We start from the raw sequence: 63,019 nt of genomic DNA on the forward strand, positions 1-63,019 counted from the left end.
TTTTCAACGTAACTTTTGAGACATACTTGTTTATTTTGTAATCTTTCCCGAAAGCTTGCCTTTGTTCATTTGTAATCTTTTGAAGAGTTGCCTCTATTCGAAAGACATATATAAGTAAGTTTGTTTTGAGATCAAACAATTATCATCTTTCAATTTTCGTCTTCTTTCAAAAGAAATTATAGCCATTGTTTCGAATTGTTTCCCATGAGAGACCCTAGAGAAATACTAGAATTGCTATCTAGTATTCTCATTTGAGACTTTGTTGTATTCTGGAGGAAATTTGCCGGTGATCATTAGCAATTTTGTGGGGCAAATAAATCCTTAAAGAAAGTGATATCACGCCTCAAAGTCCGACTTGATTACTCGATCCGACTTCATTGTTCAACCCAATTCGAAGTTGTTGGAGAAATCTTTCCAGAATATTTTGAAGCTGACAAAACATTTCTATCAGGTCTAAGTCTGGATATCGATAGTTAAAGTCTCAAGATTTTATAGTCTCAAGACTTTGTTATCTCAAGACTCAAGACTCAAGACTCAAGACTCAAAGTTATTCTCACTGACAATCTTTCTAATCCAGTGTTGAAGGAAATCCAAAGTCGAGGTTTATGATTGAGGATTTGATCCTATCCTCTGGGATAGATTCTTTGGTTGGATAATCATTTCGGATTCTTTATATCTTATCTAAGAACGATTGAAGATCCGATGGTCGACAAAATAATCTTGGATTATTCTATTCTTGAAACCGAGATCCCGATTGTATGGGCGAACGGGATTGATGGGCTATCATCGATTCCTTATATAGCTCGGATGATCTTCTTGATTGATTCCGTCCAACGGGTAGATTGGAGGAATTCCTTTGGTAAGTGCCAACGGCTATGATGGCATGAAGGAGTATAAAGGAAGACGTTCTAGTTGTTTTAAGAGTGTGATCGATAGAAAAATTCCAGAGTCTGAAGATCCTTTGATTATTAGTTGAGACTGAGCGAAATTGTATACTGAGAGTGTTTATACTTGGTGACGCCTTGAGCAAGTGTGGTAGATCATCTACACCTAGAAATCAAGGAAGATCAACACGTAACAACTCTTTGATCATAGTGGAATCCAGCCAATCGGCTGTCGGTGCGAAGAGTGGACGTAGGCTTGAATCAAGGCTGAACCACTATAAACGAGTGTTCAATTCTCTCTTTCCCTTACTCAGTCTTGTGATTGAATTTTCAACTGTTGCAAAGTCTCTAATTGTTTAAATATCGTGCAAACATCGAGAAATTTTTTGTGTATACCTATTCACCCCCCTCTAGGTACTCGTACTAGCTATCTCAATTGGTATCGAGCCTCGTGTTCTTACTTTGTTTGAAGTGTTTTACTTGAGTAAAAGATCCATGGCTAGTATGCTAGCACCGGGCTGATGGAGGGGCAAAGCAATACCAGACCTCCCTACTTCGATGGAAAGGATTACAACATCTGGAAGAACAAGATGAAAGCTTTCCTACGATCAAAGGATCCTCGGAATGGGACGTAGTGGAAAAAGGAATCACTCCTGCTGCTGCATCAAACACTGAAAGAGGAAAAGAAACCGTTGAAACCAGCGGAATGTCTCAAGAAGAAATAAACAAGAGACAAGCACTCGATGCTAAAGCAATTTATTCTTTATATTGTGCTTTGTCACCAACTGAATATAACAGAATATCTTCTTGTGTCACAGCAAAAAGAAGTCTGGGACAGTTACATATCACTTATGAAGGAACAGATCGAGTGAAGGAGACCAGAATTAACATTCTTCTTGGTCAATATGAATCCTTCAAAATGAAACCAGGAGAATCTATAACCGACATGTTTAGTCGTTTTACGAGATATTGTCAATGGTCTTGAGAACCAAGGACAAAAAATTTCTGATCCCATGAAGGTGAACAAGCTTCTACGTGGACTCTCCAAGGATTGGAATCATATAAAGACTTCAATAAGAGAGACGCAAAGAATCATGCCATTATCTCGTAGACGGCGATTGGAACTCTTCGATCTTACGAAGTGGAACGAATCAATGAAGACGAAGATCCAAGAGGTAAGAAATCTATTGCACAAATCAAATGATGATTCGATGATGCAGATTAAAGATGATATGAATGATGAGGAGCTCGCCCTCATGATAAGAAGATTCAGAAAACTGAATAGAAAAGGCAGAAGGTTTATCCCAAAGAAACAAAGTTCTCGAGACAGCAGACCAAGTCGGTTGATGATGAGGAACCAAACAAAGAAGTAGTTTGCTTCGAATGTAAAAAGAAGGGACACATCGACCCAACTGTCCTCTTCGAAAAGAAAAGAGGAAAAGCTGAGAAATTTCGAAAAGCTCTTAAAGCCGAAACCCTGGAGCGATACGAGTGTGAAGAGAGTGATGAGGAATATGCCAACCCGTGTCTAATGGCGCAATCGGACTCGGACTGGATCGGACTCGAGCCAGTGAATTTGAGGTAAGTAATTATAAAATCCTGTCAAAGTCTCTAAATATATTAATGAGTTATGTTTTAGTCTTAAGACTTCTCTTAAAAGGATTTCCGAACTTAAAAAGGAAAACTCAGTTTTAAAACAAAAGGAAATCATTTTAGAAGAAAAGGTAAAAAATTTAGACTTGAATGTTTCTACTCTTAAAGAGAGTGAAGACAATCTTTCAAAAGAAAATGCTTTCTTAAAAACTGATTTATCAAATATTTCAAAGAAATTTTCAATAGGGTCCGAAAAACTTGAAAAAGTTCTTTCAATCCAAAGACCTTACTTTAATAAGTCGGGTCTAGGTATGACAGAAGAAACAATCCATTTGATTGATTTTCCGAAAGTAAAAGAAAGAATTAAGAAAAGACCATCGAGAGAGGCTTATAAAAATCATTTCAAAAGAGTTTTTGTAAAGCCTGTAGGTCGAAATGCTTTAAGGTGTTCTAAGTGTAACAAATCGGATCATTTTGAAAAAGAGTGTCCTATGGTTTGGAAGCCCGTGAAGAGAGTATGGCCTAATAATGCTTATCCTACTAACACGAAAGGACCCAAGAAAATTTGGGTACCAAAGAAAGCTTGAGACTCTTTTTGAATGCGAGGTCTGTCAAAAAGAAGGTAAAGTGGTATCTTGACAGCGGATGCTCAAGACACATGACAGAGACTCGAGTGTTTCATAAAGCTTATTAAAGTGAATGGTGGAAAAGTTTCATTCGGAGGAAATAGCAAAGGAAGTATTGTGGGATTCGGAATTGCGAAAATTGGAAATCTCACAATAAGCAATGTCTCTCTAGTGGAAGGACTCAACTACAATCTACTCAGCATTAGCCAATTGTGTGATATCGGTTACAAGATCTTCTTTCAAGAAGGCATTTGTTCTGGAATTAGCAAAGATTCGACTCGATCTTTCATGGGTCGAAGGCATGGAAACATCTACCTCCTTGATGTAAAGCCAAATGAAGAACAATGCTTAATTTCAATTCAAGATGAAGCAATTCTATGGCATAGAAAGCTTGGCCATATCAACAAGAAGCAATTAGCCAAAATCTCTTCAAAGCAGCTTGTTCGAGGTCTACCTAAACCGCCATACCAAAAGTCTGACTTATGTACTCCATGCATTAAGGAAAGCAGGTAAGAAATTCATTTAAACAAATAAATCATGTATCTACTAATCATGTAATACGGTTGCTTCATATGGATCTCTTCGGACCAACAAGAACCCGAGCATTGGAGGTAAGAAATATTGTCTAGTAATTGTAGATGATTACTCTCGTTTTACACAGGTATATTTTCTAGCAAACAAATCGAAACCTTTTCGTACTTTGAAAAGTTTGCTAAAAAGGTTCAAAATGAAAAAGGATGTGCTATTTCTAGTATAAGAACAGATCATGGAAGTGAATTTGAAAATCAAGATTTTACGAGATTCTCGTGATAAATCTGGTGTTAATCACATGTTCTCCTCTCCGTATACTCCAGAGCAAAATGGAGTTGTGGAAAGAAAGAATAGATCTCTTCAAGAAATGGCTAGAACACTTTTAATTGAAAGTAAAATTTCTTCACGATTTTGGGCTGAAGTCATTTCAACTGCTTGCTATATTATAAATAGAGTCTTTTTAAGACCTATTCTTGATAAAACCCCTATGAATTGTTCAAAGGTAAGAAGCCTATTGTTTCATACTTTCATGTGTTCGGTTGCAAATGCTTTATTTTGAAAAATGCAAATGATCGAGTTGGTAAGTTTGAAGAAAGATCGAGATGAAGGCATCTTCCTTGGATATTCTACATCAAGCAAAGCCTACGAGTCTACAACAAAAAAGGCCAGTCTGGGAAGAATCAATGAATGTCAAATTCCAAGACTCGTGCAAGATGAATCCGGCCGGACTCGGTACGATGAGACCGAATCCGCTCTAGATCTTCAAATGTCTACATCTCAAGAAGCATCTCGGATTCGGAAGTTCATCATCAAGACGCTCATGAAGAATCAAATAAAGAAAGAGATCATCAACCCGCAACTGGAAACACAAATCCAGTCATCCCAAAGATCTTATTATTGGCGAACTTAATGAAGGAATCCGCACCAGATCAAAAGGCATGAAGAATCTAGTGCTTGTGGCTCTCATCTCTGAAATTGAACCAAAAAGCATAGAAGAAGCTTTATCGATGAAAGCTGGATCGAAGCTATGCAAGAAGAGCTTAGACAGGTTCAACATCAATGATGTCCGGGAATTGACATCTAAACCAAAAGGTAAAACATTATTGGAACCAAATGGGTATTCGGAACAAAATGAACGAAAAAGGAAAAGTCGTACGAAACAAAGCAAGGCTCGTGGCCAAAGGGTATACGCAAGAAGAAGGAATAGACTATGACGAGACTTACGCACCCGTTGCAAGGTTAGAAGCTATTCGTCTATTACTTGCGTTTGCTTGTTACAAAAATTTCAGGTTATTCCAAATGGACGTCAAAAGTGCTTTCCTAAATGGATTTATCCATGAGGAAGTTTATGTGGAACAACCGCCTGGATTTGAAGACCCAAAGAAGCCGGACTCGGTCTTGGAGGCCCGAAAAAGGCTCGTATGGTCTAAAGCAAGCACCTCGAGCTTGGTATGACAGATTAAGTAAGTTTTTATTACAAAATGGTTTTGTCAAAGGTAAAGTAGACACTACTTTGTTTATCAAAAAGGAAAACAAAAACTTTTTACTTGTTCAAATATATGTTGATGACATTATTTTTGGATCTTCTAATGAAAGTCTTTGCAAGAAATTTTCTAAGTCTATGCGGGATGAATTTGAAATGAGTATGATGGGAGAATTAACATTCTTTCTTGGACTCCAAGTGAAACAAATGAAGGAAGGAACTTTCATCCATCAAGAAAAATATGCGAATGATCTTGTCAAAAGGTTTGGATTGGAAAAATGCAAAAGATCGACATACCAATGTCATGTTCTCGGAAGATAGACAAGGATGAAGAAGGGAAGAAAGTAGATCAAAAGCTGTACGAAGCATGATCGGTTCACTTCTTTATCTTACCGCTTCTAGACCTGATATTTTGTTTAGTGTTTGTATCTCGTGCTAGGTTTCAATCGGATCCTAGAGAATCACATCTCAGTGCCGTGAAACGAATTATCAAATACGTTGCTTCATCTTCAAGCATCGGTCTTTGGTATCCAAAGAGGGGAGACTTTAATCTTCTAGGATACTCAGATGCAGATCTGGCCGGTTGCAGAATCGATAGAAAGAGCACTTCGGAACTTGTCAACTACTTGGAAACAGAACGGTGTCTTGGTTTTCGAGGAAACAAAGCACGTAGCTCTTTCAACGACGAAGCGAGTATGTAGCTCTTGGAAGCTGCTGTTCGCAAATTCTATGGATAAAACAACAGCTACAAGACTTTGGCATTGAAGACTCATGCACGAAATCGAGATGTGACAACACAAGTGCTATAAATCTCACCAAAAATCCAATCCTTCATTCAAGAGCAAAGCATATTGAGATTCGACATCACTTTATTAGAGATCATATTCAAAATGGAGAAATCTCGATTCAATTTGTTGATTCAAAAAGTCAACTAGCGACATATTCACAAAGCCTTTGGAGAAGAATCAGTTTGACTTTATCCGCTCAAGACTCAACATTTTGAAGCTTGAAGAAGTTAAAGTCTAGAGACTCACCAACTCTAAGACTCTGATCTCTTAGACTCTAAGTCCTGAGACTCAGACATTCGTGGATAAAGACGTAAGTTGTATTTCATCTAAAAGGTACTAATTGTCATTTAGTCACAAAGGTACGATCTTTTATTTAATAATTTTGGGATTATCGATTTTGAAAAGAAGTAATCGTTCACTTTCCATTGCACCGATTGAACTTCCCTTTTCAAAAACTAAGTTATATATATACAGTTTTTTCTTTCCCCAAATCTTCAAAACCCTAAAAAGCACTCTTCTCTCGAAATCTTTGTTTCTACTCTTTGTTCATCGTCGAGAAAGTGGTCATTTTTCTTGGGAAAGCAAGTGAAGGAATCCTCCAATAGACAAAGAAATATGTCGTCTTCGAGGAAATCATCAAGAATCGCAAACAGGGGACCACAAAGAATGAAGAAGGACCGACTCATTTCGATCTCACCGAGGAAGAAGACTTATCTCGGTCGGCGACAAAGTCCGATTCGCTCTCCTCCACGTCATTCAGCATCTCCCGCCCCACAAAGTGCAAGTCATAATCTGGAAGAAGAGATAATCGAGGATGCCGACCAGAAGAGTTCAAAAGCCCTCCTTTTTGTATAAACTTTATCGTGCATTGAAAAGCACAGTACTCCATTGAACTACATAGATGACTTCCTTAAGGACAAAAATTATGGGAATGAGTATCTTTTCTCTCAAGAAAATGGAGGAATGGGGAATTGCCCCAAAAGGAAAAGCAGAGGAAGCTCTTGCGAACATTCCAAGAGATCCTCGTATGCCGTGACAAAAAAAATCGATTGACGCGAATGATGATGACAAAATGTTCCTTGAATTTGAACCTAGAATGGGTGTGGCGGCAAAGGCGAAAGGAAATCGGATGGATTTGTTTAAATCCAAGGATCAAGAAAAAGTGTATTACGATCATTGAAAAGAGGGTAATCAACCCTAGAAGTGTCGATTTTGACTTCCCGGATTCCATCAACTTGAACCTAAGAGAGAAGTTGAATTTGCTTCAACTTGAGACTTTCTGCTCGACTCTACGAGATGGGTATGATCATCACTTTTTATTTCTATTCAAATCTTAGCTTTTTGGATGCGAATAGAATTTCATTCGATGTTCGAGACAAAGTCTATGTGGTAGATGTAAATATGTTGGCGGGACATAGTTGGAGTTGAACGGGGACGCTATCTCCCAATTAAAGTCTCACCCGCTCGAACTACTGGATCTTGTCAAAGATAGGGATGTAGATAAGAAAATTATCTATTCCAGAATGAACGCTATCAACATTGTGCTTCACAAGATTGTGATCAATTGTCTAAGACCTAAGTCTACTTCAAAGACTTCGTGTCTCTTTAAAGCAAAGTTGATGTATGCGATCAACTCGGGGACGGAAGTTCTCTCCCCGCACACTATTCTTTTCCATATGTACAGATCTGTGTCAAAAGACAAAGGACAATTGCCTTATCCTGGTGCGTGACCAAGATCTTCGACATCCGAATATTGAACTGCCACATACTTTTTGTGTTCGACCATGTGATAAGATGGTGGTAGGGCTGAAAATGTTGATGAAGATGCGTCAAGAACTTTCTAAGGCAATGGAGAAATTCAAAGTGAAATCTCCGGTCGATGCGCTTCAAAAGGGAAAGGAAAGAAGGTCATTGGTGCTTCTTCGAAAAGAGGAAAAGAACTCTTATTCGGAGGATGAGGATGAGGATGAAGATAATGAAGATCCCACTATTCCAGCACTAACAAGAACAAGACGTTTTGTGTCTTATCCGACAGAACTTCAGCGAAGCGAGAAGAAGAAGAACGAGAGAGAGAAGGAGAAAGAAGTTGAGGAAGAAGAAAAAGAACATCTGCTGATAAATCGGAGAAAAGGGAAATCAAGAGCATGATCATCACTCTTCCCCTTTCGATGTCCTAGAGACGGGGGAGTTAGCGAGCAAGAGAGGTCTCCACCTCATGCTGCTGAAGATCTAAGACAATCTCGGAAGACCCGAAGAAGCTCAGTCTCTCAATTGCCTCGAAGAAGATGATACGACGATTCCAAATCTGCCGATCGTTCGAAGCGCCATCGTCCCGCACACACACCATCCGAGAAAGCCAATGCCGCACACGGACGAATGATTCTCAGATCTTCGTAGTATCATGAATATTCTTCTGGAAATGCGTAACCAGATATATATTCTGGACTGTGAAATCCAATCTTTGAAGCATGCTGGACAAGCATCTTCAGTCTCTCTGGAAGATAAATACAAAGACCTCGCTCTACAACTTCAAGCCAATGCCAAGAGAGAAGAGGTAGCTCATCTGCGAGAAGATCTGAAGAAGCTCGAAGGAGTAGTCCAGTCCATTGGGGATTTCCAGATCGTGCGCATTCCCAAGCGGACATGACTCCTTTCTCACCCTCTTTTAATGATGACAAAAGGGGGAGAACCAATTTGAACAAACATTATTTTAAAACTTTATTTGACTTTTGTGGTTATGTTTATTTTTGAGTATGACTTGAGAACTTGAACTTGAGTGTTAGATCAATTGGTTGTGGATTTTGATGCTTGACTGTTTGCATTTATATCAAGTATTGTTACATGGTATTACTCATGAAAGACTAACCAATTTGCTGTGGATGCAGAGTCTGGTTGTTTATTAATCTTTATGAGTTAGCCATATTGCTTGAGAAATGTTTTTGCAGGTCAAAGTTGTTCAAATCTTCAAGAAAGTTTTGTCACCATCAAAAAGGGGGAGATTGTTGGAGAAATCTTTCCAGAATATTTTGAAGCTGACAAAACATTTCTATCAGTCTAAGTCTGGATATCGATAGTTAAAGTCTCAAGATTTTATAGTCTCAAGACTTTGTTATCTCAAGACTCAAGACTCAAGACTCAAGACTCAAAGTTATTCTCACCGACAGCCTTTCTAATCCAAAGTGTTGAAGGAAATCCAAAGTCGAGGTTTATGATTGAGGATTTGATCCTATCCTCTCGGGATAGATTCTTTGGTTGGATAATCATTTCGGATTCTTTATATCTTATCTAAGAACGATTGAAGATCCGATGGTCGACAAAATAATCTTGGATTATTCTATTCTTGGAAACCGAGATCCTGATTGTATGGGCGAACAGGATTGATGGGCTATCATCAGATTCCTTATATAGCTCGGATGATCTTCTTGATTGATTCCGTCCAACGGGTAGATTGGAGGAATTCCTTTGGTAAGTGCCAACGGCTATGATGGCATGAAGGAGTATAAAAGGAAGACGTTCTAGTTGTTTTAAGAGTGTGATCGATAGAAAAATTCCAGAGTCTGAAGATCCTTTGATTATTAGTTGAGACTGAGCGAAATTGTATACTGAGAGTGTTTATACTTGGTGACGCCTTGAGCAAGTGTGGTAGATCATCTACACCTAGAAATCAAGGAAGATCAACACCGTAACAACTCTTTGATCATAGTGGAATCCAGCCAATCGGCTGTCAGTGCAGAAGAGTGGACGTAGGCTTGAATCAAGCTGAACCACTATAAACTGAGTGTTCAATTCTCTCTTTCCCTTACTCAGTCTTGTGATTGAATTTTCAACTGTTGCAAAGTCTCTAATTGTTTAAATATCGTGCAAACATCGAGAAATTTTTTGTGTATACCTATTCACCCCCCTCTAGGTACTCGTACTAGCTATCTCAGAAGTATATTTTCCTAACAATTTTAAGGATTTATCTGCATAACAATGAAGTCAGAGTCGGAGGAAGTACCAGCCTATGGTGGCTCACCATCAACGGTCCGAAAGATGTCGTCCATGAATCCCAGATCTTCCTCTTCTTTTGCCCATCTCAACGTGCCTCTCAGAAATTGGAAATGCGATGGATGGCTTGCAGAATATTATTATTTGCTTGTTCATCTCCACCGCCTCTATCAACAATGAAGTTAAAGTCAATCACCAGAAGTCGAAAAGTTCCTTCAGAGGCTTCGGGTCGTGATATTTGTGGCCTGGCTGACACTCGCTTGCGAGGCATGCTAGACGAATGATTTATCGCCAGTGGAGTGAGCATTGCACGATTATCTGGTTCTCTACGAGTCGGCCTCGGTCTAGTCTGCAGAGATTGTGGGCTTGTGCGAGGAGTGATGGAAGGGCGATCTGCCCGAGAAACAGAGGAAAGGAGACAGAAGAGAGAAATCGTGAGAGGTTGGCCACGATAAAAAGAGAAATACAATCCCAGAGCAAAAGGTGATGAATGAGGCTCTTGCTCACGATGCGAAATCCATCATGGAAATATCATGCAAGATGGCATCTCATCTTGTAAAAACGACTTCGAGGATGTCGAGACTCTAATCATGAGATCGAGTGCAAGATCTTTGTTCGGGAGGAGATTTAGCGATCCTTCATTCTAGAGTAACATGAGGCATTGGTTGTCAAGGGTCATTGCTGGTCCCGACCTCAAGCCCATGATTGTCGTCAATTTCAAGGTCGTAAAGAAGCAGTTTGCTGTGGAGGAAATTTCATCCGCCCTCCTCACAAAGATGCGTGAGGCCCTGAGGCTTACCTTGATATGACTATCAAGAATGTGTTGTCCGGGTCCCTGCACACTTCAATAACTCGATCTCGTCAAGGGGCAGTTACATGATGGATTCATTTTTTATTTTTTGAAGATGCCTTTTAATCTCTTTCGCGGATTGGCATTTTGGATCCATATCAAGTAGAAGGTACTTTCGCAGGTATGGCCCAATTTTGATTTTTTATTTTTACCGCCTCGAGGAGTCACATTCTAGATTTGTCTAAATGGCTGCAAAATATGTGAACTCATGGGGATATTGTTTTAGTTATTAAAAAAAAATGATTGAATTTGGAGACGGCAGTGTCGGAGAGATCAGGAATGCGGTGGACCATGCGAAGGAATTCGTGAAAGGAGCGGCAGAGATGAGCGTGAAGTTGGCCAAGGGTTGTGGGGACATCGTGTGGCAAACTCTTGGCAACGAGAACTCCTTCCTCCCCAAGTACTTCGGGAGGGACTCGTACGTCATGGGCAGGCTCTAGGGGCCGTGCGTAAGGACGTTTACGAGATTGGAGCTCTAAGTGAGTACTTCTCGAGGACAAGAAGCCGATGCATGTCTGGTCGGCCGTGTCATTCATCTCTATCGTGGTCGCTGCAAGTTGGTTGGTGATTCTCTATCTAAGTTCCTAGTTTGAGCGAGGAAATTATTTGATTGAGAAATGCATCATATCACATTCCGTGCATTGGTGTTGTTGACCCATTATGGAAAATTTTCTCTTTTTAACTATTGTTTGATCTTTCTGAGAATGAGAAATTGGAGAATTCGATGGACTGTCCTCTTAGTGATCTAAAATTCGTAAACATTTCTTTTGGTTTTTCTGTTGATGAATTTGGATACACACAATCGAAAGATCTTATTGAAATGATGAACCATCGTAATAATGGGGCAATCTTTTGTTCTACCATCTGTTTGTCTTGGCGAAGCTATTGAAAAATTATTTGTTGTATGCTTTTGTTCTCACATGCTTTTGATTGTTGGGGATGGTGTATAAATTGCTAGAATTTATCTATTTATTTATTTCCCATCCTTGTATGAATTTCTGTACTTGGTTTATTATTAATTGGATATGATGATGAAACGTACGTTATCATATTGGATGCCTCTTAAAATAGTTTTGAAGTGTGGATATTTGAAGGGGACTATGGAGCCAATGTGATTGGAGTCATTAAATATATATATATATATATATATATATATATATATATATATATATATATATATATATATCTAACTTTCATTTTAAATGAAAGATTTGAATGAAGTAGATACCTTATTAGGTGTTAAAATTAAAAAAATAGTGGGGTTATCCTTTGAGCCAAAGTGATTACATGAAAAGGATGTTGAATAGATTTAAACATCTTGTTTTCAAATATATAAGTACTGGATTTGATTATTAGTGGAGAGTTTTTAATGTGAGTGCTATGGGTCTTTAATGTATGCGATACATTATACTAGACCTGATATTACTTTTTATATATGCAAGTTGAGTAAATACTATTAATCCAATATAGAACATTAGAGAGTTATCTTATTGTTTTATAATAATTCGGCTATATTAGAAAGATATACTGATGCTAGTTGGATTGCAAGCGTGAGAGATAAACAATCCACTAATGGATTAATTTTCACATTACGTGAATGTGTTGTTTCTTGGGCGAGCAAGAAACAAATGTGCATAATTTACTCAACTCTGGAATTTGAATTGTTGCTTTAGCAAAATTTGGGAAAGAGGCTAAATGGGCTATGAATTTGTTGTTGAATATCAATTCATGGCTTAGTCCTATGGCTCCTATTTCTATCCATTGTGATAGTTAGGCTACTTTGGTAAGAGCTTATAGTATAACATGAATATGTGAGACAATTGACTAAAGATGGTACCATAACAATTGTCTATATGAGGTCAAGTAATAATCTTGCCAATCCTTTGACGAAGGCTTAGACATGGTAATAATGACCTCATAAGAAACGGGGCTGAAACCCTTTAATTGAAATCACCAATGATGGTAACCTGACCTTTTTCTAGAACATCACTAGTTACAAGGTTTAATGGGTAAGAACAAGTTATTGAATGTGATTGTTTGATACTGACGTAGCCCCGATATGAGAAGTCAGTATTGTCTGTTACGTTTTGTAGGTTGAATTGAATTCTTAATGAAGTATAGTACAAACTTGTAATGTGTTGATAGTAACAGAAACACATGGTAGATACTTTACCTATATGAGCTTAGAAGTAGTGCCGCTTCTTACAAAAGTTAGGGTTGCTTTATAGAGAGCTTATGAAACAAATCAAACACAAGGCCATAATAGTGCGGAGTAATATAGAATTTCTCACTGAAACAAGAGGTTAGTGTATGTGCGGTATGTCCGGCTCTATTATATAAAAGTACAAGTTTAAAGCTGAGCTACTTGTCACTTTGATAGAGCTTTGAGATGCTTGCACTAAGTAAAGGTTTAACTCGAAAGAGACCTTTATGTATGTATATTAATCTCACGGAAATTTTGGCTGTATATTTCTAACGTTTTATTTTTGTTCTGTTTTATAAACAAAAGTGGGGGATTGTTGGTAATTTGTTTATAAAACAAATGAAGAGATGCCTTGTCCCACATCGAAAAGATGTGAGTGCGCACGTGGACGAGATTTGGCACTAACTGACAATCGTTAATTTTATTTATTGAAAATTCGATTTAATTTTATAAAAATTAATTATAAAGTCTTGTTGAAACAGTACGACTGTTCACGAAAAGTTACAATTATTTTTTATTTTTTATTTATTTAATTTCGGATTTCTTATGTCTTTTCAACGTAACTTTTGAGACATACTTGTTTATTTTGTAATCTTTCCCGAAAGCTTGCCTTTGTTCATTTGTAATCTTTTGAAGAGTTGCCTCTATTCGAAAGACATATATAAGTAAGTTTGTTTTGAGATCAAACAATTATCATCTTTCAATTTTCGTCTTCTTTCAAAAGAAATTATAGCCATTGTTTCGAATTGTTTCCCATGAGAGACCCTAGAGAAATACTAGAATTGCTATCTAGTATTCTCATTTGAGACTTTGTTGTATTCTGGAGGAAATTTGCCGGTGATCATTAGCAATTTTGTGGGGCAAATAAATCCTTAAAGAAAGTGATATCACGCCTCAAAGTCCGACTTGATTACTCGATCCGACTTCATTGTTCAACCCAATTCGAAGTATATTTTCCTAACACAAATGCCTCTTAGGATTGGAGTGTCGGGTTGCCAATGAGATCAATCCAAAAGAAGACAAAGGAATTTATAACTCTTTCTACTCAATAGTGAGACCATTGCTTCATGGAGATGTTCCTTCTCTAACATTCTATCCGGTTTTTCCTTTGTAATTTTCCTCTCTATTCCCCTATGAGCACATTGCCCCAATGCTGCCGACCAGAAGTGGATCAAGGCACTTTGGTTATAGGCTAAATCGGCTTTCTTCTATTTCAGACTATGATATGTTGGTGCATCGAAATTGGTGGATCTAATGTGAATCCCGCGTGGATTTGACTAGATATAAACCATCAAGATTCAATTGAGTACATGTGTGAACTCAATGAATAATTCATTGACCCAAAGAAGATGGATATGACAAAGTGTATGAACCGACTGTTGGTAAACATAATTTGATGATGTTTGAGACGAGGGGATGGGAAGTATATGAATTCCATTTTGACGATATGCAAATAGAGCCATTATGGTTTGTCAGTCAACCATTTTTTTAAAGAATTGTTTTCACAAATAAAATTTTCTTTCATCAAGAAATACAGGTTTACAAAGCAGTTGTCCTTAAAGGTGGCCATGAGGCCACGCCTGAAGCCTCAAACGAGCTCACATAGACAAAGCATCGGGTGTAGAAAGACGGCTGGTCCGTGGGGTTTGAGTGTCGAATTTGAGTGTCCATGAGGGCAAATGTGTCTTTTTAGGTTGGGGAAATATAAAATGTAATTTTCAAATGTGAGGATAGAACTTGAAATAGAGAATAAATGTGATGATTTTTATTGTCCCCATCTATTCTTTTATTTTCTTCTTCTATTAACTAGGTGATTATAATATGTAGAAACCATCAGGATTACTCCTTTATCAATATGTATCCGATACGCATCACCTTCTTCCTATCTAATGGAAAATCTGATCGGCCCTCAAATCAATGTTTCCGAACTTACTTTAATAGACAATAACAAATTAAGAATCAAACCCAAGAGTCGTGATGACATATTTAGCGAGCAAAATGAGCAACCGAAGAGAAATAGTGTGCGAGTCAGCTCTTTCCAGGTTTATTTTTTAGACATTACTTAAGCCAAGCTGAAGTGACAGCTTTCTCCTGTTTGTGGCCGCTGAATTGAAGCAGCAAACCGATTGATTTGGTCAGCTCTTTCCCTTTTATGAGGGAACTAAAGCTTTGCTACAACTTGGCACGGGGTGGTGCAGCTCTGGCAGCGCCTTGGCTTGGCGTGGCGTGACCCAAACGCGCAAGCCATAGGACCCCGAACTTGACGAGCAAGATGTAGGCCAGCAGATATGGCTCCCAAAGTGGACGAAAGGTGACATAGCGTTCTCAAGTCGATCCTCGAATGGGCTTTGCGAACTGCAAGTCGTGGCTTCTCCAAGGTCGCAATCCGGCAACGTAGCCACCTTGTGGGCCAGGTTAGAATTGATTTTGCAGATCCCAATACGATGGTTCCTCCAGTTCGGTCAGGAATTCATTAATCCATTCTCGCCTGAGCAAGCGAGCTACATCTCCCCTCAGCTGCATCGCCTGGTGCTGTGCTTCTCCGGGGTCACAGTCGCCTGGATTCTTGCAATGCCAGGATTGGGTTGGGTCGCTTGGGGTCTCTAATCTGCTCTTTCTCTGATCATAAATTTTGTGCTATTATTGCAATTTAGTACTTCCGTTAGCATGTTGATACCACAATTTTAGTATTATATTCTTTAGACATGCGGTGTTGATGAGGTGCCAGCGTTCAGACCAAGAATCAAAAGATTAAAAATAAAACGACGCCTATGGCCGGAGGAGGGTCGTCGGCCCTTGTTCGCAAAAGGTATGGTGGCCCACCCCCATTGGGGCTCTCTCTCTCTCTCTCTCTCTCTCCATGCTTCGTTGGTTTCCTTTTCTAAAATTGCTCTAATCTTTAGCCTTTTCTTTGCATAGTTTTTTTTTTTTAATGACTTTTATTTTTTTCTTTTGGGGGCAACATCGTTGTAGTTCGCTTTGAAAAATAGTATAAATGTCACGTTAATATCTCGTGTCATCCCAATTTGGATGAACCTAATAAAGCGTTGGATGACCTCTACTTTCGAGAAAGTCGAGGAGTTCAATAGTTATGAAACTGTTTCATGTGGTGTGTGATTATTTGCATTGTGGATGTCTTGTGAAAAAAAAATTATAGATTTCAAGACACCCAAGCTGGCCGATGCTAAGGTCCGATGGCCTCAAGCATGGAACAATACCGTGCTTAATCCAATGGCTAAAACTAAGGAAATTCTGATAGACGGTTGACAACACACTTTAGATCGAATGGATGAAATAATAGATGGGTAGATTCCGTTTACAACAGCACAGGTCGTAAAACGACCCCACTCTAGATGCTTGATGCTTTATGATGTCATAAATGCTCGACGATGTGTTTAACGTTTATGTCAAATCATATGCTATATGTTGTGTAAAGGCGAGCGATTGAATAATAATATAAACGAAAGAAGAAAATAAATTAGACATCGGATTTACGAGGTTTGATCGTAAAAACCTACATTCACAGGGAGAACAGTGACGAATTTCACTATAGATCAAGCGATACAAGGAGATTACACATTCGAGTCACTTAAACACTCTCTTGATGTTTCCCAAGCCCCAATTACACCCAATAATGCACGTAGTGTTTAGCTTCGAAATTTCTCAAAAAATAATCTCTCAATCTCAAAAAGGAATTACACTCAAATCTTACCACAAGGTTTAATTGGCTTAAACACTAAATCTTCTTAGATGTAATTTACGGACAAGAACAACACAGAAAATCTCTGCCAAGCACTCTACGATGAGATGATGCTTCAAGACCGCTTTTTCATGATCAACCCTTTATCATAGAACAAGCCTTGAGAATATATATAGGCCACTGCCACGGCTAGAGAAGTCCACAGATGAGGGAAACCGAATCAAGCTAGGATCCGGTCAACCCAAATAAAAGTTGGACTTTTCTCTACAGATATCTTCGTATATTTAAACAAAATGCAAGTCTAAGTCAAAGTTGGACTTTCCTATTTTAGCGGCCAAACTCTCCAATGTATATTTGAATTTTGGAAAGTTGATATTTGGATCTTTTTTGCTCGATTTCGAACGTCCACAACATATCCAATTCAGAATATTTGGAATTTCGCATTGGGCTCAAACTTGAGACATATTTTAAATGGTTAACCCGTTTCTTGATGGTTCAAGCAAATGAGAAAAACTATTGGTTTAGCAAGATATGAGAGCGCATGTTAAGGGTTCAAATTCTTAGCCCTCTCTCTCAATTTTCTCCTGCTTATCTCGTTTACTCTACCTGTTGTCCGGTTATCCTGTCATGTCTAGTCCATGGCTATGGAAGTCAAACAGTCACAATTGAAGACAAAAATATGCACAATCCAATAACTATAATTGTCCAATCTAATTGACTAAAAAGTACACATGATTATAGTAGAGAAGCAATTTTCGAAGAGAATATCATACGAGATTACGAACAAATTAGATTTCCTTTATTGAAGTCCATCAAAGCACCTGTAACTTAATAACACTTTTTTTTACAAAGTAATTGTCCTTAGAGAAGACTTATCTGTCCTAACAAGAACAATGGCCTAAATACGATGAAAAACATGCATACAAACTACTTACCCAATAACCGATGTCAACAATAATTCGACCACCTTCTATCCAAGCTTTCTCGTAGTAATCAACGCAATTAAGTTTTAGTAAGACTTCAACGAATTTCCGACGACGGATCGGTATCTAACATCCCCTTTTGCAAGACGCTCCATGGCAGTGTTCACATAGTCCATTGGAATAACCTCAATATTTGCAGTTATGCCGTGCTCTGCTGCAAAATCAATCATCTCTTGTGTCTCCTTAATCCCTCCAGCGGCACTTCCACCCACTATCTTCCTACCTATCATTAGTAACAATAAAGAAGTTCAATGTTGTGAATGAGAACTCGTAATTGTGATGCACACACATTTTAGATTTGAGCTAATATGTATGCCGTAGGCCCAACATATCAATTTTAATTGTAAGTAAAATATAGATAATAATCTCTTCGAGAAGTATATTACAGTTATTTACCCAGGATGAGTGGCATAGCAAGTAGCTCAAGGGGCTTATCTGTTAGGCCGACCATGACAAGCTTCCCGTGAGTTTTCAAGAGACCAATCAATGGCAAGAGAGCATGCATAGCTGAGGCAGTGTCTATAATGCCATTCATTGTGCCCATAGCTAACTGCATCAAGAAAACAATTGTGACTTTAAATTACTTTACCAGGTCTTTATCCTACGTGCAATTCAAGAAATAGCTTGCGAGGAGCATAACATACTTGCATCTGCTCTGCATCTTGACTGACCAAAAATGCGTCAGCACCAAGATGGTTCATGGCTTCTTCCTTTTTACTTGGGGAGGTACTGATGACAGTCACCCTAAGGCCCATTGCCTTGGCAAATTTGACAGCCACATGGCCAAGTCCACCGAGCCCAACCACTCCTATGTGCATTCCAGGCTTGTCGAGTCCGTAGTACCTTAATGGGCTATAGATAGTGATACCGGCACAAAGGAGAGGTGCCCCACCATCGAGAGGCATGTTATTTGGAAATTTAAATATAAAGTGCTCCTCTACGACCATGATTTCCGAGAAGCCACCATAGTTAATCGTTTCATTAGAATCTTCAGTTGCATTATCAGGGCTAAACTTACCACCATAGACTGGAACCATTTCGGGGCAATAACTTTCAAGATTATCACCACAATTCGCACAGTTGTGACACGATCCAATCATACACCCGACGCCCACTCTATCTCCGACTTTGAACTTTGTCACTTTGGTTCCTACTTCTGTTACGACACCTGCAATCTCATGTCTGCAATGCAATAATCAAATGTAATTTTTTTTTTTATACTTACTATGAGGGAGAAAAATGAGAAAAAATGTGATTCTTTTTAACTCATACCCGGGCACCATAGGGTAGGACATGAATCCCCATTCATTCTTCACATTGTGTAGGTCAGAGTGACATATCCCACAGTACAATACTTTCAAAGTCACATCTTTCTCTCTTGTGACCCTACAAAAGATATTATGGAAAAAAGTGGGTTTAATGCGTCTTAACACAAACATTTACAGCCTTTAAGATTCACAATTGGTTAGTGTGTTGATGTTTTTTAGCTCAGAAACTTATGGTCACTCATATGATTCTCATTACATGCCAACTTTTCCATGTTAGAGCCACCTGTATAGGTTGAATGTCTAGACTTAACCGGTTAACGAGCTTCCATGATGTTTCATGAGTCTCCCCGCACCCGCGCCCTTGGATTTTCAAAATAGAGAGGGAAAAAGAAACACCAATTATTCTAATTGCATCCAAGCTACTCTGAGTTAGAACCTATTAAACAAGCCAAATGTTTGGATTTAACAAATTCACCGGTCTTGTAGGATGGCCATAAGTTTCTTAATAGTTGGGTCTTGAGTTCGTGCTTTCAGATTTTATAAAAGAGCAGAAGAAAAAGATTTACGGCTCTGGATCTCCATAAGCACGCCATCGTAGCTGAATGATTCATCTCAAAAGAATCGTACTATGCACACATCGATTCTTCCTGAACTTGACGGTTCTAACTATTCTCGTCTATATATAACCTTTGACGTGAAAGAAAGCTCGCATAATCCAAGAGATGATATCTCCAGAGATGGAAAAATAATATGCAGGTATACCTTCTTGAGAACTCGAAGGGAGAGAGAAGTCCTGAGGAATCTCTCGCTGCCCATCCCAAAACCTTCACTGGACGCTCGTTTTCTGCTGACGCTGCCATTATTATCTCGCTGCAATCTCGACGGGGGCTGCTCAGACTTGAAGTTGGCGAGCAAGCAAGCAGATCAGCAGCAGCAGCTTCTCAGGATCGAGTAATCAAGAGAACGGTGATGCGAAGGCGTGAAGGAGAAGCCGGCTATTTATAGGGCGATGATGACGTACCGGATGACCAAATTTGGTGGGCCACGATCCACGAGATTGAATGAATCACAAATTATGTATTTTTTACGTTGTGGATACTACCTGCTCACCCCAAGACAATCCCACAAAAATAAACGGCTGCGACTGTATTGAGAACTTCAATTTATAAATTTTAATCTTTTAATTCATTCACGTGACGTCTATTTTCTGTGATAAACAATTCTGTTGAATGTAATTTTCCTAGCGCCTATTCATCTAATTTACTAATGCATTATATTAATATATAAAAGCTTAGAAGCTGAGTTCTATCATGGTATCATTTATGCAAAATCAAAACTTTGAACAATTCCCTAATCTACTTTTAGTTAGTATGTATAGTCTTTTCCTAACTAATTCAAGAACTAATCCCATTAAGACGACAGGTTCCGATCCTCTAAGAAACCATCACTAATTAGATTTCCCAGAATTAGCTTTCATATTCATACGCATTATTTTTAAAGCGCCATCATTTCAAGTATTTTTTTTATTAACTAAATCCCATATGATAGAGTGTTATTAGTCGAAAATTTCATTTTTCATTTGCTTTTGCTATTATCGATTTAAATAAGGGTCAAAAGAATACTTCATATGAAATTCAAAGGATAAGATGTAATTCGCGTACACCTAGATAAATTAAGCAGATTTTAATGTGCAATGTCAATCTTGATCGTAAAAGAGTCATTAAAATCATATTGCAATCTTTCAGAGAAAATTGTCAGAAAAATTATAAATTTATTGCATTAGCGTCAATTTAGTTATAAACTTTTTATTGGTATCAGTTTAGCCATAAAACTTTTGACCTAGTGCCAATGCAACATTTCCAGCTAATTTTGGATGAATTTTGTTGACGTGGATGCTTTGATTAACCTACATGGCATTGTTAGTGCTCATGTGAACAATTTTAATAATATTTTATATTTTTAAATTAAATTTTATTCTTTTTATTCTTTCCTTTTCTTCCTTCTCTTTGCTGTTGATCAACCACTACCCATGGCTAGGTTGGCCTCGCTTGGCCAAGGCTTGCTGTTGCCTGCCATAGGTGAGGCCTAGCCGAGCGAGAGCCAACCTCGCTTAGGCCATGGTGACCTTGTTGGGCGTTGCCATTCACCCAGTGACCCTCGGTGAGGGTTGGCCTTGCCGAGGCTAGATTGGGCAAGGCTAACCCTCACCTAGGCCATGGTGACCTCGCCGGGTGTTGCCTTCGTGGGTGATGCTTGACGAGGAGTGCCCTCGCCCAGTTGGACTCACCTGTGGTGGGTAGCGACAAGACCAACTTGGCCATTGCTTGTGGCCGGTGGCCAATCACTAGCAAGGGAAGGAAGAAGAAGGAAAAAAAAATGAAAAAAAAAATAAAAAAAAAATAAAAAAAAATATTATTAAAAAATTTCATATCAGTGTTGGTGGTGCTAAGTAGGTTGATCGCTGTCTACATCAGCAAAATTCGACCAAAATTAGCTAGAAAGACTGTATTGGCATTATGTCTAAATGTTTATAACTAAATTGACATCAATAGAAGTTTTAGAACTAAATTGGCACAAATAATATATTTATGACTTTTTTGAACTTTTCCCCCATCTTTCCTATATAAGAAAAGTTCATTATAAGGAAATGTAGAATGTTAAATAGCAATTAAACTCACGTATTTTCTGCAATGGCATGGCATATTATCTTGACTTTGATATCGCAATCTAATCTAATATAATATCCTAATTAAATTTCTACTTGATGCTCGTTTTCTGCAGACATATCCATATTATCTCACTGCAAACTCGACCGGCAGTGCTAAATTTGAAGTTGGGCGAGCAAAGAGCCAAAATCAGCAGCAGCTCAGGATCGAGTACCGAAGAGAACGGTGATGCGAAAAAGTGAAGGAGAAGCCGGCTCTTTATAGGACGATGATGACGTACCCGTTGACCAAATTCTCGATTACGGTTGTAAGGAATGCTTCCGTTTATAAATTTAATCTTGGGGTTTATCAAGACCAATGCTACGAACTTCCGGAATCCAATGTTTAAACTCATGCCTATCTCCTGTAATGACATTTTTTATAATGTCGAATGTGATTTCCCTAGCACCTATCATTATTATTGTTATCATCATCACCATCATAATCGTCATCTAATTTACTAATCCATTATAATAATATATAAAAGCTTAGAAGCTGATATATCATGGAATTATTTATGCAACCATATATTTTTCTTCTCGAGCAGGATGAAATACATGAGTGAGCAGTGGGGAGTCCCACCCCTCAGGAGTTCTTCCCTCTATCATTTCTCCATTGACCCTTTTAAAGACTTGCTCAGTTCCAATATGTATCATGGAATCATTTATGAAAAAATAAAGCTTTGAGGGAGAATAGTTCAAAAAAATCCTAAATTTATTAATTTTTTTTTCAATTCAGTCATAAACTTTTCAATTTACCAATTGAATTTTATATCTTTTCACATTTTACTAGTTGAGTTTAGCTCATGTTAGCGGCCGACTTCTGGCTAGGGCAGATCACAACGGCGGAGAAGATTGAGAGGGTGGGGAAGTTGATCGAGCAGCTTGGACTCTTGATGAGTTTTGAGTACTTAACCTTTGAGTTTTTCTAGTAGCATTAGAGGGTGAGATTGATTGTAAAATCTACTTATAAATTGATGCACCGGATTTCTATCAAAAGCTTAAATATGACTACTTATATAAACATTAAGTGATATAATATGTCATAGAACTTATATAACCAATTTTCCCCAGATGTATACTCTGTGTTTTTCTCTCTTCCTTTGATGCCTTTGTTAGAGAATTTCTAGAGCGTGTTCTCTATTGAAATGGTTTAAGGATGAGTGCCTCCGAGGAGGACGATCACAGTTTTTGTGCACTCATCCTTTCAAGAACTAGTCTATGCAACTCGTTTAGGCAAAGATTTGGATACGAAGATTGGATTTGCATCGAAGCATGCGTTGCCTAAGAAGAAGTTCATTGTTTTTCCCTGAGTAATTTGTGTGAACACTACTTTGATCAGTCATCCCGGAACACCTACATAGGCGACGACAGGACACGCGGGGTGTCCGGAGGAGAGCGCTGGAGGGTATCGATCGATGTAGACATCATCCACGGGCCATCCCTACTCTTTCTTGACGAACCAACATTGTGATATAGCTAGTATAAGTACCTAGAGGGGGGTGAATAGGTATATAAATGATTTTTCTCTATAATTGCACAATACTAGACAGTTGATAGATTTGAGACAAACGATAATCAAGGTAAGACTGAGAGAAGAGAAAATTGAACACGAGGTTTATAGTGGTTCGGCTTATGTCAAGCCTACGTCCACTCTTCTGCACTGACATCCTATTGGTTGGATTCCACTATGAACAAAGAGATGTTACAGCGTTGTTCTCCCTTGATCTCTCGGTGTAGATGATCTACCACACTCGCTCAAGGTATCACTAAGTATAGACACTCTTTGTGTATACAATTTCGCTCAAAATGTATCGACTAATAATCAAGGTGCTTCAGACTCTGGAATTTCTCTATCGATCATGCACTAAAGCAACTAGAATATCTTCCTTTTATACTCCTTTATGCCATATCAAAGGAATTCCTCCAATCTACCCGTTGGACGGAATCAATCAAGAAGATCATTCGAGCTATTAAAGGAACCTGACGATAGCCCATCAATCATGTTCGCCCATACAATCAAGATCTTGGTTTCCAAGAATAGAACCTTCCAAGAATATTTCGTCGACCATCGGATCTTCAAACGATCTTGATTATGAATAAAAGAATCCGTTATATTTATCCAGCCAAGAGATCTTCTCTAGAGGATAGAACTAAATCCTCAACCAAATACTTTGGCTTTGGATTGCCTTTGTCACTTTGGATTAGAAAACTGTCAATGAGAATAGTCTTGAGTCTTGAGTCTTGAGTGCCGAGTCTGGTGATATGAAAGTCTTCGGACTCTAAAATGTAAGGTCCGTATTTATCCGACTAGACTAATAGAAACGTTTTGTCGGCTTCAAAATATTCGGAAAGATTTCTCCAACAATCTCCCCTTTTTTATGGTGACAAAACTTTCCTGTAGATTTGAACAACTTTGACTCGCAAAACATTACTAAAGCAATATGGCTATCTCATAAAGATTAATAAATTAACTAGACTTTGCATCCACAGAAAATTGGTTAGTCTTTCATGAGTAAGACCATACAACAACACTTGATATAAATGCAAACAGTCAAACATCAACAGTCAAACATCAAAATCCACACAAGTCAATCAAATTCAAGTTCACACCCAAGTCATACTCAAATATTCAAACACGTCAAAGTTTAAAGAGTTTAAAGAGTTTAAGAGTTCAAATTGCAATTCTCCCCCTTTTTGTCATCATTAAAAAGGTGAGAAAAGAGTCAAGTCTCGCTTGGGAACGCGCACAACTGGAAATCTCCCATCGATTGGACGATGCCTTCCAGCCTCTTCAAGTCTTCCCGAAGATGAGCCACCTCTTCTCCTTTGGCATTGGCTTGAATTTGAAGAGCGAGGTCTTTCATTTGATCTCTGCAGGGTAACAGAAGATGCTTGTCCAGCATTCTTCATGACTTGAAGTTCACATTTCAGAGCATAGATTTGACTCTGCATTTCCAGAAGAACATCAAGGATACGACGAAAATCTGCTGTATTGTCCGTCTGTGTGCTTGCATTTGCTCTTTCGGATGGAGTGAAGGCAGACGATGGAACTTCAGTGTAATCGAGCATATTTGGTGTTGACGTATCATGTCCTTCCTCAGGCATTTGAGAAGCCTGAAAATCCTCTGGATTTGCTGGTGAGCGACTCACACCTTCATTGTTGACAGCATGTGGTGTAGTCCTTCCTTGCTCGCCATCTCCCCCTGTCTCTAGGACCTCAATTGGGGAAGAGTGATGGTCATGCTCTTCAGCGTCTTGATTCCCTTCCTCTGCGGCTTCATCTGCAAACTTTTCTTTTACCGCTTCTCCTTCTTCTTCAGCTTCTTTCTCTTTCTCTTCTTGCTCCTCTGCTTCTCTGTTCTTTGCTTGTCCCTCTTCTTCTCTCTGTTCTTTTTTCTCGCTTCTTTTCCTTTCTTCTGTTGTTCCGTTGATTCGGATGAACGTCCGGTCCTTTTCAATGCGCGAGATAGTGAGATCTTCCTCTTCATCTTCATCCTCCAAGATAAGAGTTCTTTTCATTTTGGATGGAGCACCCATTGGCTTCTTCCTTTTCTCTTTGATGCGTAAGATGCTTTGGAGTCTTCACTTTGAACTTCTCCATTGCCTTATTAAGCTCTTTCAGACGCATTTTTGTCAGCATTTTCAAGCCCACCACCATTTTGTCGCATGGTCGAACACAAAGAGTATGTGGAGGTTCAATGTTCAAATGTCTGAAGATCTTGGTCACAAGACCTGGATAAGGCAATTGGCCCTTGTCCTTCACCATTGCTCTGTACATGTGAAAGAGAATGGTGTGAGGGAGAGATAAATTTTTCCCTGAATTGATCGCATACATCAATTTCACCTCGGAGTTAGACACGTCAGTCTTTGATGTAGACTTTGGCCTGATACAGTTGATCACAATTTTGTGAAGCAAGATGTTGATGACATGCATTCTTGAGTAGGTAACTCTTCCTTCTGTACTCCTATCTTTGACAAGTTCCAGTGTGGTACGAGCGATTGAAACCTTGATTGGTTTATATCGTCCTCTTTCAACTCTAATTATGTCTGCCAACATGTCCACATCTACCTCATAAACTTGATCCCGAACACTGAAGGATATTCTATTCGCATCTAAAAAGCTAAGATTCGAATAGAAGTATGCTGTTAACTGCGCATAACCGTCTGTGGTATCGGAGCAGAATTGCTCAAGTTGAAGCAGATTTAACTTCTCCCTTAAGTTCACATTAATGGCATCCAAGAAATCGAAATCAACACTTCTAGGGTTTATCACCCCTCGTTTCAACAGTCTGAAGAACAGATTCTCCTGTTCCTTCGATTTAAACAAGTCCATCCTTTTTCCCTTCACCTTCGCAGCAACTCCCATTCTAGGTTGAAATTCTCTAAACATTTTATCATCATCGTTCCCGTCAGTCGGATTCAGTCCTGATACACGAGGGTCACTTGGAATATTTGCAAGTGCTTCCTCAGCCTTTCCTTTGGGAGCAATTCCCAAATCCTCCATTCGTCGCAAAAATATATACTCATTCCCATAATTCTTATCTTTAAGGAAATCATCTCGTATAGTTCAAATAAGTCCCAATGCTCTTCGGTGCGATAGAGCTTGTAAATAAAAAGAGGGTTTTGGACTCTTACAGTCTGCGTCCTCGATTATTTCTTCCTCCGGTTGATGACTCACACCTTGTGGGGTAGATGATGAACAGTGACGTGGTGGAGAGTGAATCGGGCTCTATTCTTTGGCTCGGTAAATCTTCCTCTTCGGTGAGATCGAAATGGGTAGGTCCCTCCCTCATTCTCTCGTGGCCCGTTCGCGATTCTTGAAGACTTTCTTGAGGAAGACATCCTTTCTTGTCGTTGAAAGATTCCTTTACTCGCTTTCCCAAGAAAAGATGACAACTTTCTCGAAGATAAACACGAAGTAGAGACAGATTGAGAGGAGAATGCCTTTTAGGGTTTTGAAGTTTAAGCGAGAAAACCGTATATATATAACTCGGTTTAAAAAGGAAAAACCAATCGACACAAAGGAAAATGAACAGACGCCTCTTTTTAAAATCGATAACTGCCAAATAGGAGTTAATCTTTTTGAAAAGACAAGATTCGATTTTCACGGAAATTATAAATTAACTGAACTAATGATCGTACCTTTTCGAGATTGAATATAATAACAACTTACAGTCTATAGCCATGAATGTCTGAGTCTGAGGGTTGGAGAGTCTCTAGACTTTAACTTCCTCAAGCTTCAAAATGTTGAGTTTGGAACAGATAAAATTAAATTAATTTTTCTCCAAAGGCTTTGTGAATTTATCCGCTAGTTGAACATGATCTCGATGAAGTGATGGCGAATCTCTATATGCTTTGCCCTTGAGTGAAGAATTGGATTTTTAGTGAGATTGATTGCGCTGGTATTGTCACATCTGATTTCTGTGCATAAGTCTTCAATTCCAAAGTCTTGTAGCTGTTGTTTTATCCATAGAATTTGCGAACAACAACTTCCAAGAGCTACATACTCTGCTTCTATTGTTGAGAGAGCCACGGTGCTTTGTTTCCTTGAAACCAAGACACTTTGTCCCCTTCCAAGCAACCGGCAAGTTCCCCGAAGTGCTCTTTTATCAACTCTACAACCCGCCGTCTGCGTCCGAATATCCCGGAAGATTAAAGTCTCCCTTCTCAGGATACCAAAGACCGATGCTTGAAGATGAAGCAACGTATTTAATAATACGTTTCGCAGACGAGAAGGGTTCTCTAGGATCGATTGAAACCTAGCACGAGATGTAAACACTCAACAAAATGTCGGTCTAGAAGCGCAAGATAAAGAAGTGAACCAATGATGCTCCTGTACAGCTTTTGATCAACTTTCTTCCCCTCTTCATCTTTGTCTATCTTCAAAGAACTTGACATCGGTATGTCGGTCTTTTTGCACTTTTCCAGTTCAAACCTTTTGACAAGATCATTAGCATATTTTTCTTGGTAAATAAAAGTTCATTCCTTCAATTGTTTTACTTGAAGACCAAGAAAGAATGTTAATTCTCCCATCATACTCATTTCAAACTCGTCCTGCATAGACTTAGAAAATTTCTTGCACAGACTTTCATTAGAGGATTCAAAAATAATATCATCAACATATATTTGAACAAGTAAAAAACTTTTGTTTTCCTTTTTGATAAATAAAGTAGTATCTACTTTACATTTGACAAAACCATTATGTATTAAGAACTTACTTAGTCTGTCGTACCAAGCTCGAGGTGCTTGCTTTAAACCATACAAGGCCTTTTTCGATCGAAGACCGAGTCCGCTTTTGGGTCTTCAAACCCTGGTGGTTGTTCCACATAAACTTCCTCATGGATAAATCCATTTAGGAAGGCACTTTTGACGTCCATTTGGAATAACCTGAAATTTTTATAACAAGCAAACGCAAGTAATAGTCGAATAGCTTCTAACCTTGCTACTGCTGGGTGCGTAAGTCTCATCATAGTCTATTCCTTCTTCTTGCGTATATCCCTTGGCCACGAGTCTTGCTTTGTTTCGTACAACTCTTCCTTTCTCATTCATCTTGATCCAAACACCCATTTAGCTCCAATAACGGTTTTACCTTTTGGTTTGGATGTCAATTCCCGACATCATTAATGTTGAACTATCGAGCTCTTCTTGCATAGCTTCAATCCAGTTTCATCGGATAAAGCTTCTTCTATGCTCTTTGGTTCAATTTCAAAACGAGCCACGGCACTAGACTTTTCTCGCCTTTTGGATCAGTGCAATTCCTTCATTAATTTCGCCGATAATGAGATCTTTGGGATGATTGGACTTATGCTTCCGATTCTTGGTTGATTTGTCTGGTTGATGATCTCTTTCTTTATTTGAATTTTCACGAACGACTTGATGCTGGTCTTCCGTAGTCCGAGATGCTTCTTGAGTTGTAAGCTTTGGAGGGTGCAGGAGCGGTTTCGGACTCTTCATGATGAGTCTGATTTGGATTCATCTTGCGTTGAGTCTTGAAATTTGACATTCATTGACTCCTCCATAGACCGCTCTTCTTGTTATAGACTCAGTAGGCTTTGCTTGATGTAGAATATCCAATGAAGATGCCTTCATATGATCTTTTTCAAACTTACCAACTCGATCTTTTGCATTTTCAATATAAAGCATTTGCAACCGAATACATGAAAGTATGAAACAATAGGCTTCTTATCTTTGAATAACTCATAAGGGTTTTATCTAGAATAGGTCTTAAGAAGACTCTATTGATGATATAGCATGCTGTTGAAACAGCTTCAGCCCAAAATCGTGAAAAAATCTTACTTTCAATTAAAAGAGTTCTAGCCATTTCTTGAAGAGATCTATTCTTTCTTTCCACAACTCCATTTTGCTAAGGAGTATATGGAGAGGAGAATACATGCTTAAAACCAGATTCATCACAAAATTTTGTAAAATCTTGATTTTCAAATTCACCTCCATGATCTGTTTTTATACTTGAGATAACACATTCTTTTCATTTTGAACATTTTTAGCAAATTTTTCAAAATACGAGAAGGTTTCGACTTACTTGCAAGGAAATATACCCAAGTAAAACGGAGTAATCGTCCACAATTACTAGGCAATATTTCTTACCTCCAATGCTCGGGTTACTGGTTGGGTCAAGATATCCATATGCAGCAACTGTAGTACATGATTAGTGGAGACATGATTTATTGGCTTAAATGAATTTCTTACCTGCTTTCCCGAAATACATGGAGTGCATGGATCGTCTTTTGGTATGGTAATTTGGGTAGACCCGAACAAGCTTGCTTTGATGAGATTTTGGCTAATTGCTTCATGTTGACATGCCCAAGCTTTCTATGCCATAAGCTTGCTTCGTCTTGAATTGAGATTAGGCATTGCGATTCATTTGGTTTCACATCCAGAAGATAGATATTTCCATATCTTCGATCCATGAAAGATTGAGTAGAGTCTTTACTGATTCCAGAATATCTTCATTCTTGAAAGAAGATCTTAAAACCAGTATCACACAATTGACTAATGCTGAGAAGATTGTAATTGAGTCCTTCCACTAGGGAAACATTACTTATTGTGAGATTTCCAATTTTCACGTTCCAAATCCCACAATACTTCCTTTGATGTTTCCTCCAAATAAAACTTTTCCTCCATTTACTTGAACAAGCTTTATGAAACAATTTGAGTCTCCTGTCATGTGTCTTGAGCATCCACTGTCAAGATACCACTTTACCTTTTTCTTCATGGAGACCTACATTTAAAATAGAGTCTCAAGCTTTCTTTGGTACCCAAACTTTCTTGGGTCCTTTGGTGTTAGTAAGATAAACAGTATTAGCCCATACTTTCTTAACAGGTTTCCAAACCATAGGACACTCTTTTTCAAAGTGATCTGGACTATTGCACTTTGAACACCTGAGAGCATTTCGACCTACAGACTTTACAAAAACTTTCTTGAAATGATTTTTGTAAGCCTCTCTCGAGGTCTTTCCTTAATTCTTTCTTTCACTTTAGGAAAATCAATCAAGGGAATTGTTTCTGCTGTCATACCTAGACCGGACTTATTGAAGTAAGGTCTTTGAGCTGAAAGAATTTTTTCAAGTTTTCGGACCTATTGAAAATTTCTTTGAAATATTTGATAAGTCAGTTTTTAAAAGGGCATTTTCTTTCAAAAGATTATCTTCATTTTCTTTAAGAGTGGAAATAGTCAAGTCTAGACTTTTAACTCTTTCTTCTAAAACGTTTTCCTTTTGTTTTAGAGCTGAGTTTTCCTTTTAAGTTCGGAAATTCTTTTGAGAGAAGTCTTAAGACTAAAACATAGTTCATCAATGTATTTAGAAACTTTGACAGGAATTTTAAAATTACTTGCCTCAAATTCACTGTTTGAGTATGATCTAGAATCTGTGTCTGATTGTGCCATCAGACATAGGTTGGCATATTCATTATCACTTTCTTCACACTCTATATCACTCCAGGTTTCGGCTTTGAGAGCTTTTCGAAACTTTTCAGCTTTTCCTCTCTTCTTCTTCAGAAGAGGACAGTTGGGTCTGATGTGTCCCTATTTCTTACATTCAAAGTAGACTACATCTTTGTTTGGTTCTTCATCATCAACAGACTTGGTCTGCTGTCTTTGAAAACTTTGTTTCTTTGAGTTGAACCTTCTTCCTTTTCTATTCAGTTTTCTGAATCTTCTTATCATGAGAGCAAGCTCCTCATCGTCCATATTATCTTCGAATCGTATCATCAGAATCATCATTTGATTTTAATGCAATGGATTTCTTACCTTTTGGATCTTCATCTTCATTGATTCGTTCCACTTCATAAGACGAAGAGTTCCAATCGGCTTCGTCGACGAGATAGTGGCATAATTTTTTGCGTCTCTCTTATTGAAGTCTTTATGTGATTCCAATCCTTGGAGAGTCCACGCAGTAGCTTGTTTACTTTCATGGGATCAGAAATTGTTTGTCCTTGATTCTCAAGACCATTGACAATATCTATAAAACGGCTAAACATGTCAGTTATAGATTCTCCTGGTTTCATTTTGAAGGCTTCATATTGACCGAGGAGAATGTTAATTTTGGTTTCCTTCACTCAATCTGTTCCTTCATAGGTGATATGTAATCTGTCCCAAACTTCTTTTACTGTAACACAAGAAGATATTCTGTTATATTCAGTTGGTGACAAAGCATAATATAAAGAGTAAATTGCTTTTGCATTGAGTGCTTGTCTCTTGATTATCTCTTCTGAGTCATTCCACTTTGGTCTCAACGAGTTTCTTTCCCTCTTTCGAAGACTGAAGCACTGTAGGAGTAATTCCTTTTTCTACAACGTCCCATTCCAGAGGATCCTTTGATCATAGGAAAGCTTTCATCTTGTTCTTCCAGATGTTGTAATCATTTCCATCAAAGTAGGGTGGTTTGGTATTGCTTTGCCATTCCATCAGCCCTGGTGCTAGCATACTAACCATTGATCTTTTACTCTGAAGTAAAACACTTTAAATAAAGTGAGTACACGAGCTCTGATACCAATTGATATAGCTAGTATAAGTACCTAAAGGGGGGTGAATAGGTATATAAAGGATTTTTCTCTATAATTGCACAATACTAGACAGTTGATAGATTTGAGACAAACGATAATCAAGGTAAGACTAAGAGAAGAGAAAATTGAACATGAGGTTTATAATGGTTCGGCTTATGTCAAGCTTACGTCCACTCTTCTGCACTGATAGCCTATTGGCTGGATTCCACTATGAACAAAGAGATGTTATAGCGTTGTTCTCCTTGATCTCTCGGTGTAGATGATCTACCACACTCGCTCAAGGTATCACTAAGTATAGACACTCTTTGTGTATACAATTTCGCTCAAAATGTATCGACTAATAATCAAGGTGCTTGGACTCTGGAATTTCTCTATCGATCATGCACTAAAGCAACTAGAATGTCTTCCTTTTATACTCCTTTATGCCATCATACCCGTTAGCACTTACCAAAGGAATTCCTCCAATCTACCCGTTGGACGGAATCAATCAAGAAGATCATTTGAGCTATTAAAGGAACTTTGACGATAGCCCATCAATCATGTTTGCCCATACAATCGGGATCTTGGTTTCCAAGAATAAAACCTTCCAAGAATATTTAAATCGACCATCGGATCTTCAAACGATCTTGATTATGAATAAAAGAATCCGTTATATTTATCCAGCTAAGAGATCTTCTCCGGAGGATAGAACTAAATCCTCAACCAAATATTTCGGCTACGGATTGCCTTCGTCTTTGGATTAGAAAAGCTGTCAATGAGAATAGTCTTGAGTCTTGAGTCTTGAGTCTTGAGTGGTGATATGAAAGTCTTCGGGCTCTAAACGAAGGTCTGTATTTATCCAGACTAGACTGATAGAAACATTTTGTCAGCTTCAAAATATTCTGGAAAGATTTCTCCAACACATTGGGCCTCGATTCGACCGGCGCCCACAGTGAGTTTGAGAAGGTGCACGACATAGTTCGGTCCGGCAGCACCGTGATCCTCACCATCCACCAGCCTTCGTCGAGAATCCAACTTCTCCTCGACCATCTCATCATCCTGGCCCGCGGGCAGCTCATGTTCTAAGGATGTCCAAAAGACGTGACCCTCCACCTCAGCCGCATGGGCCGGAAAGTCCCGAAGGGCGAGAACTCGATAGAGCACCTCATCGACGTCATCCAAGAGTACGATCAATCCGAGTTCGTCCGGACGGGCATGGAACCCCTGCCGCTGTCTGATGAAGAGATGTTGATCTCGACGGTCACACCCACCCCACTTTCTCGTCCCCGCAATTACAGGCATCAAGGGCACGATCAGAGCCACGACCACAGAAATGCCCGGCGATTGCCCTTGCAAGCGAGTGTGCACTCGGCAAATGACGAGTTCGTTCACACCTTGGGAAGTCCTTACAACAATTCATCTAGATCATGGACTCCAAGCTGCAGTGGAGTTGTGCAGGCACTTGGGTTCCCTCCTTCAAGACAAAAGGCCGAGCCAACGATGCAAGCTACAATGAGGTATTAAACCATTTTATTAGATGAAGATATAGCTATTTTTGCAATTCGAAAGATAGTGTTTGGCGCTGATTTCGGACTCTCAAATTCGCTAAGGTCTACAAACGAAAATTATTCTTCACTAGATTTCTGCTCCTAGTGTTTGGCAACACTCAATTCTTCTCCATCGTTCATTGGATATACAGTGCATCACCAGGAAGTTACTCCGCGTACTCAAGCGAAATTCTCCGGGAGACACCGATGCCTCACAACAGCGACTACATCATGAACGAGAACGACTACTTGACCCCGAACATTGGCACGAATGCCATCGGATCTCACCAAAATCTTGGCCCTAAGTTCGTGAACTCATTCTTCCCCGAGACCTGGATGCTTATGCGCCGCAATTTCAAGAACATCCAGCGGACCCCCGAGCTCTTCCTCTCGAGGCTGATGGTGCTCACCATCATGGGGATCATGATGGCGACGATGTTTATGAGGAGGAAGGCAGACAACCAAGGGATCACGAACCGGCTCAGCTTCTTCATCTTCACGGTCTGCCTCTTCTTCTTCTCTTCCAATGACGCCATCCCGGCCTTCATTTGAGAGCGCTTCATCTTCATCCGCAAGACCTCCCACAATGCCCACCGTGCCTCTTCCTACACAATCGCCAGCCTCGTAACTTACCTGCCTTTCCTTGCGGTTCAGGCCGGGGTCTATCCTGCCATCGTTTGGAAAGCCCTGAAGCTCCGCGGGCCATTCTTATACTTCTTGCTGGTCCTCTATGTGTCGCTCCTCTCGACGAATTCGTTCGTGGTGTTTGTCAGCTCGGTCGTGCCCAACTACATCCTTGGTTATGTGGCCGGCATCGGTTTCACCGCATTGTTCTTCCTGTTTTGCTGTTACTTTTTGAATAGCCAACTGGAAGTGGATGAAAAAGACCTCGACAATGACTTACCCGTATGGGAGGCTACTGATGAACCAATACCAGACGAACGCGACCTTTGGGAAGGGCTTCACCCCGACAAAGTCCCGTATAACATCACCGGGAATGATATTTTATCGGGATTCCATATTTAGACACGCGAATCTGACAAGTGGAAGAATGTGCTGATAATGTTGGGTTGGGCACGGTTCTATATAGGATGATCTTGTTCTACCTAGTATTTCGCTTCGCTTCCAAAAACCGGAGGAAGTGATGAAGGCGATGAGCGATTCTCAGGAGTGGACGAACTGGAACTTGAATCATTTTCCAATATGTACATTTGCTTCAGTTTTATGTTTGAGTCCATGCCTTCATTATTTTTCGTGATATCAGCGGTTCGATACGCCCGTGAAAAAACGGTGAATCAAAATTTAGCTATTTATACACCAGTGACTGCAGAAACAAAGGGGAATTTTCTGACATGTAATGCCTTCTTTCAGTTGTGAGCAAGAAATATAGTGAAAGGTTCAGCACCATTTGATTACAAATTTCATACGTTCCAGATGAAAAAATGGTGGATGACGTTGAAACTTTTTGCATGAGAAATTTATCTAAAATGCAGGGTTTCAATTTTTTGCTAATTTCTCGTTAATATTATTTATTTCGTTCTTCAACTTCACATGGCACCGGAGGGGGTCTATCAAGCGTCGCCCGACATTTGCTCATTTACTGGTTTTATTGTCGTTCCTCGCCTTCACATACAAGTGCTGTCCTCTGCCTATTGAACTTAGGATACTTCTTATTCCCGATAGTATTTGATGACTAATATCCTTCGGTCATAGGAACTAGAGGCCTTTTTAATTGCTTTGTTGGTATCTCTCATTCCCAAGCTAGACTGTGCTGCAATGCTTTGCTTTCGAAGACAACAGAGCGGACGACTGACGTGGTAGAATCATAAGTGAGAAAATTAACATCCTGAATGTGCCAAATTAGGAATTATAGTTTATCACGGCATTACTTGTTTTGTATCCTCCATAACCAAAGCTAATAGCCTTTGACAAACGACAGAGAACATAACTTTCACCTCCCGATCATGTCGTGTCTAATGTCCTAGTATAGAGCAAAAGTATTGTCGACGCCTATCTTTTTTTTTTTTTTTTTTCTTTCTCTCAAACAACAAAAGAAAAGGAAAACCACCCGCCACGGTGGCTCAAATTTGGTGGCACCATCGAGGAAGTCTGAGTGTTCGAAGCTCACTGCAACTGCGGGAAGGCTGCCTGAGCCCTTTGACGATTTATCCGGTGGCACGTGTGTGGTGGTAGACGTGTCGCCCGGTGGTTTATCTCATCTGGTCGTGCGGGTTCGGCAGGTCGCCAAAAAAAAAACAAAAGAAAAGGAAAACCAAAAAAAAAAAAAAAAAACGTGAGGGGTCGGGTCTGGCCGAATCTGACCTTGGCCCAACCTGCCTCTCCTCTTTTCCTCTCCTTCTCGCGCAGCCCGGTCCAGCTTCCTTCTCTCTTCAGCCCGGCTTGCTCCCCCAGGCTTGTCTCCTTCCTCCAGGCTGGCCTTCGCGCGAAGGACCTGCAAAAAGAAGAAAAAGAATGCAGCATCAAAAGGACAGGGGGAACAGGACTGAGGCAGAGGAGGCAGGGGCAGGTTCGACCGGGAGTTGGTGGTCGGGGCCAAGCCGGCAGTGGCAGCTGGAGAGCGAGGACGGGAAGGGGGGGGCCGCTGGTTTTGAGGGATTCAAAGAGAGAAACTTGAGATAGAGAGAGGGAGAAGAGAAACCGAGAGTGAGGAATTCGTCTCCCTTCGCCGGTAGTTCGTCTGAATCGTCTCGACCTTCTGGGAAAGCTAGCTCGCCCGTCACCGTTCGTCGCAGCAAGCTCCCGAACCAGGTAACCCCCCGGAAACGCTCCACTTCTCTCTTGATTATTAAGTTCGAGAACGCAAGACCAAACTGACGAAATTCTGAGCAAACCGTAGAAAAACAAAACTTTTTGTTGCGAATAATGTTGATTTGGAGCTTAATATGATGGGTTTACGCCACGAACGACGTTTAATCCGAGCCTGGAAGTGGTATTCCGAGTCGCACATCAACTGTTTGACAAAATGTCTGAATGAAGCACCGAATTTGAGTTCTTAAAAACGATGCTTAAAATCTTTGTTTTGCGCTCGATTTGTCCTAATATTGACTGCGCTTCTCTTTGATGTTGTGGTATATCGTTCGATGCCCGAGTCGGTCATGGATGAATGTCTTCTCGTCAGAAAACCCACACCCTTCGCTGGAGGAGCCCGGGGTTAGAGGCCGCCATAATCAGTCTCTTCATTTTGTCTCGGCGTGCATTTATGTGGTTGAGCTGTTAGAATGGTCGTTGAACTCGAAATTATATATGTTTGGTATCATCGAAGCCGTCGGCGACGTTTGGCGGCGCCCGGAATGATGACCAGCGGTGACGACCGGATGAGAGTCGGAGAGGTTGATGGTCGGCGCCGGACCGGTTGAGATTCTGGCGTGAGTCCTTGTGGCGAAGTCTCAGTTTTGAGTTCGTCCATGAGTAACTTTCGGTGAAGGCGTGGTCCTGGTGAAGTCCCAGGGAAGAAGACGACGTAAAGAGAAGAGAAAAGTAAAAAGGAAAAGAAAAGAAAAAGAAATAAAAAGGGGTGATGAAAAGAAATGAGAAAAGACAAAAGGGAAGAAAGGACGGCAGATGGGGACGTTAGGTGAAGGAGTGGGGAGTGCAGTGAATAGGACAAAACAGGAAAGGACAAAAGAGAAAAAAGAAAGAAAGAAAAACTAAAAAACTAAAAAAATTTCATTTTTATCCGATTGGGTCGGATCCGGATTTGGGTCGGGTCAGCGAGTCGGATCGGGTTTGTCAGGTCCGAACCCGTTTTCCCGAATATTATAATATTAAATATTTAAAATATATTTTAAAAATAAAAAATTGAAAAAAAAATTAAAAATATATGTCAAAAAGTCATAAAAATTCAAAAAAATTTCCGAAAATTCAAAAACTTTCAAAGAACATCAAAAAATTCAAAAATTTTCAGAAAATATTGAAAATTCGAGTTTTTAGTAAAAATTAATTAAAAAAGAAATTTTAGAAAATTAAGGAAAATTAAAAAATTCTCAGAAAATTTCAAAATTCAGAAAATTCTAAAAATTTCAGTAGTAATTAGCTAGACACCAATAAATAAATAAATAAAAGATTTAAAAAAATCAAAAGGATTTGGAAAATTCAAAAATTCAATTTTTCCGAAAAATCCAAAAAAATTCTAAAAATAAAAAATCTTCGACAAGGTTAATTCTTGGTTTATTTTCTCTTGAAAAAAAAATGGAAGTCTTTCAGTTTAGAATCCTATTCAAGAGGTTCTAGTTGTTCTTAAAGACGAATATCCTTGATTGTGCAATTTTGGTATGTTAATTTTGGCTTCCATTTAGTCTAGTTAGGATTAGTATTTATCTTTTATTTGATGTTAAATTTTTGCTCTCCCATGCAATTTATTTAAATGCTTTCCTTGGTTGCTAATTATTATTTTAATGATTGTGCACCCATATGATTACCTCACATATTAGTGAATATGTATAAAATCAATTCAAATTACCTGACAAAAATATATTTTCTTTTAATGAACAAAAATTAGGTACCAAAAGGATACTAATTAATTAATTAGTGTAATAAAGTCTCAACTCTAGATTCTTTAGTTGTGTAATAAGTGAGGTACACTCCTATACCTCACTTGGTTTCTAGCGAACCCCAATAGGCTAGTGTCAGCTTCTTATTGTTAAATGAACAACCCAATGTCGCGCGAGGTATGGGCTTGGGAGAGTCATGACTTAACCATGGGCCGTGAGCCTGTCTTTAAGCAATACTCTTAAACCTACTTCCTTCCCCGAGGGTAGGTCGCGACAAGTAGTAACGTTAAATCCCTTACCTCGGCATGGTGTACCCGACCAATCAGTGGGGTTGAAGAATAGATAGATGGCAGCTGATTTGAAGGGTAATTTTTTTTATTTTTTTTTGTAAAATTGTATTTTGGAGGAAAAGGAAAATGTTCAAATGCCTCTTGGTATTGGAGTATAGGGTTGCCAATGAGATAAATCCAAAAGAAGACAAAGGAATTTATAACTCTTTTGATTGTTTTAATTATTTAATGTGATGAGCCTAAGTTGGCATGTCCGCCCATGTTGGGTCTAAAAGCTTGGCCCACAAAATTAGGGCCCATGGATGGAGGGATACGTTGAAGAGTTGTAACTTTTGGGGGGACGTTTTTTGCTAAAGGGACGCGTCTTTTGGAGAAGATGTATTTAAGGGGAGAAAAGAAAAAGAAAACGTACCTTTTGGAGAAAAAACGTATGCTTTTCTTTTCTCCCTCTCCCAAAAACCAAGGTAACTCGTCCCCCCCTTTAAACTCCTTGGTAGACCGGAATCAAATTCTTCATTGAACTTCAACATTGGTGTTTAATCTGTGGACAATAAGGTACGCTCGATTATGTAGTGTAATTTTCGATCGGTGATACATGTTATTCCTGAGCTCGTCTTTTGCATTCGTTTTAAGGGCTTGATTTAGTGTCGAATCCGGTTTTTGGGAATCCGACAATCCCAATATCTTTCTATTCAATATTGAGACCATTGCTTGATAGAGATGTTCCTTCTCTAACATTCTATCTGGTTTTTCCTTTGTAATTTCCTCTCTATTTCCCTACGAGCACATTGCCCCAATGCTGCTGACCAGAAGTGGTACAAGGTACTTTGGTTGTAGGCCAATCGGCTTTCTTCTATTTCATACCATGACATGTTGGTGCATCAAAATTGGTGGGTCTAATGTGAATCCCGCGTGGATTTGACTAGATATAAACCGTCAAGATTCAATCGAGTACATGTGCGAACTCACTGAATAATTCATTGACCCAAAGAGGATGGAGATGAGAAAGTGTATGAACCGATTGCTAGTGAATGGAATTTGATGATGTTTGAGACTTGGGGATGGGAATTATGTGAATTCCCTTTCGACGATATGCAACTAGAGCCGTTATGATTTGTCAATCAACCATTTTCTTTAAGAATTATTTTCACAAATAACATTTTCTTTCATCAAGAAATTTTCTGCGAAACAAATCTATATTTTAAAATAACTAGATTTACAAAGCAATTGTCCTTAAAGGTGGCCATGAGGCCGTGCCTGGAGCCTCGAACGAACTCACATAGACAAAGCATCAGTTGTAGAAAGACGGCTGGTCCGTGGGGTTTGAGTGTAGAATTTGAGTGTCCATGAGGGCAAATGTGTATTTTTAGGCTGGTGAAATACAAAATATAATTTTGAAATGTGAGGATAGAATTTGAAATAGAGAGTAAAGGTGATTATTATTGTCCCCATCTATTTTTTCTCTTCTTCTTTTATTAACTAGGTGATTCTGACCAAAAAAAAAAAAAAAAAAAAAACTAGGTGATTATAATTTTTAGAGACCATCAGGATTACTCCCTTATCGATATGTATCCGATTCGCATCACCTTCTTCCTATCTAATGGAAAATCTGATCAGCCCTCAAATCGATACTTCTGAACTTACTTTAACAGACAATAACAAATTAAGAGTCAAACCCAAGAGTCGTGATGATGTATTTAGCTAGCAAAATGAACAACCGAAGAGAAATGGTGTGCGAGTCAGCTCTTTCCAGGTTTATTTTTTATGCATTACTTAAGCCAAGCTGAATTGACAGCTCTCTCCTGTTTGTAGCCACTGAATTGAAGCAGCAAACCGATTGATTTGGTCGGCTCTTTCCCTTTTTTTGGTGGAACTAAAGCTTTGCCGCAACTTGGCGCGGGGTGGTGCACCTCTGGCAGCGTCTTGCCCGCAAGTCGTGCAGCGGCAGCGCCTTGGCTTGGCGTGGCGTGGCGTGATCCAAACGAGCAAGCCATAGGACCCCGAACTTGACGAGCAAGATGTAGGCCAGCAGATATGGCTCCCAAAGGGGACGGAAGGTGACATAGCGTTCTCAAATCGATCCTCGAATGGGCTCTGCAAACTGCAAGTCGTGGCTTCTCCAAGGTCGCAATCCGGCAATGTAGCCACCTTGTGGGCCAGGTTAGAATTTATTTTGCAGATCCCAATACGATGGTTCCTCCAGTTCAGTCAGGAATTCATTAATCCATTCTCGCCTGAGCAAGCGAGCTACATCTCCCCTCAGCTGCATCGCCTGGTGCTGTGCTTCTCCGGCGTCACTGTCGCCTGGATTCTTGCAATGCCAGGACGACACAGATGGGTTGGGTCCCTTGGGGTCTCTAATCTGCTCTTTCTCTGATCATAAATTTCGTGCTATTATTGCAATTTAGTACTTCCGTTTGCATGTTGATACCATAATTTTAGTATTATTTTCTTTAGACATGCAGTGTTGATGAGGTGCCAGCGTTCAGACCAAGAATCAAAAGAATAAAAAATAAAACGACGCCCATGGCCGGAGGAGGGTCGTCGGTCCTTGTTCGCGATATGTATGGTGGCCCACCTCCATTGGGGCTCTCTCTCTCTCGCTCGCTCTCTCCTTCGATGCTTCGTTGTTTTCCTTTTCTCAAATTGCTCTAATCTTTAGCCTTTCTTTCTTTAGTTTTTTTTATGAATTTTCTTTTTTCTTTTGGGGGCAACATCATTGCCGTTTGCTTTGAAAAATAGCATAAACGTCACGTTAATATCTTGTGTCATCCCAATTTGGATGAACCTTATAAAGCGTTGGATGACACTATTTTTTTTTCTTTGGTTGAAATAACCTCTACTTTCGAGAAAGTCGAGGAGTTCAATAATTATGAAACCCTTTCATGTGGTGTGTGATTATTTGCTTTGTGGATGTCTTGTGAAAAAAAAAAAATTATAGATTTCAAGATGCTAAGGTCCGATGGCCTCAAGCATGGAACTATACCGTGCTTAATCCAATGGCTAAAGCTAAGGAAATTCTAATAGATGATTGACAACACACTTTAGATCGAATGGATGAAATAATAGATGGGTAGATTCCTGTCTACAACAGCACGGGTCGTAAAACGACCCCACTCTAGATGCTTGATGCTTTATTATGTCGTAAATGCCCGATGATGTATTGAACGTTTATGTCAAATCATATGCTATAAATACATTACTAACCCATTTCCTGATGGTTCAAGCTAATGAGAAAAAAAACTATTGGTTTAGCAAGATATGAGAGAGCAAGTTAAGGGTTCAAATTCTTAGCCCTCTCTCTCAATTTTCTCTGTTTATCTCGTTTAGTTTGCCTGTTGTCCGGTTATCCTGTCATGTCTAGTCCATGCCTATGGAAGTCAAACAATCACAATTGAAGACAAAAATATGCACAATCCAATAATTATAATTGTCCAATCTAATTGATAAAAAGTACCCATGATTATAGTAGAGATGCAATTTTCGAAGAGGATATCATACGAGATTACGAACGAATAAAATTTCCTTTATTGAACTCCAACAGAGCAACTGTAACTTAAAAATACTTTTTTGACAGAGTAATTGTCCTTAGAGAAGACTTCTCTGTCCCAACAAGAACAATGGCCTAAATACGATGGAAAACATGCATAAAAACTACTTACCCAATAACTGATGTCAACCATAATTCGACCACATTCTATCCAAGCTTTCTCGTAGTTATCAACGCAATCAAGTTTTAGTAAGACTTCAACGAATTTCCGATGTCGATGACGAATCGGTATCTAACATCCCCTTTTGCAAGACGCTCCATGGCAGTGTTCACATAGTCCATCGGAATAACCTCAATATCCGCGATTATGCCGTGCTCCGCTGCAAAATCGATCATCTCTTGTGTCTCCTTAATCCCTCCAACAACACTTCCGCCCACTATCTTCCTACCTGTCATTAGTAACAATCAAGAAGTTCAATGTTGCGTATGAGAAGTCGTAATTGTGATGCACACACATTTTCGATTTGAGCTAATATGTATGCAGAAGGCCTAACGTATCAATTTTAATCATAAGTAAAATATAGATGCTAATCTCTTCAAGAAGTATATTATAGTTATTTACCTAGGAGGAGTGGCATAGCAAGTAGCTCAAGGGGCTTGTCTGTTAGCCCAACCATGACAAGCTTCCCATGAGTCTTCAAGAGACCAATCAATGGCAAGAAAGCATGCATAGCTGAGGCAGTGTCTATAATGCCATTCATTGTGCCCATAGCTAACTGCATCAAGAAAATAATTGTGACTTTAAATTACTTTACCAGGTCTTTATCCTACGTGCAATTCAAGAAATAGCTTGCGAGGAGCATAACATACTTGCATCTGCTCTGCATCTTGACTGACCAAAAATGCGTCAGCACCAAGATGGTTCATGGCTTCTTCCTTTTTACTTGGGGAGGTACTGATGACAGTCACCCTAAGGCCCATTGCCTTGGCAAATTTGACAGCCACATGGCCAAGTCCACCGAGCCCAACCACTCCTATGTGCATTCCGGGCTTATCGAGTCCGTAGTACCTTAATGGGCTATAGACAGTGATACCGGCACAAAGGAGAGGTGCCCCACCATCGAGAGGCATGTTATTTGGAAATTTAAATACAAAGTGCTCATCTACGACCATGATTTCTGAGAAGCCACCATAGTTAATCGTTCCATTAGAATCCTCACTATCATTATCAGGGCTAAACTTACCACCATAGACTGGAACCATTTCGGGGCAGTAATTTTCAAGATTATCACCACAATTCACACAGTTGTGACATGATCCAATCATACACCCGACGCCCACTCTATCCCCGACTTTGAACTTTGTCACTTTGGTTCCTACTTCTGTTATGACACCCGCAATCTCATGTCTGCAATGCAATAATCAAATGTAAATTTTTTATACTTACTATGAGGGAGAAAAATGAGAAAAAGGTGATTCTTTTTAACTCATACCCGGGCACCATAGGGTAGGACATGAATCCCCATTCGTTCTTCACATTGTGTAGGTCAGAGTGACATATCCCACAGTACAATACTTTCACAGTCACATCTTGCTCTCTCTTGACCCTACAAAAGATATTATGGAAAAAGTAGGTTTAATGCGTTTTAACACAAACTTTTACGGCCTTTAAGATTTCACAATTGGTTAGTTCGTTGATGTTTTTAAGCTCAGAAACTTATGGTCACTCATATGATTCTCATTACATGCAAACTTTTCCATATCAGAGCCACCTGTATAAATTAAAGGTTTGGACTTAACCAATTAACGAGCTTGCATGATGTTTCATGAGTCTCCGCACCCGTGCCCTTCGATTTTCAAAATTAGAGAGAGAGAGAGAGAAAAAAAAAAAAGACACCAATTATTCTAACTGTATCCAAGCTACTCTGAGTTAGAACCTATTAAACAAGCCAAATGTTTGGATTTAACAAATTCACGGGTCTTGTAGGATGGCCATAAGTCTCTTAATAGTTGGGTCTTCAGTTCGTGCTTTCAGATTTTATAAAAGAGCAGAAGAAAACGATTTACAGCTCTGGATCTTCATAAGCACGCCATTGTAGCTGAATGATTCATCTCAACAGAATCGTACTATGCACACATCGATTCTTCCTGAACTTGACGGTTCTAACTATTCTCGTCTATATATAACCTTTGACGTGAAAGAAAGCTGGCTTAATCCAAGAGATGATGATATCTCCAGAGATGGACAAATAATATGCAGGTTTACCTTCTTGAGAACTCGAAGGGGGAGAGAAGTCCTGAGGAATCTCTGGCTGCCCATCCCAAAACCTTCACTGGACGCTCGTTTTCTGCTGACACTGCCATTATTATCTCCCTGCAAACTCGACGGGGGCTGCTCAGATTTGAAGTTGGCGAGCATGCAAGCAGATTAGCCGCAGCAGCTGCTCAGGATCGAGTATTGAAGAGAAAGGTGATGCGAAGGCGTGAAGGAGAAGCCGGCTATTTATTGGGCGATGATGACGTACCGGATGACCAAATTTGGTGGGCCACGGTCCACTAGATTGAATGAATCACAAAGTATGTATATTTTAGGTTGTGGATACTACCTGCTCACCCCAAGACAATCCTTAAGGAGAAAAAGGAGGAGAGAGAAATGGAAATATCTCCATCTCTCCGCAGTAAGGTGGGCAGCAATTAATTTGCGCAGGCCTATAATTAGGGGAAAATTTTTAAATAAGAAAGAAATTTTTTATATTTTCTGTGCGGAACAACAATGAGGACCACTCTCTAATGCGGAGCCACATGGAACTTTCTGATTGGTCGGGAGCACGCCGACTTGGTGCTCTAGGACCACCTAATATTTTTTCCATAAGAATAAACGAATGCGACTTTATTGAGAACTTCAATTTATTAATTTTAATCTTTTAATTCATTCACATGACGTCTATTTTCTGCGATAACAATTTTGTTGAATGTAATTTTCCTAGCGCCTATTATTATTATCATCTAATTTACTAATGCATTATGTTAATATATAAAAGCTTAGAAGCTGAGTTCTATAATGGTATCATTTATGCAAAATCAAGACTTTGAACAATTCCCTAATCTACTTTTAGTTATTATGTATAGTCTTTTCCTAACTAATTTAAGAACTAATCCCATTAAGATGACATGTTCCGATCCTCTAAGAAACCATCACTAGTTAGATATCCCGGAATTAGATTTCATATTCATACGCGTTATTTTTAGAGCACCATCATTTCAAGTATTCTTTTTATTAACTAAATCCCATATGATAGTGTTATTAGTCGAAATTTCATTTCTCATTTGCTTTTGCTATTATCGATTTAAATGAGGGTCAAAAGAATACTTCATATAAAATTTACCAAAAAAAAAAAAAAGAATACGTCATATAAAATTTAAAGGGTAAGATGAAATTCGCGTGCACCTAGAGAAATTAAGCAGATTTTAATGTGCAATGTCAATCTTGATTGTAAAAGATTCATTAAATTCATATTGCAATCTTTTTGAGAATTGTCAGAAAAATTATAAATTTATTGCATTAGTGCCAATTTAGTCATAAATTTTTTATTGGTATCAGCTTAGCTATAAACCTTTTGACCTAGTGCTAATATAGCATTTCCAGCTAATTTTGGATGAATTTTGTTGACATGGATGCTGATTGGCCTACATGGGCATTGTCGGTGCTCCTATGGACAATTTTTAATAATATTTTATATGTTTTGATTTTTAAATTAATTTTTATTCTTTTTATTCTTTCCTTTTCTTCCTTCTTATTCCTTCATTTTGCTGCCAATCGGCCACTACCCACGGCTGGGTTGGCCTCGCTTGGGCAAGGCTTGTTGTTGCCTACCATAGGAGAGGCTTGGCCGAGCGAGAGCCAACCTCTCTTAGGCCATGGTGACCTTGTTGGGTGTTGCCTTCACCTAGGTGACCCTCGGCAAGGGTTGTCCTTGCCAGGCTAGATTGGGCAAGGCTGACCCTCACCTAGGCCATGGTGACCTCGCCGAGTGTTTGCCCGGTCGAGACTCACCCGTGGTGGGCAACGACAAGGCCAGCTTGGCCATTGCTTGTGGCTGGTGGCTAATCACCAGCAAAGGGAAGGAAGATGAAGAAAAAAAAACAAAAAAATCAGAAAAATAATAAAAAATCGAAAAATATTAAGATATTATTAAAAATTCTCCATATCAATGTTGGCGGTGCTATGTAGGTTAATCGATGTCCATGTTAGTAAAATTCAGTCAAAATTAGCTTGAAAGACTATATTGGCATTATGTCAAAATGTTTACGACTAAATTGATATTTATATAAGTTTTAGGACTAAATTGACACAAAAACAATAAATTTATTACTTTTCTGATACTTTTCCCCATCTTTCCTATATAAGAAAAGTTCACTATAAGGAAGTGTAGAATGTTAAATAGCAATTAAACTCACGTATTTTCTGCAATGGCATAGTATATTATCTCGACTTTGATATCGCAATCCAATCTAATATAATATCCTAATTAAATTTCTACTTGATGCTCGTTTTCTGCAGACATTGCCATATTATCTCACTGCAAACTCGACCGGCACTGCTAAATTTGAAGTTGGGCGAGCAAAGCCAAAATCAGCAGCAGCTCAGGATCGAGTACCGAAGAGAACGGTGATGCGAAAAAGGTGAAGAAGAAGCCGGCTCTTTATAGGACGATGATGACGTACCCAATGACCAAATTCCCGACTGCGGTTGTAAGGAAAACTCCCATTTGGGTAGATTCCTGTTTACAATAGCACGGGTTCGTAGAACGAACCCACTCTAGATGCTTGATGCTTTATTATGTTGTAAATGCTCGACCATGTGTTGAATGGTTTTGTCAAGTCAAATACATTGTTAAGCCGTTTCCTGATGGTTCAAATTAGTGAGGAAAACTATTAGTTTAGCATGATATGACAGTGCATGTTAAGGGCTCAAATTCTTAGCCCTCTCTCTTAGTTTTCTCATGCTTTATCTCCTTTAGTCTACCTTTTGTCCGGTTATCCTATCATGTCTAGTCCATGGCTGTGGAAGTCAAACAGTCACAGTTGAAGACAAAAATATGGACGATCCAATAATTATAGTTGCCCAATCCAATTGACTAAAAAGCACACATGATTATAGTAGAGATGCGATTTTCGAAGAAAATATCATATGAGATTATGAACTAATTAGATTTCCTTTATTGAACTCCAACAGAGCAACTGTAACTTAACACTTTTTTTACAAAGTAATCATCCTTATGGAAGACTTCTCTGTCCCAAAAAGAACAATGACATAAACACGATGGAAAACATGCATTCAAACTAATTACCCAATAACTAATGTCAACAATAATTGACCACCTTCTATCCAAGCTTTCTCGTAGTTATTGACACAATTAAGTTTTACTAAGATTTTAGTGAATTTCCGATGTCGATGACAAATCGGTATCTAACATCCCCTTTTGCAAGACGCTCCATGGCAGTGTTCACATAATCCATTGGAATAACCTCAATATCCGCGGTTATGCCGTGCTTCGCTGCAAAATCGATCATCTCTTGCGTCTCCTTAATCCCTCCAGCAGCACTTCCACCCACTATTTTCCTACCTGTCATTAGTAACAATCAAGAAGTTCAATGTTGCGAATGAGAAGTTGTAATTGTTATGCACACACATTTTGGATTTGAGCTAATATGTATGCAGTAGGCCTAACATATTAATTTTAATCGTAAGTAAAATATAGATGATAATCTGTTCAAGAAGTATATTATAGTTATTTACCCAAGAGGAGTGGCATAGCAAGTAGCTCAAGGGGCTTGTCTGTTAGCCCAACCATGACAAGCTTCCCATGAGTCTTCAAGAGACCAATCAATGGCAAGAGAGCATGCACAGCTGATATAGTGTCTATAATGCCATTCATTGTGCCCATAGCTAACTGCATCAAGAAAATAATTGTGACTTGAAATTACTTTAGCGGTTCTTTGTCCTAAGTGCAATTCAAGAAACAGCTTGCAAGGAACATAACATACTTGCATTTGCTCTGCATCTTGACTGACCAAAAATGCATCGGCACCGAGATGGTTCACAGCTTCTTCCTTTTTACTCGGGGAGGTACTGATGACAGTCACCCTAAGGCCCATTGCCTTGGCAAATTTGACAGCCACATGGCCAAGTCCACCGAGCCCAACCACTCCTATGTGCATTCCGGGCTTATCGAGTCCGTAGTACCTTAATGGGCTATAGACAGTGATACCGGCACAAAGGAGAGGTGCCCCACCATCGAGAGGCATGTTATTTGGAAATTTAAATACAAAGTTCTCATCTACGACCATGATTTCTGAGAAGCCACCATAGTTAATCGTTCCATTAGAATCCTCATTGTCATTATTAGGGCTAAACTTACCACCATAGACTGGAACCATTTCGGGGCAGTAATTTTCAAGATTATCACCACAATTCACACAGTTGTGACATGATCCAATCATACACCCAACACCCACTCTATCCCCAACTTTGAACTTTGTCACTTTGGTTCCTACTTCTGTTGCGATACCCGCAATCTCATGTCTACAATGCAATAATCAAATGTAATTATTTTCCACTTACTATGAGGGAGAAAAATGAGAAAAGGTGATCATTTTTAACTCATACCCGGGCACCATAGGGTAGGACATGAATCCCCATTCGTTCTTCACATTGTGTAGGTCAGAGTGACATATCCCACAGTACAATACTTTCACAGTCACATCTTGCTCTCTCTTGACCCTACAAAAGATATTATGGAAAAAAGTAGGTTTAATGCGTTTTAACACAAACTTTTACGGCCTTTAAGATTTCACAATTGGTTAGTTCGTTGATGTTTTTAAGTTAGTGTTAGCAATGCCACATTGGCCACCCGGCATTCATGTTAGTAAAATATAGTTAAAATTAGCCTAAAGGACTGAATTGGCACTGGATTAAAATATTTAGGATTAAATTGGTATCAATAAAATATTTATGATTAAATTGACACAAATGTTATAGGTTTAAGATTTTTTTTATACTTTTGCTCCATCTTTCCTATATAAGAAAAGTTCATTATAGGGGGTTTAGAATGTTAAATAGCAATTAAATCCATGTGTTTTCCACAATAGCAATGTATATTATTTCGAATTTGATAGTGCAATCCAATATAATATAATATCCTAATTAAATTTCTACTATAATGTTAACAAATATCCACTAAATGACTATTGTCGACCGCGCTTAACACCCGTTTTGTATATTTATAACCTAAGTACCATCAACATGCAACACGGACACGTGACACGACACGACATGACACATCGACACGTCATTTCTCAAAAATGGAGAATTCCGACACGTTGAGATATGTTGTATATTAAATGAATATTTTTATTTTTAATTAATTTAATTCAAATTCAATACTTTTATCTTTCAAAATTATTAATCTCATTTATTAATTTTTCTGATTAAAAAAATCCCAATTGGGGTCCACCCCCACTCCCCTCTTTCCCTTGTCCATTTCCCCCACCCCCAAATTTATTTTTCTTTCCCTCCCCACCACCTGATAGATAGGCTGTCACTTTCCCTCCCCCAAAATTAAAAGTCACGCCATCATTGATGGCCCATCAGAGTCCCCCCTCCCCCCTTTTATTATTTTTGAGTTTCTTATCAAAAACCATAGCTCCTTTGCCTCCTCCTCCTCCTCACTCGCTACACGACCCTTTCCTCTCCTCTTCCTCTCGATCCTTCTCCTCCTCCTCCTCGCCGCACAACCCCCTTCCTCTCCTCTTCCTCTTGATCCTTCTCCTCTCCTCTTTGTCGCACAACTGCCTTCCTCTCCTCTTCCTCTTGATCTCTACTTGCTCTCGGTCCTCATCACAATTGTTTACCGCCTCGCCTTTGGCCCTTTCTCCCTTGCAGCTGTAGCCTCGTCACCGATCCATCGCAGCATTACAGTGATGGCCCTCGCCTCAGTCTATGCTCCTTCTCTGGCCGTCTCTCGCCGTTGCTCGAGGCCTTGTCTTTGCTCCCTCGCCCTTGCCTCCACCCTCCATCATCTTTCGGACACGCGTGTCGAAACATGTCGAGCAAAAGTTGACCACGTGTCGGAAAATCCGACACGCGTTGACCACGTGTTCGAGTGTGTCGACGTGTCTGACATGCTCTGACATGTGTCAGACATGCTCCGACATGTGTCAGACATGGCACGGAAGCACGGGCAACATGTCCATGCTTCGTAGTTTATAACTACGCTCTAGCCGTGTTACTCATGGCTTTGTTGCATAGTGTTGTAAGTTACGTGTCTATTAATAAATATTCACTAATTAAATTTCCACTTTTGACCAAAAAAAAGAAAATTCCACTTGATGCTCGTTTGCTGCTAACATTGCCATATTATCTAGTATTGAAGTGGACAGTGATACTAGACCCCAAAAATAAAAATAGAAATGGATGGTGATACGAAGAGGTGAAGGAGAAGCCGGCCCTTTATACATTATGGGTGAGCATGGTTCGTGTGGATGATTTACACCTTAGAACCGGAAACTACACACTAAGGATCGGTTCCGAAAAATTGGAACCGAAATCCATCGGTTGGTTGCATGGACTCACTCGGGAATTGGTTGGACTGCCGGTTCCAAATAGGCGGTCCAACCGGCTCCCTAGTGAGTCCATAGAATGGGTCCCCAATCCATACAAAGCTTGTTTGGCCTTATATTTAGGTTGAATTGTGAGTCATTGATTTTGATTAAGGATTGAAAATTATAGGGAAAAATAAATAGACAATACTCGTCAACAAAAAACTTAATTTCTTCAAAGGTCATGGTGTGATCCTCTTAAGGTTTCCCGACACTAGAAACATGTGGAGAATTAGACTTCATGTTAAAAGTACTAACCACAAAAGTTAAAATATTAGTCGCTTGATCCATCTTTTTTCAACATCAACCTAATTTAATCATGTGAGTGACTAAGAAGAGATCTAATTATACCCTTGAAATGAGTTGTTGACTCTTATGGACATCTCCAATTGGTTCTCTCCTTTCTCTACATTTGTTTATTTTCTTTTGGTCGACAAAGCAAGTAAATGGATTATTAGAATGAAAAAAAAAAGGTATGAGGTTAATCATATTACACACCAAAGCGACAAAATTAGTCAATAATGTTCAATAACTACAAATATATATGTAAATATATATTTGGTTGAAAAATTACAAATAATTAAATAATTGAGATGGAATTTCTTTTTCTAAATATACATGTATACCGGTCCAATCCTAGTGGGCAGACGGGCAGTTCCACATTTAGAATTGGAAACCGAACCATTACTTATAGGTTCCACCAAATTGGAATTGAGAATTGCACCGACCCTTATGGAAATCGTCGGTTTTGGTCCAATCCAGTCCAATTCTCGGCGGTTCAAACTGTTCTCAATTCTCTTGCACACCCCTCCTTTATAAGGCGATGGTGACATTCTTGCTGACCAAATTAACAACTGTGATTGTATGGAAAACTTCAATTTATAAATTTAATATTTCAATTCATTTGCGTAATATCTATTTTTTGCGATACTAATTCCCTATAATGTCGAACGTGATTTTCCTGGCGCCCATCATCATCATCATCATCATCATCATCATCAAATCTACTAATCCAATATACTAATATATAAAAGCTTATAAGTTCGTTTATCATGGTATCATTTATGCAAAATCAACGCTTTAAGTGAAAAAATGTTAAAAAAATCTTAAACTTACTATACTTTTGTTAATTCAGTCATAAATCTTTTAACTTGCTAATTGAGTTTTAAATATTTTCACATTTTGCCAATTGAGTCTATCTGGTCAATATTATTATAGATAAATCTAATAGTATTTTAATATTATTTTATTTTTCGTTTTTTTTTCATTTCTTCTTCTTTTTGGTTGGTGGCTAGGCTGACTAGCCTTGCCTGCCATAGGCAAGGCATTACCTTTGCAGCAAATTTGACAAGTTTTGGACTTAATTGTAGAAATATGAAAGTTTTAGAACTCAAATACGATTTCATAGCAAATTTTAGGACTTTTGGTAGATTTGTAGAGAGAGAGAGAGAGAGAGAGAGAGAGAGAGAGAGAGAGAGAGAGAGAGAGAGAGAGAGAGAGAGAGAGATTTACTTGAAGACGGGATAGTTTAAATCAATTCAAATGAAGCATCAAATGTAACTAATGTAACAAACAATTGCTTTCTGCATGATCGAACCTCGACCTTCTTACCGGCTTATCGCCATAAAAGAACATGAAAATGCCTTACATCTGACCTAATCTTGTATAGTTTTTTTTTTTTATGAATTTTGATGAAATGGCTATGTGCGCGAATTCTATACAACTGGAGAATTTCAATTCATTCTCGGAGGGCCTTCGAATCGAATGTAGTCGTACATGACGCCTTCGAAGGGTGTCCTGGCTGACGAAGACTGAGCGAGGTAGATGGAGTTGGTCCCCCTGCGTAGGCGAGAGCCCGGCACGTCGAAGCCAAACGTCCAGTACAGACCGTGGATTCCATGCCTCGCGATGGCGTTGTCGTTGCCGAAACGGCCCGTCGATGAGGGAGGTTGCTGGCTCAGATTGTTGACCCCGATCTTCAGAAGGGTTCGAGTAAAGGACAACAATATGGAAATCGATTAGGCGTAAAACGTCATTGATTTAGATAATTTGATGATGATATATGCGGATGTTTGGCGAGTATATTGCTTCATACCGATATGCGAGACAGGGTGGCTGATGCCACTGCCATTTGAAGTCTGTAGGTCCCTCTGAAGTTCACATTTTGAAGATGAAAGTCAATCCTCCATGTTGTTGGCACGTATGTTGAATTTCCTGTTTTCCTGTATATAACGAAAATCAGATATGCGTATAAGTACACGTATACGTATATGTATATGTACATGTATATTGTATATTAATAGAGAGAAAGAGAAAGTACCGGGTGACATGAGCGAAAAACCAATCTCTATGGTAGTTGTCGACGCCGACAGTGTAGACGAGATCGTTTTTAGGGTATAATTCTGAGTACCGGTCCCATAATCCATATTGCCGGAACCTGTCAAATAAAAAAAAGAAAAGAAAGAAAAGCATTCGATGAGCAGCTATAGAAATCTAGTAAATAAAAGGAGAAATTCAAAGTTTATTCGGACTTATTAACCAAAATGGTATACTAAGTTTCATAACCGGCTGTTATTGGGGATTGAATATTGTCGAAGTGTTTGGATGTCCGCTTGTGATTTACCATATCACTTGCTACATCAATGTTATATATCAGATTTTTTTTCTAAAATAAAAAGTTACATCACTATTAATCTCTAGCTGCTTGCCAGGAATAAAAGGACAATAAACATCCAATTATGTATCAATCCACGATGATACGAGATCAATACTACTATCTCTTGAAAATCAAAGTCAAAGTAGATAAACATTGACTAATCGGGATGCAGATTGGAAAACAGTAAACTAATGAATCCGCTTATCATGGCACTCCCAAAAATGGAAATATAGTTGCAAGATTCCGTTGCTCATCATCGAATGACGTGGGCCCCACATATCTAATGGTGGATGATCCTCGTGCACTGAGAATGATTGGAAAAAATCTAGCTGCTCGGTAGGTACATAACAACAAGGTCGTATCCTAAGATAGACCTAGTGGTAAGGGCGTCCTCTTGCTTTTAACTCAGGAATCGATGGTTGTGGGTTCTATTCCAGTCTCAGGCAAGTCATATTCAGGCGGGGGCCAGGACGGTGGGATGTTGTGTTAATTTCACTCCAGATATTTGACTAATTGCAGTTATATATGCGAGTCATGAAAAGATAAAAGGCCCGGCGATAAGGCGCACCTCTCTCCGATGCCGTTTTTGGACAGATTGTTCATAAACCGCGGATTAGGTAAGGGCACGTAGAATTCGGCTGCCGTTCGATCGGGGATGCCAATTTCCCACAACGTGGGACCAGATCGTGGAGGGCTGAAAACCAGAGGATCCACTTGTATTTCAGACCCTGCGCATGAATAATTTTGACATTAGCTTGTAATGAAACCATAAAATTCCAAAGCCCTTTTGGACTGGTTGTTAAATTGAACATAACTAGATAAAGTTTCTACCTCAATAATAAAATGTGATAGCTAGATCAAGATAAGTAGCAAAGACCGTGCGTATACAATAGCCCAAACTTAGAGAAATGGGGCCAAGATAAAACAAAAAAAGAAGAAGAAAAATGTTACATTTATTAAGTTTGTATTACAAAGCTCGTATCTTAAATGACATGATAAATTGTTATCGGATGTTGAAAGTGGCTCACTTATTTAAATGACCTACTCACCGTCTATCCCATCATTGAATATACTAATTATGTAGGTCTGTCTTAATATACTTGACATTCCTTAGATAAAATTTGCCTTGAAAAACCTAGAAATGGTATTGTTCAAACGTCGCGATAGGATGATAGTTACCTGGCTTGACCATGACGTTCAAGTGGTATTTGTAGTCCCCGATGAAACCGGGAACCCATGCATACAAGCCATAAATGCCTGGCCGGACATTTTTAATCTCGAAAGATCCGTTTTCGTCCGCTCGAGTCCAAAACTGATAACCCTGAATCGAGAGGAACAATATATAGAATTATCGGATGCTTATTGACCACGAAATTAACCGGACGCTTTTGGGTAAATTTGTGGCATATGATAAGGGATAAAAAGAAGTTACCTTTGTGTTGGTTTGCCACGAACCGACCTCTCCCGGTGCTGCCAACCCTACGTATGCGGAGCCCGCCGCCATGTCTCTATTCTCCATGTATCTGGATTAGGAAATTGCATTTGTTCAGCTCCTTGAATATAAAACGAGATTTTTTTTATGCAAATGCCACAACGTTTGAGGGAATCGAACCTGTCCCGGACCAACAGTTGACCGCTGACGGTTCCTCGTCCGGCTGCGGAAGGATAATCATCTGAGCTGATGAAGTCGTAGGGCCAACTGGCAGTTTCCATCAACATCTGATCACATAAATCAAAAGCGATTAATGCATCCAACGAAGTAATAGAGAAAAAAAGTTGGTCATTGATCTGAAATTACCAAGATTTCAAGCAAGAAAAAGAAAATGTAATACCTGTCCTTTTGCGTCCGCCCAAAGCTTCGATTGGTCTTCTTCAGGCGACACCGAGTTGACGTAGACCATGAATGGTCCGTAAACCTTCTTCCACGCCTCTCCGTTCCGGAAACTCATGGACACATCTTTCCCCGCATAGTGATTGCTATAGAACACCTGTAGAAAGATCAACAAGGCTCATTCGACGCTTCACTTAGTACACAATTCTGCTGACCAATTTCGATAAACCTGGACTATTCTTTCATCAAACTAGTCTTCAGTATGAAGGAACGTCGACGCACTCGGGCCAGATCCATACCCGTTCTTAGCTCGATGAGTCGGATAAGCCTGACCCGTGACCAAAGCCGCGACGGTCTGCGCCGGAAGCCCATGTCCATGTGGGTTTGGAGCTTATTTTGCGCAAGGGAAAGGGGAGGACGGGTTACTTACGTTGAGCGTGGTCGGGCCAATGTGGGAAGTGAGGTCTTGCTTGACAGGCCCGGCGGTGTGAGACTCGTCGCTGGGGGTGATCATCCAGAATCCCACCGGCGGATCGCTGCTGATCCAGCCGTGCACCTTGTTCTCCTGGTTCTCGCACGAGTATTGGTACTTATCATCCACCTGCAATCCACCCACCGGCATCGGATCATCGCCCGAAACATAAGCATTCGAACCGCGAGAGAAGAGCATCTTGTGTATCGTATAGATTGCATATCGTTGTGGGGGGTTTTTGTCTATAGATGCGAGTTGGAGAGGTTTTTTTTTTTTTTTTTTTTTTGGTTTTTTTGGAATTTTTTAAATGATTAACATCAAACGCATAAACGAAGCCGATATAGTTCGAGTTTACCTCGCCTTCTAGCTCGGAATTGGATGGACCAGTCAAAAGTACAGCTTCCTTGTAGTCTAGCACACGACCACTGGCGCGATCTTCGTCCGTTGGCATAACCCTTTGCCTCTCATCCGATATAGCCATATAACGAAACCTAACAGAGAGCGACGCACAATAATCGCCAATCAATGACCCCGTGAAACGCTCCAATCCCAATCAAAGGAAAATGGGAAAAAGCAACATCCAAGACTTTTCCTAATGAAAAATTTCTTTCGTTATACAAACATTACGCAACATTTCGACGTGATATCATGTTTCATTATTTACGGTAGATTAAATAAGATGATTTTTATAAAGTCCTTACTTTTGTCCGTTGAGCTTGAAAGCAATCCGGGCTTCTCCGATGTCCAAGTCGGGCCATCCCTTCGGGTGGTTGAATATCGCGTACCCGTAGAACCCTGAACTCCCACGTCTCACCACAAATCTGCCCCCAAGTACAATCGCAATCGACTATCAGCAGCACTTCAAAATCAGATTGATCAACCTTTCTTTTTTCCAAATTAAATGAACAAAAGAATGCTTTGGCTAACCTCTTGTCGATGATGAGTGGCGCCAAGTACGACTCGGAAGAATTGCTCCAGCTGCTTACAAACGACAACTCCACTAGGTCGTCGGTGCTTGCTACCACCTTGAACGTTGTTCCTTCAATCCTATTAAAACAATCCCACCTTTTAAAACTGTAATTGGTTTTGGCTACCATGTTATCTATTGAACTAGTTGACCTAACATGTATTTTACATTAATTTTTGCGTGTCATCCACATCAGTTCCCCTTGAAAATTAAAACATCCGCATGGTTTCGGGACTATGATAGGTGCTAGCATGAATTGACCTAATACGCGCTTTTGCACCCTAATTTTATAGCTTAGTTTATGGAGTTATATAAGATTCTACTAGCAATAAAGAGCTGCTTTGAAAGCAACCGATCTTTACCTTGTAAACATGCTAGCTTCCTCTGGCCGGTTCCACACAATGTCCCAGTACCTGAAAGTAACATCAGCAAAAACTCGTCATGCGTTACTAAAGAATTTTTTATGTAACAAGTAAAATGTTCAGAAAAAAATTCGTTCCCTTCTTCGGTCAAACAGCATAGAAACTAAACTATGGTCCAAAAATCATTATAAAAATAAGAAAAATTTCGCGACCCAGATGGGAAAATGACGATGAAAAATTCTACATAGTTTCGGCGAAAAATTGACCGGAAGGGAGAAATATAAATAACCTAATCTATCCATGGTCAACGCTGACGTTTCTCAAAGACTATAGGAGAAACGTTCTCGTTATCTATGTTCCTGTGCAGTGTTTTGGTCAATTACTGCGGTCGAATTAAACTTTTCAAAAGATCATTATTGGCAATAACTTCCGAAGAACGGCATTCAGTCCAAGACGGAAAATAGAGTCGGTAGCTTTCAAGGACGAAAGCTTCCTTGCGTCCCGCATACGCCCCACTGTTTTTACCGACGACTGAGGATTGAGGATTCTCCCGGAGCGATTGGCTCGATTTGCAATCTCTTAATTTCGGGATTACATCATCGTGGAGAATAGACGTGCGGGGGGTGAATATGGCTTCCAGATGAGGTTGACTTGATCTCCAATAGGTAAGTCGGAGTCGATTAATATTCCGTGAATTATAAAAAATTCCTGATCCCTTCTTCTTCTTTTTTTCCAATTAGAATATGCTCTTTAATAGCAATTTGATTTGTTATACTAGAAGCGACTTTTGCACAATCACTGCATTAAGTCCTAAGGAAGTGGGTCTCTTTCGTTTCCAAATGAAGATTTAAGGGGCTTCCCAAGATGACAATATTTACTTAAATTGACCAACAAGAATAGGAAACTATTAAAATATGAAGAGAATTTGTTTTTCTTTTCTTTTAAAATCTTAACATAGTAATAGATATTACACTTATTTGGTAATATCTAAAGTAATAAGAAATGAAATTAACTCTACAAGAATGATAAAATAATTATATCTATAATTCATGTAAAATTGACTCTATTATATCTATGAAAAGATGAAACGATTTAATGTAAGGGAGTGAAAGTGCACATTGATAATTGATACATACCCTCTATCGGCTTCTTTATTGCGAGCCTCAAGGAGGTTATCAATCCCGTTGAACTTTATGCCCGTAACCATCCCATCTGGATTTGAGAACGTGATCTCGACAATCCCATTGTCCGTCACCACCTGAAAATTACTCCCAAATTAATTATTCAATGAACAATTTTTCAGTAGAGGCTCGATAAATTCAATATTTATTATTTTCATTGTTAATAAAATATCTTGTTTCTGAAACATTCAATTAACGTTGAGAATCTGTATTAGGGATCACATATCTAAGTTTAGAGTATCGAACATGATATCATTAAATAATATTGAGAATAATTTTCACTATCTTTTTCATCTATGTCGAGAATAATTTTCATTTTTGAGAAGTATATATATAATTATAATTGTATTACTTATGGACCTACATAACATAAATGATGAGGAGAGGAGGTGTTGAATCACCTGATTATTTTGCACTTTCAGCTGGACCCCAGGATATTCGTTCCCTCGAACTTCTCTGCAATAATAAGGAAATAAAAAAAACGTCTTTCAACCAACACATTCCGTATATCATTTATTATTTGTTGGAATCCGTTTCCTCTTTCGTCAAAATATAAGAGAGTCGTCAACCAAACACCATCTCCCCCCTTTGACTAACGATAACGAGATCAATAAACAAAACCCTAAAAAGAGCTCTCTCTATTCGATGACGTCTTTAGAACAACGAGAAGCAGTTGGCCTATGACAGGAACCTGCGAGGGAGCAGTTGAAGGGATGGGTGTTTTCTGATTCCGACATGTGCGCGTTAATGTCAAAGTTTGGTGCTCTTAATCAGCATTTTCCAGCAATGATTACAGGCCGTTACCGAACGAATGTAAGGAATAATCAACGAGTGCTAGGACTAATCCGGTCTCTATTTTTTCATGGTCGTGCACGGAAAAAATGGTGAACTGAGCTGAAACCTTTTTCTTCGCGATTTGAGCAGGCTGGGGTTCTATGGCTGACCAAACTGACCATAGCATTTAATGTGGTTTAATATGCTCTTAAGCTTTGCTATTAAACATGGCAATTAAGTGCAGTAGTCTTGATTACCATTGAAGGACGGTCAAATGGTCTTCTTCAACTAAACGATACCTTGAATGGAGAACACAGGATTTTTTTTTTTTTTTTTGATCTCGGAGAACACAGGATTAACTCGCTGCGTTCCGTTGCTTAACAGGATTTTTAACGATCAAGGCCCATAAATAGGCGCATATAAAATCATTGAAAGATCAGAAACCGTAAGTCACTCATAAATTTCATTCTCTCTCTCTCTCTCTCTCTCTCTCTCCTGCATGAAAGACTAAAACGTACGCCACAAGGAAAATACCTTACTGTCGCCACCACGGAGCAAGCCAAGAGCAAGAAAAGCAAGCGAACTGCCGCGGTCAACCACCCATGGAGCGAACCCTTCTGCCACGGCCGGAAACCCATCTCCTCCATAGCCGCTGCCGATGAGAAAATCACCCGCAAATCCAAATTTAACGCAGACCCACAATCAAGAGCTGGCCTTTCTGCAGAGATTGGAAATAAAGAGAGAATTGATAACGGTTTCTTTAGAAGGGGTAACCTTCGGAGAGGTGAAAAAGAAGAGACGAGGCTACTCTTTCAATATGAAACACATGGACATACCTTTATATATGTACCGCCTTTAAAAGATTTTGAACAAACCAACGACCTCTTGAATGCAGAGGCAAAACATATCCGGGTAGGCTTAACCCCCACAAATACGTCGCCCATTTATAGTGCATGGTGAAGCAGATATGTGTTGTTGAACTATGACTTGTCCTAACTAGAGTTGTCGTCGTTTTTGGTGGGGTTAGGACTACAACTATCGCTTCCACTCTTGGTATGTTTTCGTATCCAAGCCGGGTGGGTAATCGCAACGGTCATGAACTTCCCAAGTTGCCCCTTGATTATTTGACAAGCCGAGTACATGAAGGGCTAATGACTAAGGATAGTATCGTCCTCAAATTATAGTTAGGCTACAGTGTGAAAAAGTCCGTGGAGGGTTCACTTAGTCCGAATTGAATATTGGATATACATGGGGGTATGGACTTTTGCCAAATTCTTGACGAGTTCGTATTCGCTTTTTCCTCTGCGTCGTTAATTTCATAAAGGAAATTATCGCCGAGAAATTCGGACATTCCAAGCATTTGCGCATGTTTTGGTCCTCTATGGGAATCTGGGTCTATTTTCCGTTTTTCTCACGGTTGATGTATTCTGGTTTTGATGTGCTGCTTTTGGACCAAGCGAAAATAACGTGGGTGTTCTTTCATGGACCATGACCTTTCACATTTGATGTCTTGCAAGATATTTCAAATTTCAAGGACGATAATAAAAAAATTATTTTCCTAAATAAGAACGACTTGGACCATTCTCTTCGCTCAATATTTAAATTCTTTTTCCTTAAGGTACCATTTTGCAATTTACGTTGTCAGCATCTACATTTCGTTTATAACAGTCAGTCTCAGAATTAATTTGCTGAAGAAATAAATTCACTTGCTAAAAATAGGGGACTGCGTGTGTATTAGCCCCGTTCATATAGTTACTTCGTTGAATCGGTAGTGTGAAAAAGTTCCTTTTTCTTTAAGAGAGACTCTTGTTTTTGCCCAGGACTGATATGTTCATGGACGAAATTACCTAATGGGTACTTTATATGCTAATTATATTCGTATTTACCAACTACTCCACATAACCAAGTCGTACATGCTCCCGATGCATGTGAGCTCAACTCACACCCATCATCTGATCAAGTCGATAGTACATGATGGCCAACGTCCATTGGTGCATGTTAGCTGACTTTGTAAATGCATTTCGATCGACAACTCTACAGGAACAAGTCTACAAACTCTCATTGCGTATGCATGTGAGCGCAACTTATATCCCCCATTAGATCATTTAGATCCTACATGAGGACCAACATCTAATGGGGCATGCTTGTTGGTTTCGTACATACATCTGGAGCATCCAAGAAATTTTCAATTCTTCAACTAGCTAGTTTATTATCCTTGCTCTTTCTCTTTCAGCATTGAAATTTTTTTTATAGGGCATGTTAATCTCCATGAAAAAGAATTCAACTTTCTAGATCCGTTTCTGATTATATTCAATAACATGTTAACTAGAGGCATGGGGATCCTGGTTGATAGATAGAAACGAGATATAGGAGAAGATATGCTATCTCTAATTCTAGTCCAATCTAAAGATAAAACTGGAATTGAAAATGAAAAGAACTAATTTATTAAGAAAACGAAAGTCGTTAGCAATATTTTCTTTGTGGGCGCATGGTATGTACTAAACAAAAAGAATTCAACACATTAGGTGGTTCTTATAACTTCATCACTGCCTTCATGAGGATATCCCCCACACAAGTTTTGCTAGTTTAGGACCATTATTATATCGTCAACTTGGCAACGGTTTGCTATATTCCCATTCTTGTCTTTACCCATGGTCTAGTGGAGATAGACTGAACCGTTTGATGTCCGTCACTCGACTACTGGGCTGAGTCTTTGTATTCTGCTGAATCCTTCTGGGAAAAGTTTTTTTTGAGTTCCATTGCAATTCTATTACGAGAACGAATGGTAATTATCCGATCAAAAAGTATCCATTGGTTCAACTTTACATTAGATCTGCTTCCACAATTCACTAGTAACGTCTAGTTCAGGACTCGATGTGCTAGTCTCAACATAATTTCATTAGCATAAGCAAGCTCACGTTCCTCAGCTCAGAAGAATTATGTGCCAATATGAACGAGGGACTAGGTTTTTATATGTGGGCAATGACATTTCGATGGGTTGCAGAGGCTAAGGACATATGTAATTGCTGTTTGAAAATGTAAAGTTAGAAGGGATATCAAATGTCCCTTTATAATTTTTTTTTGGTATTAAGAGCTTGTACACATGCTTCCAGAGCCACTCGATTAGCTATGGAACCTTGTGCATTTTCCCAAGAGTGTCCTAAAGTTTCACCGTTGAATTATAGTTTGTCACAAATTCCTTTTTTGAGATTAATAAAAGAGCCCATTTCTCCGAAATATTAACTTATTTAGCTAGACTCACCTTCATTTTAAATGATTAAGTCAATGAGTTTTGAGTCATGTAAACAACCAAGTATTCCAAATCATATTAATTTTTCGATGAGAGACTTTGTCTAGCAACCCTCGCATGTCCACCTCATTAATATATGCAAGTGTTTGACGAACAGGATTTTCTCAGTGACAGAGCCCACAAGAAGAAGCTATTCAAGTTAGTTATTGGGGAAAATGAGAAAGGAGACTGGAATCCCAGTCTTGGTACCCATAATAAAAGTCTTCCCAATTCTAGAACCTATAATAAAATTCCTTCTTTTCAACTGGCAGGGTTCACGTGATTAGGGCAAGAGAAATTTTTTAATTTATGAATTGAAGGTCACCTATTCAAATCTCTCCAACTACATAGAATTATTTTAGGCCATAGTCACCTGTATAAGTCAAATTTTAAATTAATCAGTTTATGTACTTGTAGAGTATTTCATGACCTTTATGTAACGGAGTCTTGTGCTAGTGCCATTAAATTGTGAACACAAGAAAAAAGTTTCGAAAATGTTATCGTTTTTCTTACAAATACTAAAAGTCGTTCATCTCCATCTCACTTAAATCGTTAGATAAAATAATCTTAACGTTGGGATGGAAGGCAAAGTCAAATCACGTAATGAAAAACTGATGAGATTCTCCCTTCCTGTCTCTCTCAAGACCGTTGCCTCATCGTTTTTCTTACAAATACTAAAAGTCCTTCATCTCCATCTCACTTAAATCATTAGATAAAATAATCTTCACGTTGGGATGGAAGGCAAAGTCAAATCACGTGATGAAATACTCATGAGATTCTCCCTTCCTTTTCTCTCTCAAGACCATTGCCTCCAAGGGGTTTGGTCGAACACATTTTTTGCGTAGCTGTCGAAATGGCCTTTGAAGTCCACGTTTCAAGCTGAGGATTGACAGGACTTGGGCCAAATCGCAGACGACTTTTGTAGACGACCGTCAGACCTGCGAAACCCGAAACCCCCAACAGCTGCACCTTTGTGAAGTCGGCCAACGTGAAAAATGTTTTCAAGAACATGTCAAGCATACAATCTATGAACGGAGAAAAGACGTGCCTCCTCCAGTAATGACAGAACTCCATTAGAAATATTACAGGCCAAAGGAAAATGTGATCCAAGCATGAAATCTTCAGCAGTTGAATTGTCTATGCTAATCTTCAACTTCCTCTTGGCCAGAAAGAGAAAAATCAAATCAACTTCCTCATTCTGGTCCTCTGTTTGTTAAAACTTGGTTGTTTTCAGCTAACCGAGCAGCAAAACTTTGCTTAGAATAGATGGTATAGTCAGGAGCCATTAGCAATAGCAGACCAAGCGAAGAGAGAAAGAAGGGGGAGGGGGGGTGGTGGCGCCTCCTTTCGGTGCTTGATGCAATTTTTACATAGCAAAATTTC

General features: G+C 39.3%; 4 protein-coding genes, 1 long non-coding RNA gene and 1 pseudogene across 6 annotated transcripts; 2 read left to right on the forward strand and 4 right to left on the reverse strand.

Moving 5' to 3' along the window:
* Positions 1 to 17,459: 17,459 nt before the first annotated feature.
* Positions 17,460 to 19,850, reverse strand: LOC104414093 (probable mannitol dehydrogenase). The gene is made up of 5 exons (XM_010025114.3): positions 19,659 to 19,850; positions 18,901 to 19,014; positions 18,273 to 18,810; positions 18,025 to 18,178; positions 17,460 to 17,851 (listed from the first exon to the last, which is right to left on the reverse strand). Exons 1-5 carry the CDS (start codon positions 19,754 to 19,756, stop codon positions 17,655 to 17,657), a joined length of 1,101 nt encoding a protein of 366 aa, XP_010023416.2. The 5' UTR covers positions 19,757 to 19,850; the 3' UTR covers positions 17,460 to 17,654.
* A 2,556-nt stretch (positions 19,851 to 22,406) lies between these two features.
* On the forward strand, positions 22,407 to 34,297 carry LOC104416939 (annotated as a pseudogene).
* Positions 34,298 to 35,759: 1,462 nt separating this feature from the next.
* Positions 35,760 to 40,839, forward strand: LOC120286548. Of its 2 annotated transcripts, XR_005545194.1 has the most exons (3): positions 35,760 to 35,921; positions 39,766 to 40,113; positions 40,411 to 40,839. It is a non-coding gene; the product is annotated as an uncharacterized LOC120286548 (long non-coding RNA). The 2 variants fall into 2 exon arrangements; XR_005545193.1 differs by having other exon boundaries at positions 39,766 to 40,839.
* A 619-nt stretch (positions 40,840 to 41,458) lies between these two features.
* On the reverse strand, positions 41,459 to 43,905 carry LOC104414095 (probable mannitol dehydrogenase). The gene is made up of 5 exons (XM_010025115.3): positions 43,710 to 43,905; positions 42,937 to 43,050; positions 42,314 to 42,851; positions 42,066 to 42,219; positions 41,459 to 41,892 (listed from the first exon to the last, which is right to left on the reverse strand). Exons 1-5 carry the CDS (start codon positions 43,805 to 43,807, stop codon positions 41,690 to 41,692), a joined length of 1,107 nt encoding a protein of 368 aa, XP_010023417.2. The 5' UTR covers positions 43,808 to 43,905; the 3' UTR covers positions 41,459 to 41,689.
* A 2,965-nt stretch (positions 43,906 to 46,870) lies between these two features.
* LOC104416940 (probable mannitol dehydrogenase) lies at positions 46,871 to 47,884 on the reverse strand. Its single transcript, XM_018860341.2, has 3 exons — positions 47,492 to 47,884; positions 47,244 to 47,397; positions 46,871 to 47,070 (listed from the first exon to the last, which is right to left on the reverse strand). The coding sequence occupies exons 1-3, from the start codon at positions 47,882 to 47,884 to the stop codon at positions 46,871 to 46,873; spliced, it is 747 nt and encodes a 248-aa protein (XP_018715886.2).
* A 3,727-nt stretch (positions 47,885 to 51,611) lies between these two features.
* LOC104414097 (rhamnogalacturonate lyase) lies at positions 51,612 to 59,251 on the reverse strand. The gene is made up of 17 exons (XM_010025116.3): positions 59,184 to 59,251; positions 58,882 to 59,065; positions 57,975 to 58,029; positions 57,529 to 57,650; positions 56,393 to 56,443; positions 55,991 to 56,110; positions 55,765 to 55,884; positions 55,419 to 55,554; positions 55,022 to 55,192; positions 54,593 to 54,748; positions 54,373 to 54,479; positions 54,193 to 54,283; positions 53,940 to 54,081; positions 53,329 to 53,488; positions 52,425 to 52,541; positions 52,200 to 52,326; positions 51,612 to 52,080 (listed from the first exon to the last, which is right to left on the reverse strand). The coding sequence occupies exons 2-17, from the start codon at positions 58,992 to 58,994 to the stop codon at positions 51,838 to 51,840; spliced, it is 2,031 nt and encodes a 676-aa protein (XP_010023418.2). The 5' UTR covers positions 58,995 to 59,065; positions 59,184 to 59,251; the 3' UTR covers positions 51,612 to 51,837.
* Between the last annotated feature and the right edge of the window lie 3,768 nt (positions 59,252 to 63,019).

The sequence above is a fragment of the Eucalyptus grandis genome, chromosome 8, assembly GCF_016545825.1.
Source record: "Eucalyptus grandis isolate ANBG69807.140 chromosome 8, ASM1654582v1, whole genome shotgun sequence".
Lineage (NCBI taxonomy): Eukaryota > Viridiplantae > Streptophyta > Magnoliopsida > Myrtales > Myrtaceae > Eucalyptus > Eucalyptus grandis.

Bases quoted from the DNA above. Each gene is read 5' to 3' on its own strand.
- LOC104414093 (XM_010025114.3), bottom strand. From the start codon at position 19,756: ATGGCAGCGTCAGCAGAAAACGAGCGTCCAGTGAAGGTTTTGGGATGG. The intron at 18,811-18,900 runs GTATGAGTTAAA...ATTGCATTGCAG, and splicing joins TCCTACCCTATGGTGCCCGG to ACATGAGATTGCAGGTGTCG. The intron at 18,179-18,272 runs GTATGTTATGCT...TTCTTGATGCAG, and splicing joins AAGATGCAGAGCAGATGCAA to TTAGCTATGGGCACAATGAA.
- LOC104414095 (XM_010025115.3), bottom strand. From the start codon at position 43,807: ATGGCAGTGTCAGCAGAAAACGAGCGTCCAGTGAAGGTTTTGGGATGG. The intron at 43,051-43,709 runs GTAAACCTGCAT...TATCTTTTGTAG, and splicing joins CCCTTCGAGTTCTCAAGAAG to GGTCAAGAGAGAGCAAGATG. The intron at 42,220-42,313 runs GTATGTTATGCT...TTCTTGATGCAG, and splicing joins AAGATGCAGAGCAGATGCAA to TTAGCTATGGGCACAATGAA.
- LOC104416940 (XM_018860341.2), bottom strand. From the start codon at position 47,884: ATGGTTCCAGTCTATGGTGGTAAGTTTAGCCCTAATAATGACAATGAG. The intron at 47,398-47,491 runs GTATGTTATGTT...TTCTTGATGCAG, and splicing joins AAGATGCAGAGCAAATGCAA to TTAGCTATGGGCACAATGAA. The intron at 47,071-47,243 runs GTAAATAACTAT...TACTAATGACAG, and splicing joins TGCTATGCCACTCCTCTTGG to GTAGGAAAATAGTGGGTGGA.
- LOC104414097 (XM_010025116.3), bottom strand. From the start codon at position 58,994: ATGGAGGAGATGGGTTTCCGGCCGTGGCAGAAGGGTTCGCTCCATGGG. The intron at 55,193-55,418 runs GTAAACTCGAAC...GGTGGATTGCAG, and splicing joins ATTCCGAGCTAGAAGGCGAG to GTGGATGATAAGTACCAATA. The intron at 54,749-55,021 runs GTAAGTAACCCG...ATCTTTCTACAG, and splicing joins TTGGCCCGACCACGCTCAAC to GTGTTCTATAGCAATCACTA.